The following is a 72,089-nucleotide window of genomic DNA, read 5'->3' on the forward strand; positions in this document are numbered from 1 at the left end:
TGAGACCTTACCATCAGACCATCGCAGTCTTTGAGAATGTTCAGGGAGATTATCAATGGTTTTCAGCTATCATGGAGAATGATGTATGAATCATTCATGCTACATTGTGTCAGCCAGATATGCTGACATAGTGACCATATATGACTAGTAATCTTTATGGATGTTCATAGAAGATCTGGAAAGATTATTTGTGGCTTCCAGACTCAATTCAACAGATGTTTCTACTTCCATTATGCTTATTTGTCTGCTGTGTGCTGAATCCATTGGGTTGAAGCTTCTATCTTGTTCTAGTCTAGACATTCATGGAAGTGATTGTGACTGAAGTGATGCAATTATTATGAAACCTCATATCTAGATCGAATTGTTGTAGTTACAAAACGTGATTTTATTATTATATCAAAAATAAAGGTTTCGTTAGGCGAATTTTTCCTGGCTTCCTACATTTGTTTCGTCTTTTATCTTTTTCTTGATTTTTAAAAGAACTTCTCCACTAATGAAGATGTTTGCATCAAATAACTTTCCTTTTGAAAAAAAAAATTACGAAAGAAAGAAAAGTTTTTTTCTTTTAAATCAAGAATATTTCATTAACGTTCTCTACAATATGCTGTAACTAACCCCTTTCCATGCAGAGATGTTTGATTTTTGCTCCATATGAATAGGACAATATATTAATATTTTGATCTGTATTCACGTTGAAGCAAAATTAAGTTATAGATATCGTCTTGAGAATCTCAGTCATCCTTATATAGATTGGAATAGAAAAATATGTCCCAAATAATATACGCCATTTAATAAATATATTATAAATAATATACGTCATCTTATAAATATGTATCAAATAATATACGTCATCTAATAAATATGTATCGAATAATATACGTCATCTAATAAATAGATTCTAAATAATATACGTCATCTTATAAATATGTATCGAATAATATACGTCATCTAATAAATATGTATCGAATAATATACGTCATCTAATAAATAGATTCTAAATAATATACGTCATCTTATAAATATGTATCGAATAATATACGTCATCTAATAAATATGTATCGAATAATATACGTCATCTAATAAATAGATTCTAAATAATATACGTCATCTTATAAATATGTATCGAATAATATACGTCATCTAATAAATAGATTCTAAATAATATACGTCATCTAATAAATAGATTCTAAATAATATACGTCATCTTATAAATATGTATCGAATAATATACGTCATCTAATAAATAGATTCTAAATAATATACGTCATCTAATAAATAGATTCTAAATAATATATGTCATCTTATAAATATGTATCAAATAATATATGTCATCTTATAAATATGTATCAAATAATATATGTCATTTAATAAATATATCCCAATAATATGTTAAACAGATTCTTAATTAATTGGGAATATTCCTGTTCAAATTGGTTCATAAAATATAGTGAAACTGTGTTGACCTGGTCTAAAGTCTCAACCTGAATCAAAAATCGAGATCCCTACAGATCCGAAGTACGTTCAAATAGAAACACGGAATTTACCATATTAGGCAAATGTTTTTCGTTTTCATTGGAAATATTCATGTATAAATGGCTCATAGGACATAGTGAATCTGTGATGACCCAGAATAAAGTCTCAAGCTGAATTAAAAATCGAGATCTAGGTCCAGAAAAAGATCCGTCATCTGTTCAAATGGAAAACATGAAACTCACCATTTTGGTCAAAAATTCTTCGTGTTCATTAGAAATATTCACGTTCAAATTGGTCCATAGGACATAGTGAAGCTGTGAGATTCTGATGCAAAATCGCAACCTGAATCAGGAATTTGAGATCCAAATCTAGCAAAAGATCCGTCGTCTATTAAAATGGGAAACATGAAACCTGCCAATGTGGATCAAAATTCCTCGTGTAGTTTCTGATATAGAATTTTGGTCAAATGGGATATTTGCTTTAGTATCATCTTCATCTGCTGATCAGAAATTGGTATTCTGAAATTCGTTCACAAAATGCTTTTGTCATAAAAACGTGAAATTAATATGAAAGACTGCTACAATTTATCTGGACAAGAACAAGGGTTAATTTGGAATGATTTAATTTAAGTACTGTATCAAAGTTCCACTCCGATACAATGCAAGAATTATTTTATGCTTGATGAAAATTAAATCTGCATTATGAAATTTGAACTCAGCCTCTCCAAATTTCTATATCAAATTTTTCACTCATTAAAGAGAGATTATTCGACAGATTTATCAACAACTATATTTATAATCCCCTCCCACCAAAAAAAAACAGAATTCTCGACTTTCCGATCACACTTCGGTGAGTATATCACTAGGTTACCGAATTTCAGTTTAAAATGTATTTTGGTAGGAAAACAGACTAATAATAAATTCCGTATTCCAATTTAACAGTGTTCCATGATCAATTCCCAAATATGGCCGTGAAAACATCGTGGGAAAATCATAGGTTCACAACCATCATTTTACCTTAGGATTCAATATCTTAGAAGTGAAAATATTGGATTTATAATGCTCTCTTGTTGTTGTGATATATATATTGGAGAATGAATTAATGATTTGCCAGCCGATTTCCTCATTTCACTCGAGTTTAAATTTATTAAGTCAAACAAATATAGTACTAAGATATCTTTAAAATGCAAGGGCAAAAAGATAAAAAAAAATTTATTTTCATATAGTAAACTGGACATTTATTTATTATGGTTTCATCCAATGCATTCTTTTTAAACATTTTTTTATCATCTATTTTTGATCTTCACCCTGTTATTTCATTTCTCTCAAAATATTCTATGCCTTCATATTGAGAGTCTTGGATGAAATCAATCAATAAATTCACTATTGTGTTGGTTCAAAGCAACGTTTTAACAACCGTAACAGTTGAAGTAAAAAGGTTTATTGCAGCAAAAGTGGTCTATCTTTAAAGCATACTTTTCAAATTATATTTCACTTTAGATATATAGCAGTTTTTAAATAAGCCAAGATGCACGAGATGAGCGATTTTGCACAACAGGAAGAGCCAGAATCCGAAACAAGATCTCGCTCGGTATCATTTCCTGACCATTATGTGAGTCGTCAAACCTGTTATTTTGTTCTTAAATTTGAATGTAATTACCTTCATTTATATTTTGCTATTATATGACCATTTTTGCTGTCCCATTTTTTTTTCATATCATTTTTTAAAATTTTGTTTGAAACTGTGCGATTGGTTCCAAAACAGGCTTTATCTCGATGTCTTGAATGCGAAAGATAGCTTTTTTGCATTTTAAATTATTCCATCGAAGACTAGCTATATATGAAAATCGAATGTGTGGTCTGTGTCAGACGTCTTCTAATTGTCTAGTACTGTCAACTTGCAGTCTTTGACTACAATTTTCCAAAACCAACATCTAAGCTGCGTTTTACCAATGGCAGAATATTTAATTCAAGATTCCATATCTTTCAAAATCTACATTAAGTTTGGGCTAACTCATGTGAAATAAATCATCATGGGTCATACATCCAGACCTTAGTGTGATATAGAAATCTATACAGATATTGGTTAATGTATCACCATTATTTGACCACAGTTCGATGCTCAAAATCACGCAGTTTGACCAAAAATATCTTCTTCATCGAGTTTTAGTATGACTTCTAAAACTGTAATATAATTAACATATCATTGTTTAGTTTTTTTAAGAATGGAATTTAAATCAAACCAAGCCAAATTCATTTTTACATTTTTATTTATTAAGTATACAAAAAGAAAGAATTATAACATTAAAAGAATTCCAACTCAAGACTTTGAAGAATCTTTATTTTCAGCTCGAAAAGCACATTTTTGGCATTATGCCTGTCAATTTATTTGCGAACACGTCAACACAGAAACACTTTCAGTTGGACGAATGAAATTTTTTGTACAGTTAAATATGTAACATTCTATCGAATTTTGAATAAAATCCATTCAGAGGAAAAATCCATTCTGTTTGTTCGGCATCCATTTATAAACGAAATACATAACAAATCGTAAAGCGGTAAATAGATAAAATTGGATGCACCGTTTCAGAATCTAAAATGTATATCTGTATCAAATTGTGAACAGAATCCGATAAATGTAAACCGTCTGTAAATATGAATTATGACATGCGATAATTAAAAAAAATGTAAAGATGCTGGTAAAAGAGAATTTGTTTACAATTCCAATAGTTAAAATTGAAAGTCTCTTCCAATTGTGAACCAAATCTGTCGAAGTGTTGACTGTCTGTTGGTCTATACTTTCGCAAGAATATAAATATAATGAAACGCAACAGTACAGAATGCTGTTTTCCCTTACATTTGATTCTATTTTTTCAGTTGTACCTTCAAACGGTTTAGTTAAAAACATATTTTTGAGTCGTAAAAGTGTTCATGTAGATGTGTTTTGTTGAATATCCAATTTTGGACTTACTTAAATAAAAACTTCAGTTCATACTTTCGAATTACACCGAGATTACCGATAAAATATCCGGGACGCATTACACACATAAATTACAAAGTTATTGTTCAAATTTCGAGGCAAAGTTTCAATTGGCATACTTATTACTTATATTGATGTCCGTTTATAACTGCTCCTTTATACATAAAATTCCAATGATGTTTGGAATGTATTTCGTTTTAAATAATAAGGGGCTCTAAAAATATATTTCCAGAAAAATGCGTATTTTGGTAGACGTTAGTTAAGTAATGAATTTAATTTTTCAGTTAATGTTTCCTATTAAGAGGATGTTAAATGAGGAAAAAATTCTTATTATTTATTCGTACTCATATTCTTAAGCCTGAAGAAGAAATTTCGAAATGACCACGTCTAGATGCCCTTTATAACTATCTAACCATAGTATGGACATTTCTTCATTTTTTTCATCCCCTTCTCCACTGATTTATTTAAGCATTTTCATACTACATCAAAATTGCCAAGCTCCTTTGTACATAAGATGCCAATATCACCGAACTCCATTATACAGAAGATGACGCCAAGAACGTCGAGCCCCATCATACACAAGATGGTTGCAAGATCGTCGAGCCCCATCATACACAAGATGGCTCCAAGATCGTCGAGCCCCACCATACACAAGATGGTTCCAAGATCGTCGAGCCCCACCATACACAAGATGGCTCCAAGATCGTCGAGCCCCACCATACACAAGATGGCTCCAAGATCGTCGAGCCCCACAATAGACAAGGTGGTTCCAAGATCGTCGAGCCCCACCATAGACAAGGTGGTTCCAAGATCGTCGAGCCCCACCATAGACAAGGTGGTTCCAAGATCGTCGAGCCCCACCATACACAAGATGGTTCCAAGATCGTCGAGCCCCACCATACACAAGATGGCTAGATTAACCCATGATGATTGCATCCCCGGGTTTACTTGGTGATTTTCAGATCATTCCGATATCACCGAACTCCGTTATACATAGAATTTAGTTAAGATTGTTGGCTATGGTTTCATCACGAATCCGTAAAAATAAAGAAATTTTTTAATATTTTCTTTTCTACATATCATTGCAACTGAATGATGTTCCTAATACATGGAGCAAAGTCATGTTGTAAACTCTTTCCAATCTTTTAAGATCCATTGCACTGGTTTGATTGTAAAATTTCTGCCTCAAGAATAATAAGGCTTGGTTCAAAGGCTGTGTACACCGAATTTCGCATGCTTGTGCGGAATCGGGTCGGTATTAAATCTGATTTTGAAGCAAATGTCAATCAATTATCGTTGCATTGATGTTTTGAAAGATGGTTGAAAGATCGTCGTTTTCATTCTTAAGTCTGTATAACTCGGGTATTGTTTCAAAATCCCGAATTTTATTACAACTCAACTTAGTAATTCGTTGTACAACAGGTTAATTTTTTTAAATAATTGATTTTGAAGAATGGCAGTGTTGCTGAAAATTCAAATGTTTCAGCATTTGTAAAAAAACATAAAAGTGAATCATATCGCCTAATTAAGTTATTTCTTTAAACTTTTCCTGAATAACTTATTTTAATAAATTCCTTTTCACATAGCTCTATTTGTACGGTTTTGTAACAGATTTTTAACCTATTTTTTGGATTCTGAGATCACTACTTTAAAATGATAAAAATGTGTATAGCTTTCTTTTGAAAAACGGACCAATTCAATCAGCTCGTTTTTTATAAAGTTTATTTTTCTTCTTCATGAGCAAAACAGCTCTTTGCTCACCTTGGCTGCCTCCGCATGCTCACTTTCCAGCACTTTCTATCTCCCGCAACACCCTTCCAGTTCTTTATACTCGGAACACTCGGGTCTCTTTCCATATCATCCAGCCATCTAGTTGCAGGTCTTCCTCTGGCCCGGGATCCCGTAGGATTTTTAAAAGTGGATATTTTGAGGGCGCTATTTTCAGGACTTCCCCAGATATGTGCGAGCCATCTTATACCTATTGCTCCAGATAATCAGTGTTAACTGTGGTTTTCTATAGTTTCCATAATTCAAAATTGAATCTAGTTGACCAACATTCTTTCCCTATCACTGGGATAAAGATAGTTCTAAGGATTATTCTCACGAACATGTTCAGAGAACGTTGAGTGTCCGAGTTAAGAGTCCAAATTTTTCTTGCATAGAGCAGAACAGGCATAATAAGAATCTTATCAATTCTTAGTTTAGTTTTTAGACTGATTAAGTTGGGTCTAAATTGTTTTTTCAGTCCAAAGAATTATTTATTAGCGTATTTTATTCTATTGTCAATTTCTGCTTTGAGTTTATTGTTGTCATTAATCATTGTATCACGGTATTTGAAATGATTGACTTTTTCGAAGGTATTACCGTTAATAAACAGAGTAAAACTGTGATTTATAGTTGAGAGAGGGAATTCCATAAATTTGGTTTTATCTTCGTTAATGGCAAGGCCCATATTTGTAACAGAAGTTTCCAAAGAAATATACTTTTAGAGTGAATAAATCCTTTCAATTTTCGGTGATATTTTGCAAATACAATGGATATTTAATGCTCAATTCTAACATTACCTCATTGTTCTTTTTTAGAATTTTCAAAAGGAAACATTATTTGCATGGGGAGGGCTTTCACCTCTGGAAAGATGTACAAACTACGAAGAGTTTTAGAAAAATCAATTCTGATTCGTTGTTCTTTTTCAGCTGTTACCCTACATTGAATGGTGTAAAAGATCCAAGTATATAACATGCAGTTGTAGCATAATGTTTTTCGGTATTGCCATCTTTTGCTTCTTCGCTACCAACTACATGATTAACTACCCTGCCACTTTATCTAGGAAGATTGTCTTTGTATTTGCTGCCACCATCTGCATCATATGTGGAGTCACTTGTTTGGAACTGGTGGGTACATTTCCGCGTTTTTTATTTAATGTTTGATATATATGCTTGTTTTGCATGCAGTAATGAAAAAAAAGCATGAAATGGGTGGAAATTGTGTGAATAAATAAAGTTTTTCAATATTTCAACACATTTGAACTTAAATATAAAATCCATTCACCTTCAAGAGAAGTCTTACTATAAGCAGTGATCAGGATTTTATTGATGTAAATCATTATAATTATCCTCTTAAAGAGGAAAATAAAACGTCTTCGGGAAGTGTCATTTTTCAAATATTGACACTAAATTTTCCATTAGACGATTGCTGGGAACTGGAAACCGCTGCTTGTATTTTCATTTTAAAGACAATACCAAAATATTTAAGGTCGTTAATCCTTTTATTTCACTGGTTTACTTAAAATATGGTTTAGTGTGTTAATTACTGATATTCCGGCTACAGGATTGATGTTGCAAAATTGAAGGATACAAAGATTTTAAAATATGTCTTTGTACGTAGATTTTATAAAGACACTTTTGTAAAATCCACGTACAAAGACGTGCAAAAGTCTTTGACAAATTTAAAGGAAATAATAGGTATGTACAAACCATGTTTTCAAATAAAAATCTATTTACCTAGATCATAATCAATCGCCACAAAATCAATATTTTGAATTCAAAGCATTATTGCATTATTTTACAGTACATTATTGTATTATTTTACAGTACATTATTGTATTATTTTACAGTACATTATTGTATTATTTTACAGTACATTATTGCATTATTTTACAGTACATTATTGCATTATTTTACAGTACATTATTGCATTATTTTACAGTACATTATTGCATTATTTTACAGTACATTATTGCATTATTTTACTGTACATTATTGCATAGCATTTTACTGTACATTATTGCATAGCATTTTACTGTACATTATTGCATAGCATTTTACTGTACATTATTGCATAGCATTTTACTGTACATTATTGCATAGCATTTTACTGTACATTATTGCATAGCATTTTACTGTACATTATTCCATTGCATAATTTACATGTTTCAAGCGATAGTACTGGGTAATTGCAAAAATTTACTGTAAAAATTATGATTTTTTGTACGGTTGTTTCGATATGTTGTAAACTTATTTTTAACGCTTTTAGCAAAACGATTTATGGCCATAAGCCTCAGTGTGAAGTTTCTTGTCAGGTCAATAAATTTCAAATAGTTTTCCAAATATCGCCAAGAAGTGTCCAACATTTCACCTGCCATACTAGACAGCATCGGTAAGGCGTCCAAAATGCGTATTCACATGATAGATTCAATAAAAATGTTACATGAATAATGTTACAAATGATACACATTTCATAACTATTGCTTGTCAATCCCATGCAAGGCATTTGCAACTTTATTCAAGATCCATAATTCTATGCAAGGCGGATATGACCTTAATATTTCGTTAATCGCACCTGATCTGCCAGATACACGATTACTACTTTTTTAATTACTATATGATGCCATGTCTGAGAGAAATTCTTTTTTGCTGTGTTCAAATCACGTCCAGGTCACCAATGCAGCGGTTTGATATGAGCGAGGATAGAACCTTGGACCTTGTGGTTCGCAGCCGAGTAACATGACCACAATACAAAACAATTGCTCGGGTAGCGTAGCTGTTAATTGGCTTATAAGCGTTCACCACACTGTCTTCCTAGAAAACTTTGTGTTATTGTAATGGGATTAATTGTGCCATATTAATGGAATAGGAATCTTTGTTCTCTGTGTTTTTCTTTGTCTCATTTCAATTCCTACACATTATTTTATACATTTCTTGTTGAATTTCAGCGCTTCAGAATCTTAAAGCAGTGCAGAGAGGGACCCGAAGACAACATACAATTTGAAATAGCCCGCCGAGATACTTTCGATTCAGTGACGAGCAGTTTCTCTGGATATTTCGAAACACAAGAGACGCCATTTTGCAACGGAACATCTAAAGAACCGAGTCAAGCTGAAATGCCAGAATTCCCCAGTCGCGCGCATTCACTTGATGAAGCCTCTCCTTCAAAAATTTCTACATTTAGACATAATGGTCTTGGTAGTTTTCCAAGGCGTTCGATTTCTGGAAATATGTCACCGGATTCTCCACTTCTGCCATTAAGAAAGCCAATAGAAATTTCAAAATCATCTCTGACAAAGAACGGCATGGATTTCACACGAATACAAAATGGCCGAACTGTTCCAGGTTCTGATAATTATCTTCCAAACTATTCAACGTTTGAGAATGAATCGGATGCACCTGAGACTAAGCCACTACTATCCCAGTCGATATTTGAGAATGAGAGTGATGCACCTTAAACTCAAGCACCGTTTGCTGAGAGTCACAGTAAATGCTTTGGTTTTTGTATTTGCTCAGAGTCGTAGTAAATTTAATATCGTGACTCGATAGAAGATTTTATTAAAACATATTTTAAAATTCTTTCTAGACAACTATCATCCATTTATACACATATGATTAATTGATTGATATATTTTTTTCTTTTGATTCTTTTGTTCTCGAATTTTTATTTAAATGGTTTCAGTATATGTGGGAAACGTTCTGAAGCAGGTATTATAACCTCTTTAGAAAAAAGAAAAGTGTATCGCGCTTTCTTCTAAATTTTATTAAATGGATTATTCCTCTGAATTTCTTTAAGGCAAAAAAGGATACAAAGGATTCATCCTTTGCTTTGTATTTTTAGAATAATATCGGTGTAGTGAGTATATAATTTAAGCAATTTCATTTTAAACTGAGTATTTAGAATGAATTTAACAATTATTTGTACCATTTGTGAATATTTTGAAAGTTTTAAATGAATGCCATCTCATTTGGCGCTAATTTAATGCCATCTCAATTCTTCAGATGTTATCAATCAATATGTTTAATTTTTTAAATTTTTAATTGTTAATATGAATAAAATGTAAATTATTTTTTTAATAAAGTTAGAATGCAAGTTGGTAATGAGTGAATTTGAAAGCCATAAACTTCAATTTAGGTGGTAGTAATTGTATTGAAAATAATTGATTGAATTTTGAATATTTTATCAAGAAGAAACGAATGTTTTTTTTTTCACGTAATTGTGCTTCTGTCTAAACTTTTAATGCTGTTTCTATTGGAATGATTTTTAATATTCGAATGACAATAACTAAATCTTGCATTTTAATGTTTGCAACATGAGTATTTTTTATTATAGTTATTTTTTTTTATAACAAGGATTTGTATTGATACTTGCATGATATACGTTTATTAAAATAAATATTTTATTTTACTAGTTTGTGATTCTTTTCTAATGCTAATGAAAGTTGTGGATTATGTTTAATAGTAAATTTGATAGTTTCCAGGAGCTTACATCATTTTTGTTCAAATTCATATATAGAAGACAAAATGAATGAACTATACATTATATTTTTGATATGAAATATAATACCATATGATTTCAACAGATCCAAATATTCTTATTTCGACAAGGATGACATTAAATCATCCCAAAGAATACTAACTTCATTTTGAAACGATTAATAAAATTACTCTGTATAGCCTTTTCTCGTTATCAGAGCTCCTCATAAAAACATGCCAAATCGCAGAGAAAGGATCGCCAAATCACAGAATCTCATCGCCAGTTCTTACTCGTGAATGATGAATGGCGTTGGAATCGTTCCAGTATTTATACTTGGTGACAATTGGAACCCTTTAGTGATACCATTTTCATTTAGACTATTATTACTAAAGTGGTGTAGTAATATGATCAAAAATTATTTTTTGATCATTTATTATTTTAAAGACAGTTTTGTTGGATTTAATCTTGCAATGACAAAATTAGGAGTGTTTTTACTCTGAATCTTTCTCGCATAATAAAATGATACATTCTTTATTTCATAATTGAAAGAGAAAAATTGAAAATGGATTTTGGGAGTTTTCATTTACCTATTGGGACCAAATTTTTTTACAGTTAGATAATATGGATTTTAAGGCAACATACAAACTTTCATTTGTCTAAATCGTTGTATTTTTGTACATCGCGTTAGCAAATATGAAAGTATCTAGACAGGCGACCAATCCTTTAATTGATATAATGCCAAATTTGTGGAATATTTACAATTTAAATGATGAAATTAGATGTTAAATTCTTTTAATATACGTATTTATTAGCATTTCTAACTTATTCTGTTCATATGAGCATAAACGCACGAAAAAGCCAACTTTTTGTTGTTAAAATTCGTCGACAATATGATTAAATTGTAAAATTTCCAAGTAAATGGTTACAAATTTACAATAAAATGTGTGGCAAAATTTTCCAACTAATACTTTGTTTTAAAAAAAGTAACAAAGATTGTTGAATGCATTGTGATTTAACCTTCTTACTCAAAATATCTGCGATTATAATCGCTAAAATAAATGGTGAGTAAATAGTATTCTTGGTATATCCTAATATAGTACGGTATTATTTAATTTGATTTAACATCCAGTTTCCAAGGTGCATGAAGTATTTTGAAATTGATCAAAAATTTTGAATAGTAGGTGGATATCCAAGACCGCAAATGAACTGCATTTGACTGCATGAAGGACATTTGACGTTTTTCTAGACGTCAGATTCTAAGTGAAGCCATACATGAAGATTGAATCTCTCACGTGAACATTGTGTGTCTTCATGAAGACTTGATCTCTCTCATTGAATTTCATCTCGAATCCACTCAGTTTATTAAGAAAACTTATCAGTTTAGATCAAGAATTGCCCCAAGTCTTAACAATATTCGTAAGTTTTAGAAGTGGGATGTTATTTTTCTAAAATCTGGGCTCATATCATATGGATGAGATCTGAAGTGAGGCCCTAAATCTCAATTACCAGTGTTTATTTCACTACCTAAGCTAAGACAGATTTCTGCATTCAGAAATTCATTATTTAAAAAATAAACAATACAAATTGGACTTCATCCCATGATTTTTATTTACGTTTCATGATTTGTATCAATTTTGCTGTTTTTTTTTTCACTAAAACGATCCATAGTTAATTAGGAAATTTCAAGCATGACAGCACTTTCCTAGGGAGAAAACTAAGGATTAGATGGCTTTCACTGCCGGTAGACTAGAGAAAGGAACGTTTGTAATTTCCGTCATGATTTATTTAAAACATCGGGAGTCGCTTCTTGAGTGAGAGAGAGAGACGAGTCTGATGGATAGCACAAAGAATCACCTGAAAATGTGGTGTCCTTTCTGGAATCGGTTTGATTCCAGAAAGAGAATTGCAGTGAGCTGTTTATAATGGTAGTTATTTTACGTGTTTCTAAATATTGCTAGAAAGGAAGAAATTGTTAGAAAAATTGTTAGCAAAATAATTGGAAAAATTGTTGGAAAAAATTGTTAGAAAAGGAAGCAAAATCAGTGTTTATAGCTGCAACCATAATCTGAATTGGACAGTATTTCTATCGTAAAGCAGTGTTCACACAAGGACAACTATTGCGTGCAATGGAGGGCTTGCTTACTTCAGGAACAACACATGACCCCCAACAGGACAATGGCAAATCGTTGCCCAAGTGCGACAAGTATTTATCGTTGTCCCATTGGCGGTCACGCGACGTTCCAGAAGTAAGCGTGACCTTCATTTGCTCACAGTATTTGTCCTCGTGTGAACCTTGCTTACTGCAGCGTTCGCAAGAAGCCAACTATTGCCAGCAATAGACGGTCACGCTACCTGAGGTACATCACGTGGGACAATTACAGATGGCTGTCCCATTGGGATAATAGTTGGCCTAGTGTGAACTTTGCTTAATGGTGTGGAGCATTGAAACGTGATTTTATAGAATTGTGATGTGTATTTTACCTTACAGGTCATAAAATTGTAATTGTATACTTTTCAAATTTTGTCGATGGTTTGCGGCAATCAATGAGTTGTTTCTAATATCATCAACTGTAAGTCGACTTTTAAATTATGCGTACTTGAAATATCATCTTTAAATCGATATATTTTCTGTTTTCACAAAAACAAAGGTGTTTTTTTTAATGACAAATTTCTGGTTCAAAAATACAACTGGTAACAAACATCTTCGATTATTTATATTGTGTAATTTAAAATGCTTGCATGTATTGTGTAAGGGAAATTGAGACAAGAGATAGTTTAAATAGCTGATAATAAATTAGCCTTTACAAATAAAATATCGCATGAAATATTGAATTTAATAGATATTGCTTTGGTTGCATATCTAAACTGCATTCGATTAATAAAATTAGTTTTGCTATAGGAGAAATGGAATTTTTCATGTAAACTACGCATACTCGAAATATTTGTAAATCGATGCCAGATTTTAATGCATATGAATTCACATTCTGAACTGAATAGATACTGTTGGTAAAAATAGATGAAGCTATTCTTAGTTCTGTAAAAGAAAATGGCTGGAAAATTCACAATTAACAAGAATTAATAAATAGTAAGTAGAAATTTTATTTTCCTGTCTCGATCGAAGAGGTAATAGGTTAAAGTTATTGTGTTTATATCATACCAAGTGCATCGATTCAATTTTTAATATTTAAAAAGAAATATATGCTGTTCTCCCTTATTTTATCAAAATTTTAATTCTATCCAAATGGAATTTACTTATGTAAAATACGCGTGATGTATTTATAATTAAAATGTATTTTTGATATTAAAAATCTGAAAATATTGTTTCAATATAAAAAGTCGGAATTTCATTTTGTACAATTTCAACTGCCGAGGTCGTTATTTGATAGTTTATCCTCTATTATTTAGCCTGATTTTTTGATTGCCTTATTTAAACAAATTTGAAATTATACAGGAAACTTTTAAGTACTGATCTGAATTTTTTTAACATGCAAAGTATAAGTTTTTCCTTCAATAGCTTTAGAAATAATTATTTTTGAAATTCGTATTTCTTTCATAAATTCTCAAGTTTCGACATGGAAAAAATTTCAATTAAAATAATCACAATAAACCATATCTAGTTAGTTATACATTTTAGAGTTGATAAATTATTCTTCAAGATGTTATTGTAATAAAGGATTTAACATTTGTGGTGAAACCTTTCAAACAGTTCATAAAGCTATCTTCAGAAATTCAGAAAATTGTAAATTTCGCCTTAATAAATCCTTACATTGTTGAAAAAATAACTGTGTTGGAAAGTGGCTTTTCTGTAAAAATATAAAATATTTTTAATAATTTAATATTCTTTAATTTTTGGAATAAGTCTTAATAATACCACTTGCATTTTGTTTCTAAGTTCAATCTTTGGAAAGTTGCATTGATTTTTATATTTGTACGATACATGTTTTAATGCTACTTGATATCTTCAAATGCGATTTTTTAAAATATTGGCACAAAAAAAAATGTTTATGGAAAATATTGCAAATTAAAATCTAATAACATTTTTTTGCTAAAATATAGTATAATTTCGCAATATATTCGTCTGTTTTTGAACTCGAAAGTAAGCAATCTGTTAATTTAAAAACATTTTATACCTGCTTTTTATGTTTCACAACATGAAAAAGAAAGTTTTATGTAATTTATAAGTGGAACCGTAATATTTAAAAATTGGATGAAAGAGCTTTATTTTGTTCAGGAATTAAAATATGTTTATTAAGCAATCTGCAGGGTTTTGAGTTCATCATTTAATAAACTTTTAAACTTGACGTTCTTTTAAACAAGACCCTCTTTTTTTTGACAAAAAATATCACATTATTTCCGATTTTAAAAATGATTTTTCAGAGTTTATTATTAACTTACATATTTTGGTTTTATTGATATTTGTTTAATTTATTGTATACAAAAATTCAAAAAATATTACAATTTTTACATCATTTTTAAAACATTATATCTAAAGTAGTCACAAACCTTAAAATTAAATTCTTAGCCGAACAATTTAAAAAAAAAATATTTAATTTATTTCTATTGTGTAACTTGTTTTAGTAAATAATTTAAGAATTCGGTTTTCGTATGTTTATAAGGAAATCGAGAAAATTACTTTTTAAATATATTGGGCAAGATAATGTTTTTAAATATATCTATTTTTAATTGCACATTAGATAGTGTAGTGAAGTTACCTTAGATTATAATCTCGGAAAAAATTATCTTCAAAATAAACTTAACAGAAATTTTCTTTTGTACACAGAAAATGGAGTTATAAAAAAGATTGATAAATCAATTTAGTTCACAAAATGTTTAATTAAAAATATTTCTCAAATATTCAAAAAAATATTGTAGTATTTATTACCTTTGTGAAAATACAAGGAAATAGCGATTGCATATCGTCATCTTTGTATCGATGAAGTTTATAAAATTTTCTATAACATTTTGAGACGATACATTTGTGGATGTTAGATATATTTATTATCAAAGAACTGCATTTTCTACAAAATGTTTTATCTCTAGGGAGATTCAGTTTCTACTTATATTTTGTATGTTTCGCGGCATATCATTTACTATATGCATTTTGATATAACAACTATAGTTTTCTATTCCATTTTATATAAATTCAAGTAAAAATAACAGCATATCATATGAACTGTAACTAGGAATTTAAGAATACATGATATCAATGAAAATACTTATGAAATGAAATGAATGAAATGCAAAAAGATAGTTTCTCGGATTGATGTTTTTTTTTTTTTAAATTTAATAATTTGGACTTTTCAAAATTAAATTTTAAAAACCCGCCTCTACTATGTGTGATCTTCATTATGATTACATTATAAATGTTTTCTCCATTTTATTTAATACAAAAAATGTGATGCACTGAATATTTAAACTATGTGAATACTTTGCATTTCACAACATGTAAAAGATTATTTAATTGAATCAAAACATAATTTTTTGTAACAGTGTAATTGAGCTAAATCTGATACTCTACTATATTTGTCATCAGTTTCGAGTTGCTTCCACGAACTGATGACAATGGCTTCAGTGGAAGTTACTTTCAAGTAACTTCCACCGAATGCACAATTTAGATTTCTCACCGATTGTCCCTTAATGATACTAATGTCCCATATGGGTATAAAAGATCTCTGACCTAGACTCCAATCCAGATAATATGAACCTGGTAATATTCGCTTTTAAAGACTAAAATTATTTTAAATGCGTATCATTTTTATCGGCCAGTTTTAGAGGTATCCAAAGCAGCGACAAGTGTGGATTGTGTATGGTAGGTAACAAAAATATCCTACTTTATTAAAAAAAAAAAAAAAAAATTATTTAATTTTTTTAAAGATATTATGGAGCTAAATTTTGTCTCTCTGTACTTTTCATTTTTAAATATTTTTCAGAGTTGACTATTTTAAATATTACATAATTTTGAAATCGGTTTATCTCGAATTCATTCTCCAGAGCCTCCCTCTAATAGAATGAATTAATTAATCAAATGATAATTAAGTTCTGTGAATATTGGTGAATTGTAAAGAAGAATACAAATCCACAAACCTTCTGAACTCATGTATATGGAATTGTAAAAAAATATTTAAAAATTATCTTTTAAGAACTCTACTCGTTTCACGTTTGCAAAAAAATAATAATAAAATAAAATAAAAATGAATAAATAATATAAAATAAAAATTAATTCATTTTCAAGGTTTAACCATTTTGAATGGAAGCATTTTCATCATATTGTTACGAACCTATAATATTGCTACCCGGCACGAATAGTGTCATCGTAAGAAAGACCGTTGTACGATCGGTCCTGTACGTGCTGAGATCAATGAACTTAGAGCTTGGCGACAGACTTGGCGAGCATTTGGCGGCTTGGCGATAAATTTGGCGAGTTTGGCGACTAAATGGATAGTACCGGAAAGTTTGAGAACTTTCAAGATCCATCCACTAACAACCGAGATGCAGCCAGGTACGCCCTGATTGGTCAGAAGATTCTAGCCCCGCCTCCCGGAACTATAAAAGACGGGCACTCAGAAGCTACGAGGTTGCCGCCCAGAAACAATAGTTCATCCGCTGCCTGGACCTTCTGAAAGACCAAAATGCTCCTACTTCTACCTCACCTACTCCCTTGACCGTCTGCTTTGCTATTGGCTGAGACAGCTCACCCTCTCTCCCTCACCTGCCATGCGACTTTTCATCAGTCGACTTTGTTTCATTTCCTCTTCTACCATCACAGAAGACGTTACAGTCCATGTAAACTTATCTCAAGCCAGGTCACTTCAATTTTGCCATGTTGGAGGTAGCCCACATCGGGCGGGAACTCCTTTAATCTGTGTTATTTTCTGCTACGAGGTTGTTGTTGTTGTGTGGATATCAGAAGTCGCGTCGTGTGGATCGTCAGAAGACGTGAGTGAGAGGAGTCGGAATCGCCGACGAGTAAAAGACTAGAGGATTAGCAAGCAAGAAAGCTGCTAAACTTACAATTAAATGCGCTGAGTAATTACAATGGAGTGGCGGCATTTGTTGTAGAAGAAAAAAATTTGTAACAATATTAACGTAGTATTCCATCTTCATCAGAATTGATTGTTCCACTTAACTCATAAAAATTCTTTTAAATTTAAAATTATTTTTGAAATGTTTCTTCATATTCTTCAAGCAGAAAATTATTTTTATGAAGAATTCTCTTTTTTTACCAAAAAGATTCGAAGGTGCATAATTACTTTAAAATATTACTTTTCTTCCACGAGTTTAGTTCTGGCAAAATTTAGAAACTGAAACTCCCAAAGCTCTATCTATACATAGTATAAAATGAAGTCTCCTGAAAGCGTCTGTATGTTTGAAAGGAGAAAAACTCGAGAAATAACTGATATTGAAGATATTTGTACCATTTTGTAGGGCATTTATTGGGAAAAGTTTCAGCATATTAAAATCATATCAAAATAAAACATAATTTTATAATTGAAATTTTAATTATTTTCCTAATAGGACAAACGTTCAAAACTGCTGGAATTGACTTAAATGAAGAATGTTTTTCAAATGTACAAATTTATGTGGCACTTTCAAGAGTTGCATCCAAACAAGATCTTTTTGTCTTGGCACCAGGAGGAAAAAAAGTCAATATAGTCTACAAAGAAATTTCATGAAGCAAACTAAATTTCATTTCATATCAAATTATACAGGGTTGATCATCAAATGTGGAACAGTGGGTATAGTGACTTATTTTTTGTATATTTTTAAATTTTAAAACATTTTATATTGTATATTTTTAGTGAATTGTATATATATCCATTGTAGATTTTTAGTGAATTGTATATATATATCCACTGTAGATTTTTAGTGAATTGTATATATATCCATTGTAGATTTTTAGTGAATTGTATATATATATCCACTGTAGATTTTTAGAGAATTGTATATATATCCATTGTAGATTTTTAGTGAATTATATATATATATATATCCATTGTAGATTTTTAGTGAATTGTATATATATCCATTGTATATTTTTAGTGAATTGATTGTCTATGAACTTATCATATTTTTAACCTTTTTAGCAGTCTAAATATTTCTGAATGTGTGCTATAAAAAATTGTTTTGTAGTTAGTTTTGATGATTTTTAAATATATTATGTTTGTTTGATGTTGCGTGACATAGCCATGTCAAATCGGGAGGAGGCTAGATTTAAGTTTAAAGCTAATTATGCTTCTTGGATATTATGCCATGGGCAATGCGGGTATTGCTAGTTTATATATGTACGAAAGTATTTAATATAATTAATCTTGTAATAGTACATTAAAGATTCTCATTATAACCCATGCTCATGACTATAATTAAATTTTCTTTCAGGCGGTACAACTTGGTCTTTAAAATGAATTTTTCTACTTCTTATTTAAAAATGTTTGCAAATATTGAGAAAAAGACTCGAAGCGAGAGTTATTTTAAATGCCTGATAATAAAGCAGACTGAATTAAATTCATTGCAGTTATTCTCAGCTTTAAACTGCTATTATATTTAATGCAGTTATTCTCAGGTTTAAATTGCTATTCCATTTAAAACAGTTATTCTCAAGTTCAAATTGCTAGTACCAGCATGCGCAACATAGAAAATACGATGCATTAAAATATTTGCTGTGAGAGGATTTCAGAAAGAAAGTCAGAAAATATTAAAGAGCTTAAGTTCCGTATCCTAAAATCTGAGAGAATAAAACATAAAGACAGTATTGCTGAATTCGTTAGGAATTCAATTAGGAATTCCTCGTATTCGTTACGAATTCAAGGAATTCGTTAGACTAATGAACGGAAAGAAAGAGATGTTGGTTCTGATAGTAATAGAAAGTGTTAAATCAGATTAAAAGGGAGGGATTACTTTTATAGAGCATGTGGATATTTCTAAGAGCTATTAATGAAGCACTAAACGGCTGAGAATGTTCGTAATTTGTAATCCCAGGAACAATTATCTGAATAGTCTTTTTTATATATTATATCGATCGATTGTCTTAATTAACTGCATGGATTAGTCTTTTGAAACTATAATGAATCCATACACCCTGAATATAACTTTTTTCCAGGATGGACTTAGGAGGGCATGAACGACAATTGATAATGGTGCCCTAAGAAACGAATATTATAAATACTTTTTCTGAAACGAAATCATTTGGAGTCATTTTTTTTTTTTTTACTCTGATAACGCATATGATCTCTTTTATATATACATGTGGATTTCTTATGAGTGTACATGCTCTGTTCAAGAATTTGATGTTTATGTATGCATATGATCTTTTTTATATATACTTGTGGATTTTTTATGAGTTTATATGCTCTGTTCAAGAATTTGGTGTTTATGTATGCATATGATCTGATAAGGTATGGTATTTTTTTCTGTTTATGTATGCATATGATCTGATAAAGTATGGTATTTTTTTCTGTTTATGTATGCATATGATCTGATAAAGTATGGTATTTTTTTCTGTTTATGTATGCATATGATCTGATAAAGTATGGTATTTTTTTCTGTTTATGTATGCATATGATCTGATAAAGTATGGTATTTTTTTCTGTTTATGTATGCATATGATCTGATAAAGTATGGTATTTTTTTCTGTTTATGTATGCATATGATCTGATAAAGTATGGTATTTTTTTCTGTTTATGTATGCATATGATCTGATAAAGTATGGTATTTTTTTCTGTTTATGTATGCATATGATCTGATAAAGTATGGTATTTTTTTCTGTTTATGTATGCATATGATCTGATAAAGTATGGTATTTTTTTCTGTTTATGTATGCATATGATCTGATAAAGTATGGTATTTTTTTCTGTTTATGTATGCATATGATCTGATAAGGAATGGTAATTTTTGTTTATGTATACATATGATCTGATAAGGAATGGTATTTTTTATGTATTTATTATTATGGTCTGATAAGGCATATGGTATTTTTTTGTGTATGCATATCGTCTGATAAGGCATATAGTTTTTTTTTTTGTGTATGCATATCGTCTGATAAGGCATATGGTCATTGGTTTTTTTCTGTAACTAACCTCTGATATAGCTTTGAATCAGTCTATGAATTATGCCATGTCCTCTGAAACGTCATTTACTTGCAAAAACCAAGCAATCAAGAATGTGGGAGGGGGGATGTCTGGTCTGCTTTATACGAAAGGACTTAAGGAAAGAGTTTCGAGCTGTGTTAGAAATTAAATGCATTCGTCTGTCTCCGTCAATAACTGTTGTTTACTGTTACTGTTTTCTGGTCTGTTTACTGGGCAATTTACTGTTTTCTGACTGTTACTGTTTTCTGGCCAATTTACACTTGAAAAGAGACTCCTGAGCCTCTCCCTACTATATATGGTTGGGTGGAGCTCCCCACTACTATAAAATGTACATATCCGGAAGACAACGAATCAAAATTTCTTCATGATCTAGGTTTTAGTAAACATTTTTTTTTATATTCGTACAAAATTTTTCAATTGGATATTTTCAACACTCGTTTAGGAAATACTTATTCCAAAAGTTTTTACCAGAATACTGTTATTCTGAATTATGTTTTAAGCGTTAGCCCTCTTTGTTTTAACCCGATTCCTTTCATCAGCTATTTTAACAACTATAAAAATCTTTACATTGAAGATTTGTACATCACATACTATATTTGCAGTTTACTATATTCTGATACGTATATTATATAACCTTCGAAAATCAAGTGATATGGCCTATAAGTTTATGTAAGTATGGTATTAAAGCTCTGGTCGACCCTTATAATGGAAATTATTTGTTTATATTCATCATAAAAGTCTGTTTAGCAATATCTCTTCATTAATTCTAAAGTTTTGACGTATGTCTCTGAAAATGACCTGAGCATATACATCCTGGGTAACAGTTGTATGCCAAGTTTTGTTTTTATAGAGCTGGTAAATGCCTTTTCTTTTCGCTCTTTATAATGTTGATGTTGAAGTTACTCGAAGGATTTATCGTACGAGAGGTAAATTCTTGATATGAATCTATATATTTTACATGCTTTTCTGTTCATAATTTTCTTAGAGATGCTTTAAAGGATATTTCTCATATCATCCTTCATAAGACGATTGTCAGTTTGGTAATTGAGCTAAAGATATTAAGAACCATATTTAAAGAGATCTACAAATATGAGTTTCATCGACTGCAGAAACTTGCATAATATTAATGTTAAATAATATTAAATAATAACAAGTGTCACAATTCACTCGTTTGTTTTCGAACTGCTATATCTAAAGTGGAATTACAAAAATTAATCTGAATACTACATCTTAGCAGCTCTGTAATCACAAAATGATTGTTGATGAAAGAATTTAAAAGAGAATGGAAAATCCTCCCAACAATGCTTCTTAAGTTAACCTTTAATAACCTTCTCTTCCAGAATCAGCCAAAACTTTAATCCTTTGTAGTCGAGTGTCTTCTCTCAGCCACCATTCAAGACGGTGCATCATTTTGATATTTTATTTATTTTTTAATTTAAATTTTTCAATATCTACAGAATATTAAAACGATGTTGATTCATTTTTCAAGGAAACTCAAAGCAGTGCTATGTATTCATTTTTTAATGTAATAAACAGGTCCATGCATTAAGTGAATAATTATAAATATTTATTAATTTTCCGACTACAAAGAGTTAAATGTAGGCGTCATGCACTGTAATTTATTTTTATGGTAGTTAATTGCTGTTTTCATGTTTAGTTTTTTACTGAAATTCATTAGTATAATTTCTGATCAAATGTTTATGAAATGTAACCTTGTTGGTAAAATAGTCTTAGCTTTCTTTATAAAGCTCTGAATCTCTTTCAATAAATTACATCTTGTATGATTTTATAATATTTTCTTCGAGCTCCTAATTAATTTGTAAGTGCATAACCGATGACTGTAGAAAGTACCTCCTTTATTTTCTACGTACCTTTTAAGTTTGTTATTTTTTCCTGAATAAATTCGTGTGTCTCATTATGAATGTCTTTGATTCAAAATTTCTTTTTTTTTTCAGATCCATGATAATCTTGTATACCTTATTTAATGTAACCACAAGATCAGACGCCATATTTACATTATGATTGTATACTTATGTTTTGCAATCATATTAAATGTTCATAGTCAGTGTGAAACCATTGAATCAGAATATCTGTCAATTTAATTGCTGAGGTACATTTTAAATAAATGAGTACAAACAAATAGTATTGCTTTTATAATAGTAGTTTCTTATTCGCTGTGTCTATTGTCAGTCATGGATATTTTTCTTGTGCTAACAAAAATAACAATTTTGTTTTTTTCATATATTTTGCTAAATGCCTGCAATTTTTGCTTCAACTGGAATGCGGTGCATTTTTTTAGAGAGGACATGTAATGAATTGTTAATGAATATTTTAAATAGTTTGGACTTTTCGTAATATTTCTTACTTTTAATAATGTGGAATATTGGGTGTCTTAACTTTTTATATTGACAGTGTACCAAAATGGAAGCGGCAACGAGTATGTCGGCAAAACGATGGTTGGTGTTTTTTTTTAATATAACGTCATCATGCTCTTGTAGGTTGCAAAGTAAGTGTTATCTTTGAAAAAAAACAATCTGCGTTAACCTTGATACAAGATGTACAGCCTCTCGTGGTACCTACCACTTGAATCAATTCCGGTGCTCGCATTTAATGCGAGAGAACTTAATTAATTGAAATTCCATTACCAATATTATCATATTTGAGCCGGCTTCCTGGCATAGGGGTACGTGTCTTCCCCGTGATCTGGGCGTTCCGGGTTCGAGTCCCAGTTTGGCATGGTAGTTCTATCTGTGAGATGTGTGCATGTGCCCTCCTGTGAAAAGGGGTCTTGCAAGCGAATGAGTGATGCGTGAGTAGTTAAGTCATACTCTTGGCCCTAGTTAGCGCTACTATAAAAACAAGAGACGCTCCACCACAGGCTTAAATCGGCTGTCTTCAAACAGCGGGCTTGTCCGTGACAAGTTCCATAAGAAACAACAACAACATCATATTTGAGACTGAAAGTTAAATTTCTGATTATGGAGCTATCTAAGTGTTCTTGTTATTTAATTTTTTGTTATAGGATTTGTAAGTACTGCCAATACCCCTAATCTTTTTGCATATGTTGCTGTATTCTGCATTTTCAGACTTCACTACTAGCCTCGCTTCGGCTTCAAGTTGTGTATCTCATTTTTACATATGTAAATCTTATAACATGAGCGTCAATAAAAAAAACTTGCTTTTTTTTCTGTTTACTCTCTTAGTTTGCATTTCCGTTTATATGTACGCCTAAAATTATCCTCATAAGTAATATTCCCCCAGTAACTGGTTCTGCCTATTGTGAATTTAGTTGAGGCAGACATTGTTTGAGAAATCGTTTTTTTTTTTTATTGTTATTTGTAAAATTTTGGAACACACATTTATATATTATAAGGGACATTTTAAGTAGTTTTTTTTTTAATTCAGTCACTTACACATTTTCTTAATATTACGGAAGGTGTTTAACCTAAAATCATATATTGTTTTTATCTGTAGCACTTGTAGATCTGAGTAGCATGGTTCTGTCTTTATTTCTTTAACAAATTTGAAAAAAAAATGTATTATTCCCAATATCACTGATGAATTTTAAAAACTAATATTCCATTCAATAAAAATATCTTTGAAACTACATTTATTTACTTTGGATAGTATTAAGAGCATTAAAAAGCATATCAGACAATGAAAAAATCATTTATTAACGACATATCATTTTGTAGATTCATCGCACTGTGAAATCAATTGCAATTTTATATTTACTAGCTTCTTTCTGTCTTGAGCAGAAACGTCTTAAGAATGACTGACGATTATTTGTAAATTGCGATTCTTGTTTTAAGCTTAAAAATGAAAGAATGAATTAAATGACAGTCTGTAGAATAAGTTGTACTTATTTCAATGTCTTGTATTTACTCCTGGAACAATAGTTAAAGATTACTACTGGTTATCTGTAAATTATTTATTGAAATTTTGATATTCTCCCACTTGTGTTTTTCTACTCTAGGTCTATCATCTGTTAAGAATGTGAAATAAAACTCAGTAATCATATTACAGTAAATTTAGTTCAAACTCTTTAAGCTGTGTCAACTATAGTATGAAACAGATACATGGGAAGTGTATATCTGATAATGTTTCAGCTTAATTGAAAGCTTACCATAAGTCATTTTTACATATAAATGTGTGCTTAAGCCATCCTTTTGGTTATATTGGCTACATGGGGTGGACCAGGCTACATGGTTCTTAGTACCAAACTTTTTTCCATAATAATATTAAATACAAATTTAAATAAATCCTCTAAAATGAAAACCATTAGATGGAAAATAAAGTCTTTAATATTTTGGGAAATTAGTGCGAAATTAAGTATACCTACCTTTCTTTTCAAAAACAATTTCCAAAAAGTATCATTGAAAGGCTGATTTCTGAATAAACAGCTGAATAAGTTAACAAGAAAGTTGATTGAAAAAAAACTTTATTTCCCTAATTGCAATATGAATAAATTGGTAAAAAATGCAAATCTTAGGAACGATAAAATATCAGGATAATATTAAAACTTTATCACGTATAATTAGAGTATTTGTAATTGTTTAAATGACCAATAACTATGTTATTTAAATAAAATTGGAAGCTTGATAAGCTAGTGTCATAATAGATGAATAAAAACCAATATATATTAACAAAATTAATATAAATTTGCATAATTTTAGATTAATATTTTTAACATATTAAAAATATGTTAAAATATGAGACTGCATTTATCATCTTATTAAATGAGGGGCGACATAATGTGCACTCCTCGGGCCGTAAAATCTATACCGCCACTGATCACTGCGCATTCGTTATTCGTTCAATAACCAATGAAAAAAAGGGGCTGTCAATATTTACGTCTAGATGTATTAACGTCTCGTTTTAAAGCAATACAGGGCTATTTTGGGACGAACATCATAATTTTAAACCACGGTGAAATGACGAAGATGACACTTGAGCTGGCACTCCTCTTCAAACTTCTACACCAGACTAGCTGGAGGACGTTTGGCCTAGATGTATATAACAGGCACCAGATCCGCTTACACGACAGTTCTTCTTGGAATCGGATATCGAACCTGAAACCCTCCGGTTTTGAAGCCAAGACCTTATTACCAGGCCACCGCGTTCGCTCTCAGTAGAATATCGCCGACTTCTTCCACTGAGCACGAGAATTAACTAAGCTTATTCGTTCCGCTCCATACCTTATTAAGTATGGACCTTCCTCTTTAAGAGACGGTAAAAGAAAGATTTTAACCATTTTTCTACTGTACATAAATTTAATATGAATAAAAAAAAATGAAGGATAAATATTGATAAGCAAAAATTTAAATTATTGCACAGCAAAAAAACAAACAAATGTGAATGAAAATTTAAAATCTCTACATGTTTATTTATGTTAAAATCGAATGATAAAAGAAAATTATAATGAATTTTATAGAAGAGAGTAAGAATGGCAAGAAAAATAATTCACTTTGTTTATTTTTAATTGGAAATAGAAGTTCCCTTAAAAATCTCGTTAATTTATTAAAACTTTGCTGGATGAATTTTTTTTAATTGCTTGGTAGTTAATTCAAAATTAACTAGACAGTTGAAAAATCTATGTTACACCAATGGACACAATTCTGAGTTTTTGATGCTTTTCAGTATCTTTATGGCTAAAATATAAAGACGGATTATTGTAAAGTGGCGGCTCATAGAACTGTCTTCGTTTACCAAGTTATGTTGTTTGACAGTCAGAAAGGAAAAACAGAATTTCTATCCATTGCAAAGCTGTTATACAATTGCAGAAAGCTATTAAAGCGTATAAGCGGAATCTGTGGGCGATAAAAAACAAAAAGGAAAAATGTTTCCAATCAGTACGATCAACAAATTGATCCTAACAGAATGAAAACTTATCGCTTATTTTTGAAGAAGGTCTTCCTTGCTTCCTTGAGTTACGTCCCGATACATATTACTCGCAACTTATAATGTCCTGTTCTTTGCGTTACATGCTTTTAAAGAGGTCTCTGTAAAAATACATAAGTTGTTTTCGTTATCTCATGTTTCTATGCATAAAAATTACATTTTTGCTTCTACTAGATTTTCCTTTAACCTTTATTACCTGATCTTCTAAATCATCAAATATAAGAACTCAAATCTATATACCTTTGAATACAATTCCACTTGTAGTCATGTTTTGAAGGTAAACAACATCTCTCATAATGGGAAAATTTGAATTTTTATCAAGGCAAGCAAATACATTTTAAATGTTAAATAATAATAATCTCAATGGGAATCTTCTCTGAAACAGATTATTAAATACTTTTAAATATTTGTTTCCATTGCCTAGTTTGAATTCGTCTAAAAAAGTAAATCAAGGCTTGAATTTGTCCATAATACTAGTGTCTAAAACAATAATTGGAAATATAGCCGAATTCCAAATATTGGAATTAATTGAGACTAGACCCGATTCGGACAACTGACCGAAAAGGGCTTCTTCTTCGAGGAAGGGGGAGGAAGCGATGTTTAGTTTTAATATATTAATTTTATAACAACCGTAAACATTTACAATTTTGTACTTGCATACTGTATGAAAATATTCTTTCTTGAATTTATTTTGATATCTTAGTTCGATTTTATTTGAGAAGGTTCTGCTAAAAAAACGTTTTGCCAAAAAGCATTTGTTGCTAATTATAGATATAATAGTTCGAAATTCAGATAAATTTTCTATTGCATCTACAATTAACTGCTCCTTCATCATGGTTTAGAGACTAATTTTAATTTATCAGAGGAAATGAATATTGAAATGTAATTAAATGTTTCAACGAGAGTTGATTTTTAGATTTTGCTTATTATCTATTTATGTTCTAGAAGTTGCAGACGATTTTGCACCAGCTTAAGGATATGAAAGTGCTCTGATTATATGTATTGCCAGTTACCGACGTTGATGGAACTTTTGTTAGTTTTTCATTAATATGAAAAAAATCATGAAGTACAAAATCCACAACACATAACTTACTTGCCTTCCTGAAAAATTATATGCAAGTAAATAATTTATTTAAATAAACTGGAAAATATAATTTAATTTAATTATATATATAAGAATAGGGGGATATAGAGAAATGTATAATTAAATCAGTATTCCAATTTTGTAGGGATATAAAGAGAAAACTAAACAAAGCATAGCTTTTTTCCATCGGAAATCAAAAATAACATTTGAAAGTTTAAGTGTTTAAAGCAAGCCCTTTCAGAAAGAGGAAGATATCGATGAGATACGATAAGTCATTCCACACAAGTTTCAGTATGTCTGATGTGACACTGAAAAGGTTTCAGATAAGTGTGTTTCGAAAACGTTGTCATTTATTAGGATTTGAATGAATATCTATAATTAGATGTGAGCTGCGGTGGCCTGATGGTTAGGTCTCGGCTCCGAAACTGGAGGGTTTCAAGTTCGTGACCGATTCCACCGAAGAACCGTTATGTGAGCGGGTCTGGTGCCTGTTAAATCTGACGGGTCAATTATCCTCCTGATGGTGCGATGTGGAAGTTTGGGGAGAGGGATGTCAGCTGAGGTGTCGTCCTCGTCATCTGACAACGGTTCGAAATTACTAGGTCGTTTCCAAAATAGTCCTAGTTGTACTATAAGCAGGACGTTAATAAAACTAAACGTGAACCTGCAATTTGATGCAGATCTTGAAAAATAGCTGATTTTTGCAATATCTACAGTTTTTCAAAGCATCACATGAAGAAAAAAATGTGGGATGAATAGTATTATCTCAGTATGATTCCTGCACCTGGAGAGGTTCACATTAAACACTTATAGGTGAATTGAATTCAAACTGTCAACTGCTAATTTTGATTTCTGATGAACAATAAGTTCCTCCTTTCTTTTAATAGCCGTATAAAGTTAGGATATTCATTTATGAACTTCCTGCACTTTTTTTTTTATTAAACTTCGATTAAAAATAAAATAACTCAATTTAAAATGCATTCATTCCGTATCTTTCTTTTTGACGATAGATAGCAAACCATCTTTCAAATGTAACACAACTTTACAAGATTTACACATCAGATACGTAGATTCTCTAATTTGATATGAGTAGAATGCCTGACATTTATGGCATCACTTTAATGCCATCGGTAAATAGCAATTTGGTTACCACTGGTATCATGCTGATGTTACCAAACATGAATGTGTAAAGAATGAATTTAGTTGAATAAGAATTTATCATTTTCTTAGATATTTCAACTAAAGTGACCACAACAGACACAGCTAATTAGAAATAATTGTGGATGGATATCATGCATTAGCTAATGTTAGAATATTTGAAAAAAAATGTATTGCAAAGGAAGCTAAATACCAGTGATTGGTATTCTACATAATACAGTCATACTTCTCTTAGCGATAAAACAAAATATTAAATTAAAAAACATCTTTTCATGAGCGATGTTTCGCAAATCGAGTGACGAGGAGACATCGTGATGTCGCTTGTAAGATTGGCCTGTATTTTGGATATCAATCCGTGTTGAGCATTTATTTGAAGAGAATCCTTATTTGTGCCTGGAAGAAGATTTGGCTAGATACCGCTGTCGAATGCGACTCCTGAGTTTCTGAATAAGTGTCCTTGAAGCCTTCATCGACAAGATTATTTCAGTGAGCAAGATTATGGTGCTAGATGTAGATAAACCACGATGTCAATAAACAAGTGAAAGTACGTAGCCAAAACTACCGGAAACCTTATGGAATTGCATTCTGTGCTACATCCAAAAGTTTGAGATAATATTTAATCACAAGAGGAGGAGATGACAACTTCATAAGATAAATAAATTTCCAGTGAAATAAGGTTGATTCTAAAAGTATGGCGTATTCTTGATTTGTACATTCAGAATATTACCATAATCAAGTGCTCTAAGGAATGTGCTCTAAAAATTAATTTACGGATAATGCTACGTTTAATTTTAAAGCATAGTCAAAAATAAATGTCTTGAAAATATTTTCTGTTAGAAAAAAGAATGTACTATAAATAACAAATTACATCATTATAAATTTGAGCTTTTTTTTAAATGGAACGCATTAACATAAATCCCTATGGAAAAAATAGCTTCACCTAGGGAGTATTTCACGTTAAGAATAAGATTCAAGAACGGATAATTGCCATTAAGAGATGTTTCACTTTAAAACTATATCTAAAATGAAAGCTTTATTGCATGGAGAATTTTCGATTTGTTATTCAGTAGCATTATCTTGTGTTGACAATTACCTTCCCAACATTTAGAGATATTTTTTTTTGTTTATCAAATTATAATTATATTTAGTTTAATTTGGATTTGTAACCATTTGGATTTTAAATCAAATCCCGCAAGTTCATCCATTTGATGAATTCACGCTTAAAATTGAAATAAAAAATAAATTAAAGTTTGTAACCAGTGGTGTATATATATATATATAGTTGTCTATTCCCCCACTTGCCCCTAATGGCATTTTGAGACGGAGTATTTATATAATTCCCATGTACCTTAGCAAATTCGATCATATTGCTAAAATATGGAGTGATAGTGAGTTCAGCTTAAAAGCGATCAGCTCATTTTCCACCTCAAGCCCAATTGTTCAGGAAATTCAAGCCATTCTGCTCCCCCAACCTTCTATTAAGTTAGAATGGGTTAAAGAACATGTGGGCCACAACGAAAACGAGGTTGTAGATTCCTTAGCCAAACAGGTCATTTCTGCAGGTACGCCCGTTCAATACCTAGCTCCTAAAAGCCGTCTGAAAAGTATTCTAAGTGAATTGAGCCTACAGCGATGGCAAGAAGAATGGGACAATGGCTCAACTGGCAGAAACATCCATCAAATCATCTCGAAAGAGTTCTTTAACCCATCATCTTGGGATAGGTTGACATTATCTTTGCAGCTGGCCATGGCCCTTTCCCTTCATATTTCAAGAGATTCCATATTAAAGGGTCGGATTAATGTGGCTGCGGCGAATTAGGCGATCCCCTTCATTATGCCACTAGTTGCCCTCTCACCACATCTTTTCATCTCAAAAAACCCACCCACGACCTAGAAAATATTTGGTGGACCAACGTTATGAGAAACAAGATGTCCAAGATTAGAAATCTTGGACAAATTAGAAATCTAAGACAAAATTAGAAATCTTGTGCGGTTTCTACAAGAGAACGAGGAATAGATTTCTCCAGACCCAAGCCCAGTAAAAATTTTCATTTCATTTCTCAACCAAGCTCTTCTCCAAAATATATTAACTTCAATAGATTTCATCTATTCATCCCCCCCCCACCAAACACCTCCTTCATTATTATAATATTGTATATAGTTACTTTTTATGTGTATTGATGATATTTATTTCTTTTTATGTGCATTTTTTTTATCTTAATAAATACTTCCACGTATATCCTTTCAACCGACAGGGAATCCTAGAGATTCCAAGTTCGGGGATACTCTGTGGCGAAAGAGTTAGTAAGACATCACTACTCTGTGATAGTTCGCTAGCCTACTTGAAACTATGTGATATTTTATTTTTTCATGTTAAGTATGTGTGTGTAGTTTGATGTTTTGTGTGTCTTGTGATGCAGAATCCAGAGGAAATCTCAATAAAATACGATTCCCAAAAGCCGGTGTTTTCCTCTGCAGAACACCATAAGTCTCTTTCCACAACAAGTTTTTTTGTTTTAATCCGAATATTATAGGGTGTTCATTAATTATTGTCGGGGTTTCCGTACCTCATAACTTCCGAATAAAAAATATTACGCTAAAACCGATTACGTATTCGTAAATGACAACTCAAAGAATGTTATTAATGATATTAAAGTGTAAAGCTTGCACAATTTGCACTTTGTAGGCATTCAGCTGAAGGCGATTATGTATTCGTAAATTAGCTGAACAAATTTTAACTTTTGATAAACGTGCGGGTTCTCCGAGCCCCATATTCTACAGTTATGTTTATTCACTTTTTCTGACACATGAAAAGTGGATTCGTCACTGAAGAACCATTTCCGAAGGTAATTTTCATCATCCTCAATTCGAGTCAAAATTTGTTGAGCGAATTTACGAATACATAATCGCCTTCAGCTGAATGCCTACAAAGTGCAAATTGTGCAAGCTTTACACTTTAATATCATTAATAACATTCTTTGAGTTATCATTTACGAATACGTAATCGGTTTTAGCGTAATATTTTTTATTCGAAAGTTATGAGGTACGGAAACCCCGACAATAATTAATGAACACCCTGTATTTTATGAATAAAAAAATTTCTTAGTAACATTATAAAACAAAATATATTTTGCACTTCTTTTAGATGTACATTAAATTTAATCTTTTAATCTAAATTTAACTAAGTTTAAATTTTGTTTCTTTGTCAAATAATAAATAAACGTTAGAAATGGAATTATCGACACAAGAGATGGCGTCTCTTCTAGTTTTATTATATTCAAAATTGGCAATGCTTAAAATCCTTTATCTTAATGTCCTTTTTTTAAATTACACGCCAGATATTGGCAATGACTCTTGTTAGAACTGCTCAGATGAATCAATTGTCATTGACACAAGAAACAATATTCATCAAGGATGAATGACTCTAAAATATATCTGATTCAGGACCATGAAGAACATTTTAATTTGATTTATTAATCGGTCTGAAGATCCTAGAATTTTAAACTTTCAGATTAGTACACTGTGTAAAAGTAGGACAGTCATTTTCTGTAAATTTTCTTTTATATTTTTATACTGGCAAATAGATTCCTATGTAGATTTTATTTAACAGTGTTTTCTTTATTTTCATGCAAAAATGAAATGGTTGCCACTATTTATAATTGGAAAGACGAAAATATATGATTTACAGTGTGTAAAAAAAATTAGGACACCTACTTCATTTTTTATTTGGTGGAATGTGTACGAGTAGAAGAGCAAGTATATACTTTTTTTAAACTTTTTTTTTCAGGAAAACGTATTTTGTCAAAAAGGTCACTGTTGCTTTAATTTCAGAATGTCTAGAGGTGTATACCCTTAAAGGATTTTTAAAAAGGTCAAATTGTTGCATATAAAAATGAAGGTAAAGGTATTAGAGAGATCGCTCGTATACTACACATCAGCATACAGTTTTTAACTTTATTAAAAATCAAAAAAGAAATGGAATGAGAAAGACTGGTAGGCATACAAAGTTAACGCCTCGTGATGAAAAAAAATTTGCTCATGACCTTAAAGTAGTGGAAGTGTTGCAAAAGCTCAAAATCAAGCTGGACTTATTCATATGTCCAAGCAAAAGTATACAACTACATCCAAAGGTTCAAAAGATTCGTTTAAAAAAACGGAGGCACCATCCAAAGTGGAAACAAACACATATTAATAATCGTTTGTCTTGGGCTAAGGAACACATATAATGTACCACAGAATGGATTTTTATGATATTTTCAGATGGAAAAAAAAATTTAAGATGGTCCAGAATGTTATCAATACTACTGGCATTTTCTGAAGATTGCAGAATATTATTCAACTAGACAAATGGGAGGAGAAAGTTTGATGGTCTGGTTAGCAATCGGTTATGGAGGAAGAACATGTTTGGTCTTTCTCAATGGTGAGCAGAAGCATACATACCAAATAAATGTTGTAAATTCTGAGCTTCTTTCTTATGGCTCCGAATTTGGGCGGAGAACAGGGGATGTTTCAACAAGATGGAGCCTCAATCCACACCGCAAATAGACTTAAAAATTAGTTCAAATAAATGTCACGTTTACCATGGCCAGCTAAAAGCCTCGATCTGAATATAGTAGAAAATAGCTGGGCAATGCTTGTCCGTCGAATATACGCTGGGAATCGGTTTGAATCACTTTCTGAGCTTCGAGCGGCATTAAATACCTCATGGGATAATTTTTGCCAAACAAATCCAATCTTTGAATGATTCACTTCTAAACAGAATATTAGAAGTCATAAAAACTAATTGAAAGAGTATTCCTTACTAAAACAACTCTTATTTTATTCTTTTTATAACTATCCTACTTTATTCACAGGGCTTCAAATGAAAGAAACAATTTTTCTTGTTATTTATACTTTATATTTGAATATGGTAATGATACTAACATTTTTTCAGTGAATGATCTAAAAAATAATTCTTATAAAAATAATTGCAGTAAGAACTTTTTAGAAAATCCTCATTATTTTTTTAAAAACAAATTAGTGTCCTGCTTTTTGACACAGTGTATTAAATAGAAATTAAATTTTTCGTAAAGTATTCAAAAAGGAGATATTTATGTTCACTAGAATTACAATTTTATGGAAATAATATCCATTATAGGCTATTATGCTTAATGAACACTTCTAATTCTTAGTATAAAGAATGCTCGTAACAGAATCATTAACTTTTAAAAAATTCTATCTTAAAAGTTTTATTCAATGTTAACAAAAACTCCCCTATTGGATAGATATTGAATGTAAACTCTGAAAGAAAGCAACTGCCCACAATTTTATTTTTAAAGTACAGGAACACAGGATACACTGCAGACGAATCACGAATCGATACACATCTTGTTATGTGACACGTGTTATATGATTCATCTTGTGATTCACCCTTATAGGTTAAAATGTATTATTACACAAAAATACGAATTTACTCATAAATCCATCCGCTTAGGATTAAATTGTATATTTTGACTAATGATGAATGATTATGTCTAATTATTAATATATTATGTAATATAAAACACGAATATCATAGCAAACTTTCAAAATATTTTATTTCATGTCCTATTTTGAAAATAAAATTTTTAAATCACAGATAAAGATTTTTAAAATCACAGATGAGGCTTTCAAATTTTAAATTATCTATGATAGATATATGTAAAACAAGTATTTCAATATGTATATAAAGTGTCTTTTAGCACAAGAATTGGAAATATTAATGACATGCATAAATAAATGATATATCTATTGTAACAGGGGCAACACACACGTCTCCGCTTGCTTTTATTTTTGATATCGTTGATGATACTGCCGACTTGACTAGCGTCGGCGTTTCTGCATTATTTTTATTCGTTATCTCTGCAGCATTTATTGCTTTAGTTAACACGGAACTTGTGTTTTTCACTTCTTCGGTAGATGGTAGTGATTCTGTTATGTCCTTCGTGCTTTCACCTGGTTCGGAAACTAAAGAAATCTCTTGCCTATTTCCAATTTCGTTTTTGTCCTTCACTGACGTTTTACTTTCTGTTTCTTCTATTTTGCTCAGAGATATGCTATCGATATTATTATTTAAAGAATCCTCAACTGTTCCATTCATTATCTCTGCCTCTGATTCATCAGTCCTCAGATTGGTAGTCTCAACTGTTCCGTTTACTATCTCTGCCTCTGATTCATCAGTCTTCAAATTGGTAGTCTCAACTGTTCCGTTTACTATCTCTGCCTCTGATTCATCAGTCTTCAGATTGGTAGTCACAACTGTTCCGTTTACTATCTCTGCCTCCGATTCATCAGTCTTCAAATTGGTAGTTTCCAAATCCTGCGTTGATGAAATGTTTTCTCCATTGGATATCAAGCATTCAGATTCCACAGCTATGTCTGTTACAGGTTCTGGAACAAGTGCTTCACTTTCTTCAACGTTGGTAGATACCAAAGGTTCAGCTTCTTTTACAGATTCTTTGGTTTCAAACTGGTCGATTTCTATTTCATCTTCGTCTGATTCTTCACAGACAATCGTTTCTGATAATCCATTTGATGCTGAAATCGTCGTCGTTTCCTGCTTGTATGAGGTTTGCACATTTGAAACAAATACTTTCGTCTCATCCGCTTTGACACTTGGAGTTGAATCATGCATATTAGTCGAAAATTGTGAAAAAATGCCTGCATTTGTTACTGGAGGAGCTTTTTCGGTATCAAATTTTGGTATTGCACTGATCTCTTCTTTTGAATCCGTAATCTGATCCTTAGCTGTAGAAAAGGAAATTCTTCCTATTTCTTGAGAAGTAGGTTGAGTTTTCGTGACCAATGTGTTCGATCCAATTGTTTCCTGAGTCACAGAAATTTCTGCTGATTCACATTTCTTTGTACTCGCTGCTTCTCTCGAGTTGGATGTTGCTTTTAAGTCCTCCTCAGCTTCGTCAAAGTCTTCATCTGCTGCTTTATCCGTGTACTGAAAATTTTAAAACGAAGTAAAATTTATGCTGGAAATTACATAAAGGATTAATTTGTATCATTTTCCTAAATATTCATTTTGAATTATATTTTATTCTTCAGTTTTACGGTGCATAGCAAATAAAATTTGAAATTAAGAAATAACAGCTTTATAAATATTGGGAAACTATCCTTGATTTTAAAATTTTACATAAAATTCACTGGAAGTCCAAAAATATTAAATTTCTCTTGTGTGAGACTTGGATATAAGTGCCTAAAGGGAGTTAACTTTTTGAATACCTTCCCCATAATAGCAACAATTACTAATAAGACATAATAGGTAGAAAACAATCATCAACTACAGGACCATCGAAGGACAATTATACTGCGATTGTGGCTATATATACTTTAACTTTGTATATATCATTTTAAATTTAAGCAGTTGTCGATTTTACTATATGGTTTATATTACATAGATTACTAATGTTTTAAATAATGACTTTGTTGGTGTTTAATAATATCAAATTCAAAAATAATTTTGTTCCTATCACCATACTTTAAAACTCGATACTATTTAATCATAATAAATTTACAATACAAATAAAACCATGAAATGCATATAAAGGACTATGGAAATTAATATATAAAAAGGGATTCATAATTGTTCAATTCTTTGCAAAGGAGTCCGAATTGCATAGATCACTTTGACATAGGACCATATGCTCTGAATGGAATGTACCATTTCTATTATTCAAGCGACTGTTGTAATGCTTAGGTTGAAAAAAAATTGCTAGACGTTATCTGTCGGATTTTTAAAAAGACAACATATATTTATATTCCAGATAGTAAGTATGAACCAATCACATATCCTACAATAGCTAAAGCATCATTGTTCAAGTATTTGCTGTGCATCACATCAAGTTACTAGTGAGTTTTAAAGCTGTCACAAGTGCCAATTATTCGCAATGAGCTTGTCTTTCCCTGAAAAAAAAATGTCTTAATACCCACACTAGAGAATCTTACAGATCCAATACCTAATTCATTTTTGTCTCCCTTCTAGCACATGCACATTGCGTTTGCTCTGCCGTGCTCTGGTGCTACTATTTCTTGATATTTTCGACTTCTTCACAGAATATTGAATAATTGTTAAGAATCCGTTTGTATAACATGCTTGAAATAGAGGTTGGAAAATGGGATTTCACAATAGCCGTATATACCATTTCGTAATTGTAAAGTACACTGTGTGCAGAACTTCAAATACCAGACATGTATCTAATTTAGAGTTACAGAAGTTTCGTCCATGTATTTCAGGAAAATACTAATAGGAATTTGAAATAAGTTTACGAAATATATTGATAAGAATAGCAGACAACTAAAAAACAATGATAATAAATTGAAACCATATAAGCATGCTTCGTCTTGATTTTTTAGACTTTTCAGATCATCATTGCAAAAGAAAAAATTCGTCATATAATTGTCACCTGTTAGTTAACTGTTTCAGCGCCATTCTCAATATACAGGTGTTATTATATTGAAAAGTTTTAATAGTGTTTCTGTGATCAAATCATAAAGTTTCCTTAAGAAATTATAATCAGCCTTGCCGTAATTTATGATACTTATGCTTAACTAAACAATCAATTCAATATTTATAATTCTGTACCATCTACAATTTTATGACGAATTTTCCCTAGAAAACTGCAAAAAAGCAGTTACTAACAAATGTAATAAAGTAATATAGAACACCGTTTTTCACCAACTTGTATTTTCTCTTAACGCTTGAGAAGTACCTGGGAAATTAATATTAATTAATATATAGAAATTTAGTAGAAAAATAAATTGAATAAAAATTTGGAATATCAAAAGTACACATAAGAGATCCTTCAAATTTAATGTATAATAGAAAAATGAAATTTAAAATCTCATGACATTTTTATTTCAACGCAAATATAGCAAGAATTAACATTCCAGGTCACATTTTCAAAACGACAGAATTCCACATTATTGAACCGAATTAAAACAATGTCTTATGTACATTTCATCGTAGTTCATTTTTTATGATATTCTTTCAAGAAAAATATTATATTGTGGAAAGAGTTTAGTTGTATAGGTGCATTATGTACCTTCCATTAAATCTAAGACTTATGTCATTTTCTAAAATCCTTGGAATCAATCAATGCTTCACGAAATATATTCCGAAGAGAGCTCATCTATCGATATTTTAAAGTATGTTTCAGGCACACTTTACATAGATTTTGTACTTCCCAATTAAGAACTCAGGGCTATGCTTATTCATGTTTCGATAAAGATTCATGACTTTTTGGTCAATTTTTCAGCTTCTTGTTTTGCTTCATCTTGTTCCTCTTCACTTTCTTCCTCTTCCTCCTCCTCTTCTACTTCAACTTCGAGAGGTTTTTTATCTACTATTTTCTCGTCTTTCTTATTGTCTGCAATAACCGGTACTTTTTCTGTTTCTTCTTCCTCTTCCTCCTCCTCCTCCTCTTCCTCTTCTTCACTCTCTGTAGCCTCAGGTTTTGTCTTCTCATCTTCTGATTTTTGTTTCGAAGCATCTATTACAGTCACTACATCTTCTTCCTCTTCCTCACATACATCCGATTTCGTTTCAGTCTCCTCTTCCACTTCCTCCTGCTTCTCTTCTTCAGTTTCATTGCTAAAGTTCTGTTTCTCTTCAATTTCCTCTACCTTAACTGGTATAACTATTGGCTCAGTTGCAAAAATATCAGATTTATCGTTTGCGTATATCGCATCATCCAGTTTCGTCACATGAATCTCTTCCACAACAACGACATCTGGCTGCTTGACAAATGCCTGCTCTATAACAGCAGCTTCCGGGCCAGCAGCTGCAAAAATAACATTTTGGACATATCCATCAGACATGGGCATTTGACTCATTTGTTGCATAGCTTGGTCCAATGTCCTCATCATGTGCGCCGTTCTTGCGTCCAGAAACTCTGAAAAGGTATCAGGTGTGTCTGATGTCTTCCTCCGATCGCTTTTTGCCTTTGATGGCTCCGCATGGCCAGTCTGGTCCTCTACCTTTTCTGTGTACTGAAAATTTAAAATGTATTACAGTGTGAAATTTGTATTCATAAGGTAAAAATTGAGGTAAAAGTGATGAGGATTCTAGAATTGGGCAATTTATTAGAATGGGAAATTAATTGTCTGTGAATATATTTGTCTTGGCTGCCGATTTCTGTTTAGCAGCATCAGAAGACGAAGAATTGTAAATTGCAAAAACAGCAATTTGGTTATATTGCTTTTTCGAAATACTCCGAAAGGCGGCGAAACAATTTATTGTTAAAGAATCTACAACGAATTCATTTAAAAAAAACGCATAGATTCTCAAAACATGATTGGGGATCACTTTGTTCATTTTAACGGGACTCGCACTTTGCATAGATAGAATAAATACAGATGAATTTGGATAATTAGAATGTTTTTTTTTTTTTAATTCTAGCAATTCTAATAATTATGATTTTTAATAAACCTTAAGAAAAAAATCTGAATTATGTACACACTTGAAACTTCGAAAATCGTTCAAAATATCGAATATTTTTTTATTGCTTAATAATGTTTCTTAATAATGTTATCTGATCCTTTAGCTTTCAAACGATACCAAGATGTTGTCAATATTCGAAATATTTCTCGAGTTAATTATTTTTCTTGAGGTGCTTTCATTGAAAACTCTAGTTACGGTTTTTTTAAAAACGTATTTTATGAAGAATGATTTTTTTCCACTATGTTGCTTCATTCAAACAATCATAACTCAACAAGAAATGAACCAAATATAGTTATTTATATATCAAAATAATCTGTATGAAATAGCAGATGTTTTGTGCCTCAATCAAAGTTATATTTATAGAAATAAATTTTTAATAGCTGTTTAAATGTTAAAATTACAGAAAAAATCTCGCTTTTTCTATTCATCGTTGATGAAAAAATTGTAAAAAAAAAATATGAATTTTTACAACTTGATTGAGGCAGACATCATGAAGACTCATATTAGGCATCATTTCCAACTAGAATTGTGTGTCTGTACAAATTAGAATTTAAGATATCATGTTTCAAAAAATAGGCTAATTAGCTCATTAAATATTATTTAATTAATTAATAATTAGTGTAATATGGTTTTTTCTCACTGAAATGAGTTTAAACATATATTAATAGCATAATTATAACATATAATAATAATTTTTAACGTTAAAATTAAAAAAAATTTCAAGTGTGTACGTACACCTTAAACTTTAATCTTCCAATCAATATAGCATCTAGATATCGTCTAAATTTTGATACTCTGTAATTAAAATAAGCAAATCTTAATTAACGACGAGAGTGTAGAACTGCTTCTATACTTTGTGTTATTTTTTGTCGTAAATAATTTTAAATGCTCTTAATTTACGAGATGATTATTTCCATACATAAATTATTTAGAGGAATCTTTACTTATGTCAGATGATCTAAAAATAATGCCTACAGATCGGCTAAATTTTATAATACAATTTTTTCTAGAATTTATTAATTCTTTTTGAAATCATCACTCAGATGATATTTTTTAAAATAAATTTATTGAAATCATCACTCAGATGATATTTTTAAAATAAATTTATTTAAATCACTTAAATAATGATAAATTATTAAAATTAAAAATATATAACATTTATCTTCAATTTATTAAAATTTCTTATTGTCTATTCATTGATTATAGAATCGTTTATTAAACCTGCTAGTTAAGATTAAACATGCGATTTCTAAATTACCAATAAATATTTATTTTTGTTATACATACTTATTTGCATCGTTAGTTTAAAAATTATCGTTTTCTCTTACAACATTTCTCAAGTTTTACTTAATGGGAGTTTTTGAATAAGTTGGATTTTTCTTATTGTCCCTTCAACTTTGAAGTAACTAAGTTCAAATAAACAAAATTATTTCAAACAAAACTTTTCAAATTTAAAGGACATTATTAGTCGATATATTAAATTTACCGACTGAAGAAAATGTACTGCCATGTATTGAGAGAATACAGAGAATTATATATAAACATTCATTCCAATATTCTGGTTATTATATTTAGAGATGTTTGACTGCTTTCTCGACTGTGTGAAGGAAGTTGAATTTTAATTTAAGGAAAGGGAAGAAAAGTACAATAACGAAAAATACAAACACAAAACAATTACAAACATAGAAAAGACAGAAAGCAAAGCAAAACAATAATGAGAAAGAAATAGAGATGTAAAAAGAAAAAGGAAAAAATTGGGAAAGTTTAAGCTTGTTGGATTTGTATGTCAGCTCAAAAAAACTCTTTGCTTAACGGCATTTTTTTAAACAAGTTTTAATGCCCTTCAGTCTACAACAAAGTTGAAGCTTAATTCTTGACAAATTGTGCTCTTTTTAACCACTGCATTTTATTCTTAATAGTAGGAGTTTGTAAATGCAATGATATCGAAAATCTTGTAGCATAGTGTGAGGAACCACATTATTCCCATGGCACAGATATCGTGTTCGAAGACGGAAGGTAAGAAAGTAGGTTAGGAAGGGGTATATGTCTCGAAATGAACATAAATTCTTCTAGCACTTTTCTGGACTTGTTTAAAACTTTCCCAACAGCCCTTTTCTAATCTATTATATATATTTCTGGTTAGATACCGTTTATTTCAGCATCCCGAGAATGTCCTTTCTGAAGGATTCTACCTCGTCAAGGGATGAAGCGCAGAGGGAAGATCGCAATTCTGGAATTGTTCATAATTCTTTGACCTTAATTTCCGGAATAGTAGATACTTTTTCGTTCAGCTTCTTTTCCCACTTGAATGCTAATGTCGCTACTGATCATACAACTTTAACTAAAGATTACGCATTGAGTGCTTTTATGGTTATTCAAGTGGCAAAAAAGCTTTAAGAGTGGCATGAAGAATATTATATGCAATATCATTAAATATGATCAATATTATCAACAGATATTAATCTCAAACGTATGATAAAAAATTCAATAACAAGTAAAAAGTATTTTAACAAAGAATAATTATTTTGTAAAAACTGACCTAATTTTAAGAACCGAAATTTTCCTTTCTTTCACCATAGCTTCACGTTTAGGTCATTTATAGTAAATGAAATTTGCTCTAAAATATTTTAAAATAAATTTATTTTTTTCAAAACAATATTACGAGCTATCTGCAGCTTTAACGCCTCCTCAGTCCACGAACAATCTGAGGTCACCTTGTTGTTAAATGGCAACATCACTTTTATCTTTACATTCTTCATTATTTCGACAAAACACAACCTGAAGCATGCACGAAAGCACGGAGTGTTACAGAATCCTAGAATGGACAATACTTAAAGTAGCAATCATAATTTGAAAATTTATAGGCCAATGGTTTAAGGAGGAAGATATGATTGTCTTTAAGAAGACTTCTTTGGCTTGTTGATTTGTGTATTCGTTACTCAAACGATCGAAGCCTTCCTTGAGTTCTCAGGTAAATATGTTTATTAACCGCTTAACTGTTTAGCCGAGTGTCATACGTGCATCGAATTTATCGAATTTTGATAGTTGTAAGCAAAAACGAACCATTCATAACGATTATAATTCAATATTATAATTACTTCGAATACATAGATAGTCAAGTATTCAATGGATTTCCATTTGAATAGAAATAAGAAAATATTTTCAAAATAGAAGGTGTCATCTTATTAGATAAAGAAAACATTAAGTGGTTAAGGAACAAAAGAGCGTCAGACCATACTATAGCATAATTTAGAATAGCCTGACATTGATACTAGAATCAATAATATCTCAATAATATAATCATTAAATTCCACTTTCGAACAAAAGAATCGTTTATTTAGTTAGTTTGTGCGTTATAAAATTCAGGCATGGTTAAACATTCAAACACTCACAGTAACTAAAAATTAAATCGTTGTCCGTCTATTCTCGCCTAAAAAGCAATAAATATTTCTATGCGGATTGCTTTCTAAAATAACATTTAAGTCTTTAGTTTACAGGCAAAATGAACTTGTCATTGACAAAATATTGGCCTTCAATACGATGCGTTTTATTTATATAATATACATACACCATTTTATACATGTCGCAATTTCATGTCTTGCTAGCAGATGTCAACTCGAAATATAAATTGCACCGCTTATCAGAGAATGGATTTAATCTTTGAATACGCGAAACATATTTTAATGAACATTGCTGTTTTAAATTAGAATCCGTCAGAGGAAAATAACATGACCTACAAGAATATCAAGTATCTGTTATAAAATGTATGTATACATGTACAGTGAAATTGATTACTGTTCGTTTCAGTATTCTGAGACTTATTTTTCGACGATTCTATCTCATTAAGGGGTGAAATGCGGAACGACAAGCACATATCTGGAATTCGTCATACTTTGGCCTTGACCACCATATTAAAGAATTTCATTCAAATTTAGGTTTCATTCAAACTATTATTTTTAAATGGTATGTTTAAAAACAATAATTTTCTTACTTAAAATTATTATAATAAATATATTACATGAAATAATTGGCAGAATTTGAACCAACACTTGGATTAGCCTTATAAACAATCAATTAACAGTTTTGAATTATAAAATGCGGTTAGAAACAATTAGTATTGCGAATTATCTGCAATATTTACAAGGCATAAGTCCGTGAATAATACGAGTTTATTTTTTGTTAAATGTAAATATATCTTCCTTTCATTTTTCCCTCTCAACTCTATTTTAACGAAAAAAACCCATCCTGACGTATGCACAAAAGGGCGGAAGGTTTTGGAATCTGTTGGCAAACAATATACGATTGTGGTGAGATAAATAGATTCCATTTGTAATATTTGGGTACCTATTCCTCTATCTTTGTCAACAAAAATTACAATAAATTATACAAGATTATTAATAAATATTTAAAAAACCTTTAATTAGCTTTTAATTATGTATACTTATGCCTACCTTTTCATGTTAAGTATGTATGCGAAATGGGTAGAACACCTTATATTTTAATAAGAAAAATAAGTCAACTTACAAGTTTAAGAAATGAATAAAAGTTCACAGTTTAATCTTAACATTAGAAGGTCAAAATTTTGTAAGCCTAGAATTTTGAAACTAATAAACCTAAATTAATGAAATTTGGTTTCTGGAAATAACCTTTAATGTAGTTTTAAAATTTGTTGAGAAAAATGGTGCTGCTAATTGAAATTGAAATTTACTCTTATTTCAATATATAAACAGACCCTTACAAAGTTTTCAATTCAAAAATCCTTAAGAATATGTTAAGCTTTTTCAAATGACACCTTATTTTTTATGATCGTACTCTGAACGATGCCAGAATAAATGAGAAGGGGGGGGGGCATTTTTTTTTTTTAAGAGCTTACGTTTATCAGATGCATATGTGAATCTCGTAATTGCATGCTTGATCAAATTTTGTTTTTTACTACACCTTAATCGTTTGGTTTAAATAGATTAACTTCCAAATTTCAAGATATGCAGAAATTTTATAGAACAGTGAGCGAGATGGTATTCAAATTTTCCAATTTTTTCATTTCACATGAGAAGAACTTTCTGTTAAAGCATTCAAAATAGCGAGGCATCAATTCTCTTTCATGTCCGTTGACTGATCAGAGTATTAAATTTGTATATTTCCGCACTAATGAACAATTCTACTTTTTGTGACATCTTAGCACGGAATAACAATGGTTCTTGTTTACCATTTCATTTTTATACCCACCACACTCATGAATTTTTGCTTATGTTTCGGAAGGAAAGTTATACACTCAAGCTTTTTTTTTTTTTTTATCTTTTCAATCAGATTGTCTGTAAATGAAGATATAATAATTTAGTTTTAGTTATAATTTTTCTTGCAATTTTCTCCAAAATGTCACAGTTTATAAAACAATATCCTTTGATGAACTTGGTTGAAACGTTTTTCCGATTTTAAATTCTAAAAGAAATTATTTGACTAAACACATTTACGTTTTTTTTAATTTTCATATTGGCGGGATAGTCTGCTTAATTAAGAATTCTGTTCAAAATTGATAAAATTTCGGCGGAAAAACTGCAAATGAAATTTTTTTCTGTGGTTTGTGGCAACTTCAAATAAGCATGTTGACAGACCAATAGACAAGTATTACTTCAAAAAAATTTTTAGACATAGAGTTAACAAAATTTGTTTCTGTTTCATTAAAATCAATCAATTCAGACTTGGGAAGAACTAAAACAGACGAATCCATCAAAACTTTTTAGTCTAATTTTTTGATGATTAGTTTTTTTTTTTCTCTTCCAATGACGAAAAAGTAACAATCTTTTGGATACATTCGGCAGGAAAATCCATTTAGGGTTCAAAATGTTTTAACTCTTAGACACTGTATAGCGCAACTTAGTTCCTGGGTCATTTAATATAAAGAAATCCAAAACCCATTCTAGAATAAAAGCGCTAAAGAAATAAAAAAGGTAATTTACACACATCGTACTGAAGGAGAACCCATGGAAAAAATTAGAATGTGACGTTGCTAATGTCTTTGTCAGCTCAAGATCCATCCCCGAATCTTTTGAATAACTAACAAGATTTCACGTAATTATCCATTTAGAGGTAATTTAATTTATTAAACTAATTATTGCTCTCGAACAACTAATTAATTTGATTTAAGAATCTTGATAGTCACTTTACGGTTCAGTGACTTTATATATATTGAGTTAATGTTGCTTCAAACATATAATTTCCGTTTGATAAAGAATGCGATAAACACTTTTTATGATTATTTACGCTAATTGTATGATATTGTAATAGAAGCAGCATAATTTGCGCGTTGTAGCTACTATAATGCACATAGTATGGGTTTTGAGAGTTAGTTATGAAAGTTTTCACCATATTTAAAAATTACTCATTTTTAGTTGCTTAAAGAATGTTTAATTATAAATGAAAGGATATCATTAAAAATACATTACTTTAACAGATTTTTAGGTAGGAATATTAATTGCAAGTGACACTTATCTACTTTCCAATTAGAAGCCTTTTTTGTTTTACTTTATCTACCCTGGTATAAAAAAAAAGTTCTTATAGTAAGAAATGTTTCGCATCACAGAATTGAATTGGAATAGTGGATGAGGTAAAAAAAAATCTTAAGAAACTTACAAAAATCTTTTTTTTATCTTATTTTATGCTGATTATTAGTTTAAAATCAGCATTAATAAACTTAACGTCTTGTCACGGTTAATTTTCATGTAGTGATATTTAATGTTTCTTTTATCGTCTTTTAATTTCATTTATTTTTATTTTTAAGTTGTAGCAACGAGTCCAACGGATATAAAATCTATTCTAGCATATGCCCATTCGAAATCAATAACAATTTTTACTCATAATAATTGCTTCGAATGTGAATTAATAGGTATTCTGTTAAAACAGAAATTCGGATGCATTACAAAGCAAAAATTAAACCAGACTGCAATGGCAATAAATTATATGTTACAAATAGAGACAGTGTGTGCAAATGTGTGTGTGTGGGGGGGTAACCACGTCGAAATCACTCAGACATTAAGCATCCGGAAGTAATTAAAAGACCAACACTGGGGGAGGTAAAAAAAGTTATTCCATTTTGAATTATTAAACTTCATTGAATCTCAGCAAATACCACATTAAAGAGATTATTCATGAATTTTATTGAATCCGATTAAATTCAATTTGTATTGTATATTTAGTCTTTTCTAGACAACTTTCGATGAAATTCTAATAAAGCAAAAAAATTTACGTATATCGAAAAATCGCTTCTCTGTTACTTTGTTTGAATCTCATGAATTCTACTCACCTTGCCAAATTCAAATTTAGCATACATGTTTCTTAGAACTTTGTAAAATCAACCCGTTAGGTACATTTGACGTATCGGAACGTAATGCATTTTTTTTTTTTTTGTAATATTAAGTACTGTAAGTTCTCAATATAATGAATAATGCGAAATAAATGAATTTGAATAAAATCTACTGCTTTTAAATGCCCAAACAATTTAGCTCCAAATTCAAAAAAGTGTACCCAAAGGGTTAAACCGAGCTAATAAAAAGTTTCTATTCCCCCTCTACGGGGAAGGGGGGGGGTTAAAATGAGAGCTAAAGGAGTTTGGATTCTCCCGAGCTTTTGAACAAATCATTGCATAGACATTTGCCCACTATCTTAAGATTTAAAAAAAAAAAATAGATTTACTGTACGCAACCTTAATTTCATTTAACATACAATCTTTCTCCAGTTTCTGTTCAGTTTTTAAATTTAAACATAGGTTTTATAAATTGATTTTTTTGTTATTTATAATTTGTACGACTTGCAAAAATATTTGTTTTTTTCCCCATATAAAAAGAACAAAATAGACGAAGGAGAAGGCGCGGTTGTAGCTGCTTATGTATAACATTCATTTGTATAACAATTGAATGTATAAAACATTATACAATTAATATATTATATAAACAATTTAATCTCATGAAATAAATTTGATGGTAAATAATTTGACAAATATCAGTGACCACTAAGTTAAAGTTTTAGATTTACTGTTCATTTATCCTAAATGAAATTACAGATTTTACACAAACTTCAGATTTCTGTAAAGAACGCCACAAGATTTTAGAATTATATATCTTTATTATTATACTAATATGAGAATCCAAAGCAATATTTTTTTATATTTCCTAACAAAAATTTAAGAATTGCATGTGCAATACACGTACAAGTATAGAAGTCATGACAGAATTGCAGTTTACAGAAATAAAAGATAATTATTAATTTGTTAAAAAAAAAGGAGACCATTAATATTACAATGACGATTTTCTCATTTAAGTTCAAGTTTACGAACTAGTAATTTGAATTTTACATATTTTATATCACCTCAGATTGATAACCTTAAAAACGCCCGGGATTTGAATGCCTTGCAACTGACATTGAAACTTTCTAAATTCTCATCCCAACAAAAAAGGTTTTTCTGCTAATTGTTTCCGTTCAAAAAATTTATTTTAGCAATAGATTTCAGTATGTCACATTCCTAGAAGATAATTTTGTTAAAGTTGCTTTTAATCTACAATTACTTATAGGACAACTAAGGATTCTTTTCACCAATTTTAATTTTGAATTTACAAACTATAGCATATTTTGTGCCATTTCAGAAAAGAAACATTAAGTATTTGAATACTTTGAAATTAACCACTGACCTTCAATCTTTCTAAATTTTTTGTTTCAAACAACGCAAGATATTTTTACTAAGTGTGATTTTTGACATAAAAACTACTATACGATTTCAACAGCTGGATTCAGTAGCGTAGCAATTCTATAAAAGTTACGTTGAAATTGTTTTGAATTCCCACAAAGAATATTTTAGGATTAAGGTGTATGTACACACTTGAAACTTCGAGAATCGTTCAAAATATCGAATATTTTTTTATTGCTTCAGAATGTTTTCCGATCCTTTAGCTTTCAAACGATACCAAGATGTTGTCAATATTCGAAATATTTCTCGAGTTATAATTATTTTTCTTGAGGTGCTTTCATTAAAAACTCTAGTTACGATGTTTTTAAAACTCATTTTATGAAGAATGATATTTTTCCACTAAGTTGCTTCATTCAAACAATTATAACTCAACAAGAAATTAACCAAATACAGTTATTTATATATCAAGATAATCTGTATGAAATAGCGGATGTTTTGTGCCTCAATCAAAGTAATATTTATAGAAATAAAATTTTAATAGCTGTTTAAAAGTTAAAATTACAGAAAAAATCTCGCTTTTTCTATTTATCGTTGATGAAAAAATTGTTTAAAAAAAACTATACATTTTTATAACTTGTTTGAGGCAGATAACATGAAGACTAATATTAGGCATCATTTCCAACTAGAATTGTGTGTCTGTACAAATTACAATTTAAGATATGTTTCAAAAAATAGGCTAATTAACTCATTAAACATTATTTAATTAATTAATAATTAGTGTAATATGGTTTTTTCTCACTGAAATGAGTTTAAACATATATAAATAACCTACTGTGAAAAAATTGGATTTTTACAGTTAAAATTTAAAAAAAAAAAATCTTCAAGTGTGTACGTACACCTTAATTTTATTATGTTTGAACCCCTTCCAGATGATGAAGCACTACAAGATTGGCACCCTTTTCAGAGAACTACCACCCCACACTTGCGGAAAGATTTTTTACATCAGAAAAGAGTCCGTAAGTACCAAGGCCCACTCTCCAATATACACAGTCTCTGATATAATTGTGTCTCCAAAGCACATTTTCCCATAAACACACCTGAATTCTTGTTGAAATTTCATTTATACTAATTTAGCACAAGAGTCGTTAAAATAAGCTAGAATATATTTACGATATCGAATAGTATTCAGAATACTGGGAAATGTTTAGAACGATATTAGATAGCGTACAGAGAGATGATAATTAAAGAAACACTGCCATTGAATAGCTAGTTAGATGGCGTGCATATAATTTGCTTATACTTGGTTGAGATTTCTAAGAAAAATAATTAAGTTTAAAAACAATTGAAAACACAAAGAGAACAGAATATTTTAAAAATTTACTGTACGAGTTACGATATGAAAATTAGTTTGGCAAAGAACTAAGAATTACTTTAAATAACGCTCAAGTAAAAATAGTCCTCGAATCATCTACATAATTTTAGAAAAATATTTCTGATCTAGATAAACAGAGCAACGGATCTCGGGAGGAAAAAAAACCTATTTTCCAGAAACAAATTAAGCGTGTTTTTATTTAATGTTTACGCACAAGATTATGATTTTTTTTCTTCATTTTCATAATAAAACAATTAATTCAAATTTCCAAATAAAATTCCGCGTGGTAACTAATGTTAGAGTTGCTGCATCGAGTGCAAATATAAAAATCGAAAAAAGGTTTAGTGATAAACACACCCAGCCTATCTCAATTACTTTTTTTTAAATACTTTCCAAATTTTTTTTATACAATATAACATTTATTGGCTATAAGAATTTGTTGAAAGCTTAAACGAGGCTCTTTTAAAAAATAATTTCTCAAGGCTCCTAGAACTGAAGTCTTTGAACTACTACTTGTCAAGACATTTGACATGCTTGCATCTTTGTGCTAAGATTACTTTCCTAATAAACAAGAGTTTTCTTTTCGATAGCCAAATGTCATTGTGAGAAATTTGAATAAACTTTATTTAATTCTCAAATTTTCTTTGTAAATATCGATTCAAGAATAAGCAAAACAAAAAATATTTCAAATAAGATGCAAAAAACTGTAGACCGAAAATATAAAGAAAATTTAAAAGATTCTATTTAAATAAATTGTAAAAATAAACAATTATTTGGAAATATTCCAAGTTTTAACCCACTTCTTTAATAAATAATATCCAATAAATTCACATCCAGAAAAACAGTCACTTATGCATGCTTAATAAAATAAAATTCAATTTATTAGTTAAAATATATAAAAATAAATTAATAACTAATCACTTGTAGACACATTTTTCTCCCTCAAGAAATAGGACAAGAAATAATTTCAAAACATTCAAACGTATTTTTAAAATCACGTGTTTTATCAAATTAAAACAGAAGCAATTGCAGTTTTATAAATTATTCTGCTCAAACAATACCTCGAACAGTAGCAGAGTATCAATTACTTGCTACTAAAAATATTTATGGATTTTGTTTCAAAACGCTAATTTTATAGCAAATAACATCGTATTAACATTATTAACATTGAGATATTATTTCATTATTAAAAAATAGGTGGCATAAAAATTTTCACAATCTAAAAATACTGCTAAGTAACTGAAATCTTATTACTCAATCATTAATAAAAAATAACCTTCCATTTGTATAATTTTCTATATTATATTAACATAACAAACAATAGCAAATTAATAAAATTACTTAAACCCATACATTTACACAATTATCCATATTATATTAGCATAAATATAATAAATAATATTTATATAACTTACTAATTGGATTCCAAAGCACAACAAGCATACGAAACCGACGAAGCAATTTCTGGTCAACTCATCTGGTATAAGATAATCGTCAAATATATGTTCGAGAAATAGCTTATACGTTCCTAATAAAATCACTTGACACACGAAAGCTTTCAGCAAAGACATACTGACTACCCACTCTAGAATCTGAAAACAAATAATAAATTTAAAATTACTAAATACTTAACACATTTATAAACAAGACACTAATTTGCATATACCAAAGAATAAAGGAAATATTTCACACATACCTAAGACGTTTATAGGAAGCCGATTCGAAGCAATACTGTCACATTAACCTTCACGGGGGAAACGAATCATAGTGCCAACTCCTCTGGCATTCGACTCCAAAACTACCGTCTTAAAAATAGAAAAGCAGTTTAAAAACAAAATAATTAATACCCACTTTATATATTTCAACACCTTATATCATAAAATAATCGATACTTGCTCTATGTTTCGTCTTTATCAGCTTATAACACTGTTGCCACTAAATTCGGGATTTCAATAAAATTTCGATACCGTGAATCATCATCCTATCTTCCGGTTATAAAGGATGGGCCTTTTCTTTCCTGGCAACGAGCCATACAACTCGAAAAGCAGCCAAACTTCAACATTACTGGTTACTCAGTCGCATGGCAGATGCTGAAGAAGAAGGACACGCTTCTTGTCTTTTTTTGTTACAAATAGTTTGTTTCTATTTGGATGACAGTGTTGGCGAGCTTATGTTTCAATGCCGCTTGTGGAACAGCTGCTTGGCGTAGAAAAGAAATCAACAAGTGGATTGTTATGTGTGTTTTCAGTTTTAAAATAGAATGAATTAAACAGTTCATATTTATTGCTGCGAATGGATTAGAGTTTTACTTAAACAATCTGAATATGATATATTTTTTTTATTTATGCTTGTTATAGAACTTATTTGTCATCTTTGAATTAAAGCTGATAAAGATTGTCGACACGGATCGTCTATTTTTAAACTCTGAAAAGCATTAAAAGTTTTTAATTATGTAACTTGCATATGTTGTCTGCTTTCTGTCTTATGCTTGTTAATGATGATAATGTGCAATTTTATATAACTGAAATTTATTTAATGAACTACAGCCGTTTAGAAAATTTAAATTATGCACTAAAATTGTATTTAAAATAATTATGAAATGTAGTTTTTTATATTAAAATAACTGATATAATAATATTTGTATATTGCCAAATGGATTCTTAAAAATTGTGTTGTTGCAAAATCAACAACTGCAGTATTTTAAAATTGTATTTGATAGCAATGAGAAAATAAATTGTAATAAAAATGTAATCTAATCTTTAAATTCAAACTAAAAATAAAAAAAATGTTCAACTCAAATTCAATAATCGCTTTATTTATTCACTGTTACTGCAGGAAAGAAGGTTAAAAGAAATATGTCGTAATTAGTCTCCTAATTATAATTATCATTTATTCAAACCAAGTTCATAATCGATGTATTTATTAAGATATTAACCTACAAATTCATTTGACTTCCTAATTAGATGGCGTACTATTTGAGAAATTTATTACTATTTCAATCCCTATAATAATCTAAAGGACACTTCAGAAGCTTTATTAAGTGACTTTTCCCATTTTACATGATGCAATAATTTCATTTGACTTCGGATTTAAATACAATAATTCGAAGCATTTATCGGACATGTCATTGAAAACAAGAAGTTTAAAAGAAATATCATAATTATTACCCTAGTCATAATTATCATTTATTCAAGATCAACAACAGATTTATTTAACCTCTTAATTATTATTTCAGTCCTCATAATAACAAGGACACTTGAGAAGCTTTACCAAGTGACTCTTCCGTTTTAAATGATGCAATAATTTCATATTTAAATAAAAAAAAATTCAAAAAACCAATGCACGTGTCGGAAATGTCATGATAGGCAAAAAAGTTAAAGCAATATATTCCAATTATTCTCAGAAGTTAGAAGACTTGAATTCTTAAAACCTAATAACAAGAACCCTTTTCTCCCTCTTATAGTTCGATTGTAAATAAGAAGGGAATAAACTTAGTGTATTTAGGTAACAAATGATATTCTGAATTAAGAGCAATTTTCTAAAGACAATAGTTAGATTTTTCAGTTTTTTTTTTCTTATGAATAAAGTTTTTTCTACGGATTATGTGTTGAACAATTTTTATTATTGACATCTGAGAGAGACTAAAAATCAGAAGAAACTTAATTCACAAAACAATTTTAGAATTAACATTCGAACGAACTGTCAGTGCGAACAAAATCACCTTCAACTAAATATTCTTTCAGAACAGATTTCATCAATTTTATTTACATCTAAGTATCTACTTGTAGAAGTTGGCCCAAATTCATAGCAAATAAAATAGATGCTTACGATCTTAACATTTAAAATTTGTTTCCAGTTTTAAACACAATACAAAGACATTACAAAAATGATGAGTTCCAATAACTAATCTAGCTAAATCTTTTACTGTCTCTTCTCATGTCATACGGGCATCGAAAAATCTCTTTTTATATTATAGGCTGAAATTAAAGCATTCCAAATCACTTCAGTTTGATACCAAATTTATGCACAATCCACAAATACTGAAAGCATTCCATGGGTTTTTAATCGAATTCAGCTTAGGTACCGGAGGGTTTCGGGTTCGAGACCCGATTCTACTGAAGAACCATTGTGTAAATGGGTCTGGTGCACGTTAAACGTCCTGGTCAAACGACCTCCCGCTGGTGTGGCGTGGTGTGGAGAGGGAGTGCCAGCTCAGGTGTCGCCCTCGTCATCTGACCAAGGTTCAAAATTACTAGGTCCGTCCCAAAAAATAGCCCTAGTGTTGCTTTAAAATGTGACGTTAATACAACTAAACTCACCTAAACTTTCAATCGAATTAGTTGGAAGCTATACATTAAAGGTAAGATGTCATTTAATTGAAAAAAAAAAAAAACAGCTAAGGACTTAAAACGCATTACATAATATAATGCGATCATACCATAATGTAAAAGCTTAAAATATGAGAAAAAGAAAATTTAAATTTTGTTTTTTGATTAATTATCTGCGGAATAATATTTAAATTAAATACTGAAATTCTGAGCTACAGAAATTCTTCTTTTTGTTCGTTTGTTTGATCTTTCCTTTGAAAATTAATTCCTGTATTAATAAGGAATTATTAATTAACATGATTAATTCTAGTCTCTAATTACCGAAGTTGAAATTTTTAGATATTAACTTCTTAATCTTCGTGTTTCTTACCTGAATGGTATTTTCATTTCATAAACTTATAAGCTAAAATTAAACCATTTGGAGACATAGTAATTCCATTCTAAAATTATACATAATTATCAAACATCAGGTACTTTATAGATGATAAGCTGAATTAGTCAGGTAGCACATCTTCTCAGTGGAAATTTTTATCTAATTAGATGGCAGAGAAAGCAAGCCAATTATGGGTTAAGATAAGCCCACTTAAGCATGTTTCGTTGAAATTTTAAATTCTATTTATAATTCTACACTAATCTTTGGTCATAAAGCCATCTTTTCCCAGTATATTGTAACAAACCGCTTTTTTATTTTTTCGTATAATACGAATTGTTGCCGTCAAAAAAAAATCAAACTCAAGATTGTGATGAGCCTTCTCATTTCAGATATTTTTGAAATTATATCTGTTTATCCATTCACCTTTTTAAAAGTATAAGTGCAGTTTTTAATTTTATATTTCCCACTTATAAAAGCCCAATTCATCCACCCTCCAGGCTTAATGAAATCCTTTTTAAAAATAATTGCGAAGTAAATTAATTTTGATAATCTTTAAACTAAACTTTGATCCTTTGTAAACTTCGGTAATTGTAGGCTAAGTAGTTTAAATATGTGATACCCCTAATAATAAGCTTAAATCGTAAGGAGCTTAACCCGAAAAATCCATAATAATAGCGATAATGAAATTAATTTATAAAAAAAACTGTTTTTAAGAACACTTAAGTAATAAAAAGTAGACTATTTTAGCTTTTTCCATTTAATCATTTTGATTTTATAATCCTTTATTAAATCGTGTAATACTGGAATATATTTTTCTTCAAACTATCAGTACAATGGTGTCTAGTGTGAGAAATGAAAACTCAATCTGATTCGATAAGTATGTTCGAAAAAAAATTGAAGTAGTAATTTGTAATAAAAATACAGGAACGCAAAATTCTCAGACTTCAAATTCTTGCTTTCTTAAATTACATCTGTCTATTTAAAAACACAATAGCTCTGAAATTGATAGTTGCAATTTGGTATATAGTTTTTGCAATAAATTGTAAATTTCCATCAAATATTGAATGAAATCCACTTGAAGAAAGTCTGACTATCCGAAAACAAGTTAATTGAATCCATGAATGTGGAACGTAAACCGTCAAGATATCAATTTATTTTTGTTGGTCTGTACTTTTAGACATTGTAACATTCCGCGTTTCCCAGTACTGATAAGACATTTACAGCCAGCTGTGTCGTCGCTGTTACTTACTAAACTCCTCCAGATAGCCAGATGGTGGATATTTTCACCTGGGTGGTCTCGCATCTGTTCATTAGCGACGACAGTGAAAGACCACGGTATTCCTCATTCAAGAGGTATTATAGTACCTTCAAAGAGAAATAGGTGTCCAAAAATCAGGATGCTAAATGTTTCTCATTGTGAAAGGACCTTCCCACGACTCACTGGCGCTCTAAGGGAGCATATGGCTGAATCCCGATTGGCTGAAAGAGAGCTCAAATGACCAATGTAAATTAAGAGGCGGAGATTGTCACCGAAATAAAGTGCGGAAATTTTTTTTAGGATGGAGAGAAGAAACGAACTGCAGGCAAACTGTTGGACTACGCCCAAGAGTTCGGAGTCCGAGAACCAACTGAGTTTCAAGAAAGCATTCGACTATGACTGTTGTATCTCCTACTAGAGGTGTAAATAACTATTTATTTAACCAAGATTAGAACAAGTTGTTCTTTGTATATATATAGGGCTGTAAAATAAAGAATTGTCTGGAAATTCAACTTTGTTATTTGATCAGTCTAGATCAAGACATTACAACATCTATACGCAATTACTAAAAAGAATTGTAACTACGTATGCAAATAAAATTTGGTATGTGATTTTATGACAACAGTTATAGATCTGCGTTGCATTTCGATATCAATTAATCAGCGAAAATGCGTTTAAATTACATATCCTGGTCTTTTTTTAAAATTTATATTATGTTAACCAAATCCTAATGATTATACATCAGTAAACATTTACCAAAAATCGCACCTTTTATAGATTCTTTTGTTACAAATATTTATCAATATCATGCGGTTAAAAAAGATTAAGCTTTAGTATTGTTTATATACTACTATTCGCCTTTGGCGACCAGGGGGTTTGCCAGGAGCATTGCTCTGTCAAATTTTCAATTAAATATTTTTCTAGTTTGATATCTTAATAACTGCTGCAGTAAAATATTTTAAGCTTCAAATTTTGATAATCATATAACTCATATTATTATAGAAGTCTTAGGATATTCAGCATATTGTACTGTCTCTCTAATTTTCTGTGAGATCCCATAGGATAAAAATTTGAATTTGAAATGGAAGGGATAAAACTTCAATAAATACGAAAAAAAAATTCTGAAAACAAACACTTTTTTTAATATGACTGCAGAAAATTGAATCATTTAACATTGTAAGCTACCTAACATATTTTCTTATTATTTATGTAATGTTTCCATTTCGTAAATTATAATTTATGCAATGCTATAACTTATTATTTATAACAGTGCATAAATTATAATAATTCAATAAATATTTTTCTTATTCATCATAAGATTCAGTTTTACATTCAAAAAGCTTTAAATGCGCTATATAATATTTTATTTTATTTCAATCAATAAATGTACTTCTGAAAACAATTATGAAACCTATATTTATACAGTCCTTCGATACTACAAATCATATTCAGTAAAATTATCTTGACAGTTTAACATTTCTATCTTCTGATATCAAGACTGATCTAGTTACAAATCTTTGAATATAATTATTTTCAATATTACACAAGCACCAGAATATTGAATAAGTATTTTGGATTTTTGTCGACAGATTGAAGTCAATTTTTGACGTTGAAAAAGAATTGTATTCCTAAAATCACATATTAAATTTTATATATTTAAGTCCTTGCATCTTTTAGTTATAGCTTTTACTTGCTTGTGTAAGTACAAACCGATAGATGGTCCTTGACAGATTTGTAGTATAGGTATTTGAAAAATATCCATACTTTAGATGTTAAATCTGTGTACTACATTTTATCTATCTATCTCTTTTGTTTTGTAATTATCGTATTAATTTGTATTCGGACAAATAACCTACTTTCAAATGGATTTCGTTCAAAATTTGATAAATCAAATTTATTGTAAAAATCATATACCAAATTTCAATCTTGCAATTCACAAGGTTTCTTTAGTTTAGTTTATTAGATTAATGTACCGCTTTAAAGCAACGCTAGGTCTTTTTTGGGACAGACCTCTTAATTTACGATGCACTAACGAATGTAAAGGGATTCCAGAAAGCAAACTAAAACATTTATTGTAGATCTTTCTGTAAAGACATTTTCCTGAATATTTTTCATATTAACCCTTTCGCCTTCCTTTCTGTCCTAGAAAATTTGTTCCTCTGTTTTACGCCACATTAGAACCAAATAATAATAATAAATAAAAACTCAAACAAGTAAACATTTACAAATCTTTTTAAACGTTTAAAAGTTTTAAAATGTAGAAGAACTCTTGAACGCGTTACGGCTGCCCTGCAGAAGTTTCACTTGAACTCGCTAGACGCGTTTCGGACAACGAATAGGTTAATGTCTTTGGATAAAGCTTCCAAATTATTATTTAGTACATATTTCCTTTTTTGTTCTCATCGGAGGGCAAACAATACATGAACAAATGCTTCTTCTTTTATGTATACGAAATATATAAAGAGAAAGTATTGTAATTGTCAGAAATGCGACAGCGATATTTTGACGAATCTCCAATCCTGACCTTGAATCCGATATATCCATCCTTGAAATTGCGTCTTTTTCAGAGCATGCTAATTCAAAAAATAGTTTCAGCTAAACGACTGAGATATGGTACATGGTTTTAACATCACACATCTAAATTTCTGTCAAATTTTGAACGAAATCGAGTCTGTCCGGTTATCTGTAAGTTATCGTACTAATTCCAAAGCGAGAAGAAAAAATTCATGCACAAACTTAACGTCTGAAGTGTAAATATTTATCCAAAGTGTAGATATCTATCAAAGGATTGACTACTTCCTTATACTTTCAAAATCATGTAAAAACATTATCTAAAAAACATAATGATGTTCAGTATATATAACTACAATAGTCACATATGTATTTTAGCGTGGAACTCAATGACACACAGTAAATAAAGCTAAACCTATTTATTAACTCAACTCTGAATTCAGAACACCGTGACTGAAAGATCTTCGGCTTTTACACCAGCAGGGAAAGTTCCAGAATACTTTTCTGGAACAGTGAGAAAAGTCCGGAGCACTTATCTGGTAAAGTAAAGAAAGATCCAGAATTATCTGGAACACGAAATTAAGGACAACAAATCAAGAAAAAATATTCACACAAATTTTGAATCTTATTTGCATCTAGCGGGATTCGATTACGACACCAGTGTGATGACCATTCGGTCGATTGCTTCTTTTGAATACGGCAATATAACTACAATAGTAACTTTTTCCTACTAATTGAAATTAAAATTTGACAAAGAAGTGAAGATGCACAATAACTGTTCTTGTGCAATAACCAGATCCCAGCAATAAATCGCCAAAATTCATCGCCAAATTTTACTCTCTAGAATGTTCTTTAAAAAGTATTATTTGCCAATGACAGAAGGTTATACAAGTATATTTATTCGAGAAAGTTTGAGGGACACCCCTTTCGCTGGTCTTATAATTGGAAATTGGTTTTTGTAGAAAATAGACGAGATTTTATTCTAGTTCTTTTTTAAATAGCTCTATGTAATCCAGCTATGCGTTGCGTAAAAAAAAGAGTATTTTTCAAAACATGTTACAGAATTCAAAAATTTTATACTAAAAGATTTAACCATGCTACCCTACAGATAAGTAAGAAAAATGGAATTTGAATCCATTCTTGAATTCAACTCTCTCATTCCTAAGAACACTTTAGTCCAAATATTTCAGAACAATGGAGGTGCCCGAGTTTCGATTTCAAAGACTGGAAAAATTTTCTTGTCATCTCAAAAATTGCAAAAACAGTTCTTAAAGAGTTAACAAATAAAAAAACGTTTGCTTTAGCTGATAGCTAGTAAACAAATATATATTCTTTGAAATGCTTTGAGTATTCTTGGGAAAAACCCATAGACCTCCATCTCAGCTCTATGGGAAAGCCTGCCCGATACCCAAATTCAGCTTGGTGAACAACTCTAAACTAACAAAACACGGGCCTAGAGTTTTCAAACATTTTACGAAAGATGGGAAAATTTCGCAATGATATTCTTGCATGTCTTCGTAGCTTCATATAAAGGGCGTTGACAGCATTTCTGTATTCATAGAGTTAATTTGTCTATATTTTTTTTTATTTAAAATTCACTGAATTTTACTGTCGCAATAATGTGCATACAGAAGTGTATCTACTAAATGTTATGTCATGCGCGAACACTCAGGTTCAGGAAATAAAATTACACCGATATACAAGCAATCCATTACCATTTCCATGCAAGATACCATTTTCTATCATCTCGTCTACATAAACTGCATAAAATTTTGTTTTAAGGATTTTGAGTTAAGCTCTCAAGAATCATGAAAAAAAAATTCTAAAAGTTATGGTTATAGAGTCAAAATTTCAAATTGCCACATTAAAAAAAAATGCGGCTATTATTTGCATAGTGGAAAATCAGTTTTGGGAGACATCCATAGCATGAAAATCTGGTATTAGAATAAGAAAAATGAACCAATAAAGACAAGCAACCAAAACATTTTATTGTGCTTCAGAAGATTTCCACATTACCTTCACACAAGAGGATGTTTTACATGAAACAGATGGTGTGCAGCACTGTATCATATTACATGGCGACAGAAATTTGTTGAACTTGATACCATCTTTCAAATCGGATACAGTTTTGCGGATCAAATGCATACAATTAATCTCCATAATAACCGAGACTTCCAATGAATTTATGGTTTCAGGAATACCTGAAGGAGACAGACCTAGACAGGAAATTATTCTAATCGCATTAAGTCGTGACAGAAGATACCATGCGAGAGGGAGCACTATCTTGTATCCACAAGACTATTATTTATCCATTGCAAGTCGGGAATAGCATATCCATTTATAGATAAATAGCATTTGTTCTAGTATAATTTTGTAGACATTCAATAGCAAGGGCGAATGAACTGCTTGCTGTACAGTACCACGCAGTATTCAAATTAACTTTACGAAGTAACGAGAAATGAGCTTCATCTGTCCAAAAAATGTATGCTGATCATCCTTTTGCAACAGAATGCCATTCTGAGCTCCTTGGGACTATAACGCCAACTTATCTAACCAGTAGGATGAACAGAAGATGGAAGGAAAAGAGGAAAGACTGAAAAAGAAAAATTGATAATTAACATTGTAAAAAAACATCTATGACATTTATAAATAAACTTTTTATACAGAATAAAAATCTATAGCTATTGTCTGGGTGCTGCGATTTCTTTTGCACGAGCGTGGTTAATTGATTCTGGAGTGTTAGTAACGACTGAAGAATTTAAACAGATTTTGATGAGTGATATTTTGGACTGCTATTGAGTGGACTTGAAGCATCAATATTCATGGTTTATTATAGTATGGAACTTGACGCGAGAAAGAATATTCGATGCAACTCTTCTATACCTCTCGGGATTTTTCTGGCCATCATGTGCCTTGAGAGTCAGCATGCAATCATTGGTGTAGGGAAGATCCTATCTCCCCTCAGCTTACTACGGAGAATTCGCCAATGGAATCTGTAGGCATGTCGGAGTGCAGCATCTAAACATGCTGGAATCTTTATGAAGAAATATGAACAGAGTTGATAACAATTATCATATTTTAAAAACTGAAGAATTATAGGTTAAATGTTATATAGCGAATTAAAATTTCGGTTTTCCAAGCTTATTAAATTTTAGTTTCTACAAATAAACAAGCTCATTTTTCTGAAATCAGAATTTTTATCCAAGGTGTGCACTCCTCGAATAGTACATTTCTATACCATTCGGTCTGGATCAAAAGAATGGATATTCTAAGTGATCTGGATTATCATTGCACATTTATTTTTAAGTTCGGCGTACATAAACAATTTACGAACATTTACTTCTCGAAAATGTATCAAAGATGCAATTAGAGATGTACAGCAATTACATTAAAAGGTAAACACTGATACTGCTCATCTGCTATTATGACTCAGAAGTATATCAGACTTTGAAAAGTGCGTTTGTATTTTATGGCACAAGAGTCATCTTTGGCAAGACTTTGAAAGAGAATTTTGGTTAAGTCTAGTTCCCATGGCTTGTTACCTTGCGGATATCGCCGTGTACTTCCCATCGTACAGGCCGTGGGCCTACCCCCACCTGCCCTTACCTTCCATACCGGAAGTCGTCAGGAATGACCATTCATTTTACAGACAATTTTCGGAGAAGGGCCGCTACGGTCTGTTTGTAAGGTCTCGGCTTCGGAACCGGAGGGCTTCAGGTTCGAAAGCAGATTCCAGGGAAGAACCATCATGTAAGCGAGTCTAGTGCACGTTAAATCCGTCCCGAGAAAATGTCCTCCCGCTGGTGTAGCATGGAAGTTTGGAGAAGGTACGAGTTCAGGTGTCGTCCTCGTCATCTGACCGTGGTTCAAAATTAAGAAGTCGTCCCAAAATAGCCCTAGTGTTGCCTTAAAAACGAGGTGTTAAGGCAACTATACTCGACTCCGGAGAAGGACTGGCGAATCTGGGTATTAGTATGGATGTGCATCCATTTCAAGAGTCTGCGTCATCCAGAATCGTTGCTCAGTTTTTGACATCGTAATTTAAGAAATATAATTTTGTCAGGAATTTCAAGGAATGGAAATATTAATGTATTTTTGGAATGTCATGTGAATTACATAACTTCAATGCCATAAATATAGCATCCAGTTAATGCTTTGTGATGAATTCAAAGCAGCTTTAGTTTTGTCTTAAACTATACCAAAGGAAAAAACCTGGATGTATTTATGCGTTTGCGATGAAAGTGGGAAACGGTGCAATAACTAAAGACGGAATGGTTTACATATGAAGAAACATCCTTTTCGTATTGTATTTACACACCAAGGGGAACTAAAAGATCCGAGATTTAAATTTATAGTATATTAAGAGACTATTTTTTTTTAATATTTATAAGGGCATAATTATGTATAAAGATTGTTTCTCTCGACTTGGAAGCTTTAAACTTGATACAAAATATATTTTGATGACATGAACTTCTGTTACGGGACAAGTTATTCAAATTCAATAAAAATTGTACGATATCTAAATACAATGATATTTCCACTTTATTTTTAGTATAGACTGTTCAAATAGTTTTTCATCGACATTGCAGAAAAATAAGCATAAATTAATGTCAGTTTAAAGAATGCTTTTAAGAATCGGTTACGCAGTTTTATAAACGTCTTTCCGAAATGTTGATACACATTTTCATTAACAGTACTTGTCCTACCTAGATAATTTAGTATTTTTGCGAGATACTCGGTAAAGGAGTTGGGTTCTATTTCCTTCAAGAATTCGCCAATAAGCGGCTTCAATGCAGAATCCATTTCCTCGGCACTATCCAAGTTATGCACTTGATCCGGTTTTATTGAAAATTTCCGAAAGTATCAAAAATTAAAAAACAAAAGATCTGATGGAGTTGAGTTTGTTTTTTATCGTACGAAAGCCACCATTGGCTAAGCAGCTCCACATCCATAATATTAAAATATTTGTCTCGATTTATAATAAAATCAAAACTTGAAATGTCTACAAAATTCAAATCTCTAAAAGAATAAAATTGCGAGTCATGAAAAAGTGCAATAATGATGCAAGGTGTGGCATAGTACTAAAAAGCGTGGCTAATATTTATATACGATTATAAAAAAACAAAATATTTTAGAGAACTAATAAGGTTAACATGCGGAATATTTGAAAGCAACTCGCCCAAATCAGGGTGAGATTTCTGAAAATATGCAAGACGCTGTAAAGAAAACCGTAGACATTTTACAAGAAGATGTAGAACAAACATAGAATTGTTACAAATTGAGCAAAATAATGTTGCGACCCCCCCCCCGTCAACAAATATCTATTTAAAATCCGCCGGAGGATATAAAAATGGCGAATGACGAGAAGCGTTTTACACCGAACTACGCGCCGTGCGTATAGCACCGCTGGCCGGATTACAGACAACTGAAGATACAGGGAAGTAATATGCCACTCATGCAAAGGGCTCTCTGATTATGGAAAATAAGAAAATCTTTCCTCCAATTCTGCGAAAAATGGGTTTGAACTGCGAATATGCACAAATTATATGACGCAATTTGTGTAGCAAATTGTTTATCATAACTTACCAATCAATCGCCACATGTTTTGCTTATCACTTGCCCAGACATCAAGACAGAGGTCCAGGAGTAGGAGAAGAGAAGAGGGAAGTGTCGCTCAGATTTATCCTAAAGATATTGAAAAAGGAAATTTGAAAGAAAAATTACAATCGGCCATAAACCCTGCAAAAATAAAAATAGGAATTAGGAACCTAAGAAATCTAAATAAAGGAGGAATTGCAATTGAAGTTGCTAATGAGGAAGAAATAAAGAGACTGAGTGAAGAGATTGAGAACAATTCTTTGAAGAATGATGTCCTTATAAAAAGGCCTAAAAAGATGCCACCAAAAATAATTTATCGAGTAGAAGAGAACTTCGATACCGAAAAAGGTATCGAACAACTTAAAGAGCAAAATGACATATTAGCCGAAGCAGAAATACATCACGAATACCTGATGAAAACAACAAAGGGGAATAATTGGATAGTGTCAATCGATCCAGCATCTTTTAAAAATATAATGAAAAACAAAAAGGTCAATCTAGGTTGGCAAAGACTATCCTTAAGGGAATACCTTAGAACGAGACAATGTTTTCACTGCTATCAATATGACCACTTAGCAATTAAATGTCCTGATAAAGAAAAATACAGCATGAAGTGCACGAGATGTGGTGGAAAGGGACATAAAGCGGAGACCTGTCAGAACGACCTGTGTTGCCACAATTGTAAAATACATAACGAGAAATATAAAAGTAAATTTGATCTTAGCCATGACTCCAAAAGCAGACAGTGCGAAACATACCTTAACGAGCTCGAATTCCTTCGAAAAAAATAGATTATGGCCAATATTAGTTCTAATTTTTCTCATACGTGCAATTGTCCTTTTTCTTTGGCACTAATTAACTTAAATCATGCGCGGTCTGCTGCTCTTATGCTCGAACGGGACATTATTTTTCGTGAAGTTGACTGCATTTGCATTACGGAACCCTATTTATACGAAGAAAGTTGGTCGGGATACCAAACGGATATAATGGAATTTACAACAGGGAAAGTAGAACAGCAATCATTTTAAAAAAACAGCATTAAATATATCCCAATTCAAATTGAAAAAGATTTTATTGCAATCAACTGCTCTGGCGAAAATTCTCAAACAATAGTCATATCAATATATTGCTCACCTTCAGAAGATCTACACACAAATTTAGAGAAACTAGAAAAAACAATCGCTAGATTTCCAAACTACCTATTATTATTTCCAACTACCCTATTATGCGGGACTTTAATGCTAAAAGTCCCGCATGGGGACAAGATAAACAAGACGAAAGAGGGAAAAATTTATTAGAATGTTTAAACCGCCTTGATCTTGACATTATTAATGAAATAGACTCTCCACCGACTTTTGACTGTACAAGAGGAAGGAGTTGCTATATTTTTAACTAATGTTAAATCAATCCAAGGAATAAAATAGTGGACTGGAAATTCCACACTGACATTTCATTAAGTGACCATAATCGTATCACATTTTCATTGGATAGTGGGGCCAAAACTAAAGTAATCCCAAAAAGATGGTCCTTAGATGGTTTAAAAATTTTGGAATTTAGGAGAGATCTAAAAATGCTTTTAGACTCGATTTCTCAAATTAAAAATTAATAAGGACAACTATTTGGAGATCTTGAAAGAATTGGATGAATGACTGACAATAATCTGTAAACTAAATACGAGAAAAAGGAATTTTAAAAAGCAAAAGGATGCCATTTGGTGGAACCAAAACTTAAACATAATGAGTAAGACCAAGGCCCTAAGCAGAAGATATCAAAAAATAATGGAACCAACAGAAAGAAAAAAAATGGGAAATTAAATATAAAAAAATTAGCAAAATATAAACACATGATTCCTATTGCCAAAAAAGATTGCATCAAGGATTTTCTGAGCAATATTTTACAGAAAAAATCATTCGGTAACGTGAAAAATATAATTAAAGATAAAAAAATGGAATTAAAGATTAGCCAAATAATTAAAGATAATAAAGAAATGACAAAAACATATAATGAAAGTAGAGATTATATCCTAAAGAAACATTTCTCGTACATTATGATTGATACAAAAGAAGAAGGTATTACAAAGAAATATATTGGAATTTACTGAAACGGAAATAGAAAACGTTTTAATAAGCATGAAAAAGAAGGGTGCCCCAGGATATGATGGCTGGAGAACAGAAATAATCCAAGAAGTTTTTTACGCCAATAAAAGATGGTTTTGTAATCTTTATAATATATGTTTAAATCAGGGATTTTTTTCCAGAGAATTGGAAAATAGCAGATATAGTGTTAATACCTAAAGAAGGCAAAGATGTAACAGACTACAAATCGTACCGACCAATCTGTTTATTACCAGTTATGGGCAAAATATTGGATAAACTAATTACTAAACGATTGTCATACCAATTGGAAATAGAAAATAAAATACATAAATATCAATTTGGGTTCCGCAAGAATCGTGGCACAAACGATGCACTGAAAAGTATAGTTAATTATATTAATGAATCAAAAAGTAACATGATAACATGTGTGGTTTCTCTCGATATATCTAATGCATTCAACTCAATTAGATGGGTGGACTTGAAGCAACTATTTAAGAAATACGATATTGAATATTCCCCGAGGAAATTATTGGAAGATTTCTTGAGAGATAGAACGATCCTACTAACTGATGGTAATAAATGGAAATATAATATAGGAGTCCCACAGGGATCTAGCTTAGGTCCCATCTTGTGGCTTTTGATAATTAATGAATTATTAATAGATGAAGATCTTAATAAAGAACCAGAAATTATGGTCCAAGCCTACGCAGATGATATTATAGTATTAATCAGAGCCAGAGCATCCTACCTTTTTACTGAAAAGAGCACCATAGTAATGAATAGATTGGAAAGTTGGGCAAATAGATATAATTTAACTTTTAATAGAAATAAATCTGTCTACACTATGATAAAAAATAAAAAAGATATCACTCATTTTCCGGGTATTAAATTATATAACCAAATATTAACATATTCAAAAGCCATTAATTATTTGGGAATATTAATTGATTCAAACCTTTCATTTATGCCTCACTTAAATTCAATACAAGAAAAAGTTATCAAATTGCAAGAAAAACTACGAAGAATTGCTCGCCCAACCTGGGGCCTTAAACCAAAAGTTTTAAAACAAATTTATTTGGATGTAATAGAGAAGATTATAACTTATGGAAGTGAAATTTGGTACAAGGATCTCGTAAAGGTTAATAATAAATTGAATAGTATTCAGAGACAAGCTCTTCTAATTATAACTAAATGTTATAGTACTGTATCTAACGAAGCTCTCCAAGTTTTAAGTGGATGCCCACCATTGTATATCAAAATTAAGTATTCTAACCCAGTATTTGAAGGGATAAAGAAACAAATTAAGTGAATACCAAGAGGGAATAATTAACATCAATTATGTCACATTAACAGAGCCTTGGTAAGCAAAAAAAAAAAAAAAAAAATAGACTGGACATACTTTAACGAAATTATGGAAGGAACACAAATTTATACTGACGGATCGAAATTAGAAGGAAGAGTGGGGTGTGCCATCGTAATTTACCAACAAGGGTCTGAAACAGATAATGTAAAGATTAGGCTAAACGACAATAGCACAGTTTATAATGCGGAACTGGTGGCCATAAATACAGCTGTTGACTACATCATACAGAATAAATGGATAAATGTTTCTATTATCTCGGACTCAAGATCAGTTTTGGAAAATCCACATACAACTAATGAAGATGGAAATACATAAATGATTTAAAGACAAAAATAATTAACTCAAACTTAAACATAAGAATTAAGTGGGTGAAGGCCCATAAAGGAATTATAGGTAACGAAAGAGCGGATTACCTAGCAAAAGAAGCCACAAAGAAAGAAATAGACATACATTTTGGCCCCTCCATCACACAACTAAAAACAGAACTAAAAAATAAAACAATCACAATGGCAGGATAGATGGTCAAGCACAAAAAAAGGAAAATGGACTAAACAATTCATAAAACAAGTCAGTTTTAGTAGATTATACGGAGATTTTTACATTAATCAAGTAATTACAGGCCATGGGACCTTTAGGTCACATCAAGCAAGGCTTTTTGGCAAATCGGCTGTCTGCATTTGCGGAAGGGACATAGGAACAATCTAACACGTTTTAAAATTGTGACCTCTGGAGTGATATCCGGGATCAATGGCCGAAGGAATGGAGATCTATGAAACTTGAACTTTTAATCAAAATCCCAAGTTTTCGTGTTAGTGCATCCCAAATTATAGCAAAATTGCAACAAATGGAAATGTTGTAAAATAATATAAATATTTTTATATTATTTTACAAATCCATTGCCGATTTGAGGAAGACAAATTATAGAAATGCTTACTCAAACTTCCTACCCAGAAAATTACGTAAACATCCGAATCAACAATAACGGAAGAATCCCATTTGGAATGCTCGAGATCTGAATCATCCTCTGTGTCATAAGGTTCTCAAGCTGGAAGTACTTCCCGACCCAGAAGAATTTTTCCATACCCGATGAATCTTTCATTTTGGGATATTCATCGGAATCGCGAGGATCTTCTAGGTTGGAATATTCATCGCGCCAGAAGTTAGGAAAGTGCACTTTCCTAGGTTTAGTTTGCACAAACAGTTAACTTAATATTTCATTAGTTTGTTAAATTGATAGAAACATACCAATTTTCCCCACGTATTTACGACATGTCCGTACAAGTAAAATTCGGTTTTCATTTTGAGCGACATTGTTGGAATATTTTTTTTAAAATTAACCCTTTCCACTCGGATGCTGCCTCGCTCACCTTCGACGTTTTATTTATCATGGACGCTGCATCACTGATGTTTCATTTATTTTGTTTGCTAAACACGCCTACAGAGGGATAAAAATTGTTTGAAGAAATTAGACACAACTAATCTCATGTACATTTATTTTTCAAAGCAATATAAAGATTTGGTTATTAAGCGAATAATTATACATCGAATCACTTTTCCGAGTGCAAAGAATTAAAAATAGTAATGATTTAACATATTAATTATATTTCTAACATTGAAACGATTAGGTTGATTTATAAGATTATGCAAACATCAGTTTTGTGCTCCAATATTTTAGGAAGTCAACACGGAAAAGCACCTCGATTTCGTTAAATTTAAAATTTTCTCCGAGGTGCACTTTGCCGACCTTCAAGGTATACACGAGTCAAATTTGCTAGCTATAGGTCTAGTAGTTTTTCCTGTATATTGCCACTTATTTTTTTATTTATAAGTGTAGTTATAGATGCTTTCATCTATAACTACTAAAAAAAATTGTAGGAATACTTACTCAAATTCCGAGTCTGAAGACTCGGAATCGCCCATTATGGAATATTCTTCGAAATCTGACCAGTCTTCCAAATAGAATGATTCGATACCGGAAAATTTTTCCCACTGAGACGAATCTCCCGTGTCAGAAGAATCATCCGAGTCGGAAGATTCTGTTGAAGAATCTTCGAATACGCATTCTTCTGTCTAAGAATATTGCTCCTCGAATTCCTCTATGTAGAAATGTTGCTCTCCGTCAGATGAACTTATATCGTCAAAAGCTGAATCCGAAAAAGAATCATCCGAGTCCGAAGATTCTTCATGACTTGATTGAACTTTAATCATTTAGATGAGTCAGCGAAAACGGAAGTAAACATTGCAGAAGATTTAGATTGCTTGGGAACCTTCCAGCTGCTTGGCGAGAAAAACAATGAACTTTTGCAATTAAATCAAGATATTTTGAATCTTTTGTTGATGTCTGAAGACATAAATGAAGACGATATTGAAAAAGGAATCTCGTTCAGCAGATGAGTATTCACTCAATTTTAAAATAAGTTTATTAGTGGATCGAAGAACTAATCCCGCTGTTAACGCTGACACATTATCTTCAGTTGGCGGTGAAAAGCGGAAATTCAAGCTGCCTCGTTTGGAACTGAAGAAATTTGGCGGGGAAATTAAAGATTGGCTGCCGTTTTGGGGACAATTCGGAAAAACTGATGAAGACAACGATATCGATGAAACCGACAAGTTTCAATACTTAGTCCAAGCAACTATCCCGAATTCCAGAGCGAGGGAAGTAGTTGAAAGTTTTCCCCCTACCTCCGGAAATTATTGCAAGGCGATTGATTGTCTGAAATCTAGATTCGGCAGAGATGATTTGTTGGTTGAATATTACGTTTGAGAATTGTTAAAATTGACACTCATTTAATCTTAAAGAGAAACATGTTGAATTATCAACTGTTTATGATCGACTTGAAACCCAGCTGAGATCATTAGAAACTCTTGCCGTTACTACAGCAAAGTATGCGGCCATGTTGTTTCCCTTGGTTGAGTCTTGTTTAAGTAAAGAAGTTTCAAGAGCCTGGCGGAGAAATGATAGAGGATTGGATGGAAAAGATGACACAAAAGAATTTCGATTGGAAAGTTTGATGAAATTTTTGACGAACGAAGTTGAAAATGAGGACAGGATAGCTCTTGCTATGGAAGGCTTCTCTTTGAAAGAAAATAAAAATATCAAGATTAAAAAAAGACTTGCCGACAGCTACGGGACTTTTTTCAGGAAACAAAAAATCCGTTTTGAAGTGTGTATTTTGTGACAAGAACAATCATGAATCCAAAGAATGTCATGTTGCTCGAAATTTGGATTTAAATGAGAAAATGAACCGATTGAAGAAAAGAGGTTGCCGTTTCAGATGTCTAAGTAACGGTCACGTGTCAAAGCTATGCAGGGTCCAAGTGAATTGTGGAATTTGTGGTCAAAGACATCATGCTGTGATGTGCTCCGATAGAAAGACAGTTGAGTCTTCTAACTCTCAAGAAGCAACGGAAAGTTCAATCAATTTTGCACAGTTCAATACATTGACCAATCCCACATGTTCTTCAAGTGTCTTTCTACAAACCCTGGCCGTAGTTCTTCGGGGAGAAACAGGATTTTGCTATGAGGGCCCTCATAGACACTGGAAGTCAGAAATCTTGTATTACGAAAGAAGCTGCTAAGAAAATGAAGTATCATGCATTAAAAGAAACAACTCTTATTCATACTTTGTTTGGAGGGATGCAAAATCCCCAGAAACATTCAGAATACAAGATTTTTGTAAGTGATTTTAAAAGGAATCATCATTGCACTTTAACGCATTTGATCAAGATAAAATATGTGCCGAAATTTGTCAGATACCAACCGGATTTTGGTGAAAGGAACTAGAGGATAATGGAATCCATCTAAAGGATCAATAATGTTTACCATCTTGTTCTTCATCCACAATCCATTTGCTTATTGGTGCTGACATAGCAGGAAAATTGATGACTGGAAAAATCCTCAATTTAACTTGTGGATTAACTGCCATTGAGACTTTGCTTGGTTGGACACTTATGGGAAGAGCACCAAGCAGTTCTGACTATATGCATGACAGCGACAAACTTATAAAAGATTGTAATATAAGTGACTTATGGAAGTTAGAAGCCATTGGAATTACTGATCCTGCTGAATCTAAAAAGACTGAAATGCACCAAAGTACTTTAGATTTTCGAAACACTGACGATTAATGAGGAAGGGAGGTACGAAGTCGCCTTACCTTGGGTGTTAGAATCATTCCGGCTCCCTGACAACAGACAAACGGCCGAAAAACAACTTTCTTCTGTTTATAAAAAAACTTGTAGAATCCGAGAAGCTTGGAGTATATACAGATGTCTTTAAAAAATGGATTGCTGACGGTGTCATTGAAGAAATCAAAGATAAAAGGAGTTAAATGTATACTATCTTCCGCACAGACCTGTATTTAAAGAGAACAGCATTACTAAGAAAGTGAGGCTAGTTTTCGATGCATCCGAACATATGAAGAATACATCCTCACTGAATGCCTGCTTAGAAAGCGGTTCTAATTTAATTGAACTTGTTCCTTTCCTACTGAATCGTTTCCGGAAATTTCCTGTTGGAATAACATCAGACATTGAGAAGGCATTTCTTCAGATCGGAATCAGAGGTACGAGGATTATCTTCGATTTTTATGGAAAACCAAAGACAAGGGAATGAAAATCTATAGACATCGTAGAGTTGCGTTTGGTGTCACCTGCAGACATCGTAGAGTTGCGTTTGGTGTCACCTGCAGACCATTCCTTTTAGCGGCAACTTTGAATTACTATCTGGAAAAAGACCCTGAAGATCTCTTGAATACTGTGGAAATTTTGAAGAATATAGATGAAGCAGATAAATTTATAGTTAAATCGCAAGCGTTGACGTCTTTAGGAAAATTCGATCTACGAGGCTGGCAATCAAATGCTTCACTTGAAATTATCGATCAACCAGATAAACACCAAGCTGTACCCTTATTGGGCTTAAACTGGAATCGAAAACAAGATACTCCGTCTTGCTGTCCGAAAGATGAAAACGTGGTTCTTACTAAAAGAGATCTGCTTTCTTTGGTTCACAGTATATCTTCTCCCGTAACCATCATTCCAAAGTTTATGCTTCAAGAATCTTGGACTTAAATGGGAGGATGCCTTGCCAGAAGGTCTATCAAAACGATTTTGGAACTGGCTGACGGGTATA

General features: G+C 31.2%; 2 protein-coding genes across 3 annotated transcripts; one reads left to right on the forward strand and one right to left on the reverse strand.

The window, feature by feature from the left end:
• Positions 1 to 2,932: 2,932 nt before the first annotated feature.
• On the forward strand, positions 2,933 to 10,344 carry LOC129976414 (uncharacterized). The gene is made up of 3 exons (XM_056089968.1): positions 2,933 to 3,084; positions 7,146 to 7,343; positions 9,164 to 10,344. Exons 1-3 carry the CDS (start codon positions 3,001 to 3,003, stop codon positions 9,671 to 9,673), a joined length of 792 nt encoding a protein of 263 aa, XP_055945943.1. The 5' UTR covers positions 2,933 to 3,000; the 3' UTR covers positions 9,674 to 10,344.
• Positions 10,345 to 34,478: 24,134 nt separating this feature from the next.
• On the reverse strand, positions 34,479 to 51,987 carry LOC129976260 (glutamic acid-rich protein-like). Of its 2 annotated transcripts, none has more exons than XM_056089739.1 (4): positions 51,327 to 51,983; positions 51,131 to 51,239; positions 50,850 to 51,026; positions 34,479 to 35,887 (listed from the first exon to the last, which is right to left on the reverse strand). In XM_056089739.1, the coding sequence occupies exons 3-4, from the start codon at positions 51,003 to 51,005 to the stop codon at positions 34,658 to 34,660; spliced, it is 1,386 nt and encodes a 461-aa protein (XP_055945714.1). In that variant the 5' UTR covers positions 51,006 to 51,026; positions 51,131 to 51,239; positions 51,327 to 51,983; the 3' UTR covers positions 34,479 to 34,657. The 2 variants fall into 2 exon arrangements, with proteins under 2 accessions (XP_055945714.1, XP_055945715.1); XM_056089740.1 differs by lacking the exon at positions 34,479 to 35,887 and adding an exon at positions 37,774 to 38,934 and having other exon boundaries at positions 51,327 to 51,987.
• Positions 51,988 to 72,089: the final 20,102 nt, after the last annotated feature.

The sequence above is a fragment of the Argiope bruennichi genome, chromosome 7 (assembly GCF_947563725.1).
Source record: "Argiope bruennichi chromosome 7, qqArgBrue1.1, whole genome shotgun sequence".
Taxonomy (NCBI): domain Eukaryota; kingdom Metazoa; phylum Arthropoda; class Arachnida; order Araneae; family Araneidae; genus Argiope; species Argiope bruennichi.

Excerpts from the sequence above, each read along its gene's own strand:
- LOC129976414 (XM_056089968.1), top strand. The coding sequence starts at position 3,001 with ATGCACGAGATGAGCGATTTTGCACAACAGGAAGAGCCAGAATCCGAA. Across the intron at positions 3,085-7,145 it reads TATCATTTCCTGACCATTAT|CTGTTACCCTACATTGAATG; the intron begins GTGAGTCGTCAA and ends GTTCTTTTTCAG. Across the intron at positions 7,344-9,163 it reads GAGTCACTTGTTTGGAACTG|CGCTTCAGAATCTTAAAGCA; the intron begins GTGGGTACATTT and ends GTTGAATTTCAG.
- LOC129976260 (XM_056089739.1), bottom strand. The coding sequence starts at position 51,005 with ATGTCTTTGCTGAAAGCTTTCGTGTGTCAAGTGATTTTATTAGGAACG. Across the intron at positions 35,888-50,849 it reads TGTGCTTTGGAATCCAATTA|TACACGGATAAAGCAGCAGA; the intron begins GTAAGTTATATA and ends TAAAATTTTCAG.